General features: G+C 45.3%; 2 protein-coding genes across 2 annotated transcripts; both read right to left on the bottom strand.

Moving 5' to 3' along the window:
• Positions 1–27,274: 27,274 nt before the first annotated feature.
• Positions 27,275–28,368, bottom strand: LOC136485806 (ethylene-responsive transcription factor ERF110-like). Its single transcript, XM_066482638.1, has one exon. The coding sequence runs from the start codon at positions 28,188–28,190 to the stop codon at positions 27,405–27,407; it is 786 nt and encodes a 261-aa protein (XP_066338735.1). The 5' UTR covers positions 28,191–28,368; the 3' UTR covers positions 27,275–27,404.
• A 14,041-nt stretch (positions 28,369–42,409) lies between these two features.
• Positions 42,410–44,095, bottom strand: LOC136489755 (small ribosomal subunit protein eS7-like). Its single transcript, XM_066486310.1, has 4 exons — positions 44,021–44,095; positions 43,812–43,885; positions 43,582–43,705; positions 42,410–42,430 (listed from the first exon to the last, which is right to left on the bottom strand). Exons 1-4 carry the CDS (start codon positions 44,093–44,095, stop codon positions 42,410–42,412), a joined length of 294 nt encoding a protein of 97 aa, XP_066342407.1.
• Between the last annotated feature and the right edge of the window lie 27,994 nt (positions 44,096–72,089).

Genomic DNA, 72,089 nt, shown 5'->3' with positions numbered 1-72,089 from the left:
TGTGTCCTCGGTACAGGACAAAATTCCATGTCAACACACGTTTCTGGCACACCTGGTGGGACCCCACAATCAACATGGTGGCTCACAACAACAACGACATCCTTATGATACATTATGAATATCTATCTAATGGAGACAAAGATGTCATCGGCAAAGCTACAGAAGAATTTCAGAGCAAATGCTTGTTGTCCTACACCAAAACACGTGACAACACAATTGTTCAGAAATTTCCATTACCAAGAGTTCTATTACACGGGCAGACAGATACATCTCACGATGAGGACAAGTGTTTCTTTGCGGAAGTTGTAGACAAATCTATTCGTGATGCCATATCAAGCCAGAATGAAGCTTTCTTAGACACATTCCATAAGGCCATGAAAGAAGCGATTCATGGGATTCCAGTTGGTCAAGTTGGGCTGGCTCATTACAACATTCCAGATCCATCGACCCAAGGGACTAACCAAGTCGGTACCAGCCATCAAGGAGCAGCACCAGCTGGTAATGGCGATGTCTAGGCAGTTCAGGGTTCATTTGAACAAGCTCAAGGCACTACTACGAATCATACATAGTATAATCCTGGATCATCAGTGCAGCATGTGCAACAGCCAGCGGGACAAGGTCAGAACCAGGCGATCAATTTTGGCACATCAGGCCACATACCGTTGTTGGCTCAAAAAATAGCACCATCGATTCAAAGGATCCGTAGGGACATATATTCTCATGTCTACAATCAGAGACTTCAAGCAGCAAGCCAGCAAAGAACCCAGCAGATGGAGATTCCACAGGGTTATCACTATGGCATAGATTATAATACCCTTCACATGATTCCAAATCCAGGGTATCAAGGCACATGAGATTTCAATCCACAGATGGGTCAGCAGGTGCAGAGAAATCGAAATTCAAATGATGATGAGTTGCTTCTGAAGGTGACCGAGATGATGAAGAATCAGTTTGGTCTGAAGCCAAAAGGGCTGACCTTCTCGTACAAACGCCCATATCCAGAATGGTATGATTTGGTCGCTCTTCCTGCAAATTACAGGCTTCCAGAATTTGCTAAGTTCACTGGCCAAGATAGTACGAGCATGATAGAACTTGTTAGTCGGTATCTTACACAATTGGGCGAAGCGTAAGCTGAGGATGCCCATCAAGTTCATTTCTTCTCCTTGTCCTTGTCAGGGCGAGCCTTCACTTGGTTTTCATCACTACCAGTTAACTCTGTTGCCAATTGGGCAGACCTAGAGAAGAAGTTTCATACATATTTTTATACTGGGACTAGAGAAAAGAAGATTACCAATCTGACAACTATGACGTAGAAAACTAACGAATCAGGCACTGAGTTTCTTCAGAGGTTCCGAGAAACCAAAAATTTGTGCTTCTCATTAAACTTGGCTGATGATCAGTTAGCTGCATTAGCCATTCAAGGAATGCTGCCAATGTGGAAAGAAAAGCTACTAGGACAAGAATTCAACAACCTAGGTCAATTGGCTCAACGAGTGGTAGTGCTCAATAGCCAATTCCAGAGTATGCATAGGGATACCCAATTTCAGAAGAGTACCATAGTGGCTGAAGCTTACAATCCATACTCAGTCGATGATGGCTATGAAGACGAAGAAGAAGAGGTTGCTACGGCTAAATGGAATTGGGGCAAGAAAATGATAATGGTGCCAAATCCTTGGGGAAGAGGAGTCGAGGAGAGCTATGGCTTTGATATCACCAAATCAGATAAGCTCTTCGATTTCTTGCTTGGGAAGGGGCAGATCAAGTTGCCCGATGGTCATGTTATGTTGCCCCCTAATCAGTTGAAAAATAAGAAGTTCTACAGGTTCCATAACGCTACTTCTCATTCCACTAATGAATCCAGAATTTTCTAGTAGCATATACAGAAGGCTATTCAACAAGGGAGGCTCAAATTTGATACGCCTCAAAAAATGACAATTGATGATAATCCTTTCCCAGGAGATCAAAACATGGTTGATGCTAGGCTGATCAAAGGAAAGAATAAGGTCCTAACATCAACCAAATCAAAAGAAGCTGGAACAGTCGATCCCAAGATGCAAATATCGGCTAACGAGTACAGAGAAACTAGGATACATTGCTCTAAGCAAAAAAGTCGATATGAGCAGGGAGAGACGCCAAAGGATGGGGCAACAAAGCCACAGATTACGTCTCGGATGATGTTGAATAAATGACAGTGGTAGAAGGAAAAGGATTATCAACGTTGGTTAAAGTATCAAGAATACCAGCGTCAATTGGAAAAATAGAGGCATGAGAGGAAACAAGCCGAATCACATTGGAATTGTCCTTTCTTCAGACATTGCTGGAATGAAGGTTTGAAGTTGCCTACCAGACATGACTGTCTAGAATGCAATAATCAATATTGGGAGTTCAGGCAATCTTAAACCAACCGCCGGTCTATCCATGCTCAAGATGCATATCATCATAATAACATGGATTGGCGCTTAAAAATGGAAGTGTTCATAATCGGCTCGGAAAAAGAGTGGTTGATCAAGACTGGGCTAATTATGAAGAACAAGGTAACGAGGGAAAATATACTTGGCAGGAAGGCCAATGGTGTCTAGGAGGTTTGACAAGAAGCCAGAAGAGAAGGGTGCAACGCTTAAGGAATAAAGAGATGGAACAGGCTCAGGCACCCGGTAAACCTCAAGTACGGCATACTAAGCAAACAGCCGATAGAAAGCAACCATCGGCTAATATCCAAATGGCTTTTCTATTGCCATCAGAATTCAAAGCTTCGGCAAATCAAGAAGTTTATTAGGATTTCAATGAATCAGAGTATGAGGAGATAGTTGCCAAGTTGACGGTTGTACAACAAGCAATATTTAATAAACCAGTCAAGCATCGACACTTGAAGGCTTTATATATGAAAGGTTTGGTTGATGGGAAGCCGATGGACAAGATGTTGGTGGATGGAGTCGCTTCTGTTAATCTTATGTCTTACACCACTTTTTGTAAACTTGGCAAAGGACCAGGAGATCTAATGGAGACTGACATGATACTTAAGGATTTTGGAGGTAATGCATCTAAGACCTGGGGGCAATAAATGTCGAATTAACAATCAGAAGTAAGACTCTGCTCACCACATTCTTCGTCATCGATGGGAAAGGGTCATACAGTTTGCTCCTTGGTCATAATTGGATTCATGCGAACTGTTGTGTGCCATCGACCATGCATCAGTGTTTGATTCAATGGCATGGAGATGATGTTGAACTGGTTCGCGCTGATGAGTCTATGAGCATTGCAACAGTTGATCTAGTCTTCTAGGAACTAGGAGACTTCGAATGCTTTCCTAGCAAGTTATGCGAAGGAGGTTTCATTAAGATCAGCAATGAAAGCCAACAACCAATCCAAGCGATTGGCTCTGAGAGTTTGTTTTAAGTAAATAGTCACAGCTTCACGTCAGCCATTGGATTAAGGAAGAATAAGTACTAGTTCTGGAAGATGGGATTAGCCCGATGTATGTGAATGCTAAGTCGAATCATAAGTAATGGATCTATTAAAGGAAGTTATATTTTGCTTAATGGGATGCTTGACCTAAGTTGATGAATCGTTTAACCTTTGGCATGAAAAGATCTGCGGCAAAATATTTAAAGGGATGTTGTCCTAAGCATTTGATCAACATTTGTTTGCCGATTTGTTTAGTCATCGGCTCTAATAGCCAGTACCAGAAAGGTATCGCCTCTAGTTCGAAAATGAAAAAAATCTTCAAAGACATAAAAGCCGATATGATATGTATCGCCTCTAGAGCAAGAAATAAAAACAAAGATTGCCATACATAAAGGCATTGCACTGAGGCGCATTCATGAAAGAGGAGTCTTTGTTCTTTGGTTTCCCCTAAGTACAATCTAGTCAAAGACTTTGTTCACCACATCCTGAGCAGATGTGATGTCCACAATGGCCTCCACCGCTACAATGAATTCTTCTATCAAGTCCTCATGTCCCTCAGGGCCGTAGCCGGTCGTGAAGCCAACCTCCATGGAGTGGAGGTCATGCCCGGTCTGGACCTGCGCCGCGGTTAGCGCCACCGACGTGCCGTGATGAACGCCGTGAAGGGCAATCTCCTGAACGCGGGCCAGGATGTCTTGGAGAGGAGCATCAATGAGGAAACCTCTAGCATTGACGGTGTCCACAGCCACGTTCGCCGCCAGTTGGAAAGGCTCCAACTATACCATTTGGGCTGATAATTACAGAAGACTATCAAGATAAAAGTAGTGGAAACCAGAATAGAAACATTCATGGAATTCATCTTACCTATCACTACGGCGATAGACTCAGCCAGCCGCGCTCGAACAACGCTGGCTCCTCCTCAGGCACATTAAGGGCCGCTTGGAAGACCACAAGACGAATCTCAAGCTAGCTGTTGTTCTGAATCACCTCAGAATAGCGGTCCTCAGCCGGCCTCCATTCTCGAAAGAAGTGTCGGGCATCGTCGTCGTTATATGAGTTGGAAGAATCCGACGACGAAGCCGGCGCAGAAGATGCAGCATCAGCGGGTTTGCCAGTCCTGGGGAAAGGATGAAGGCTATCATTCACAATGAACTTATAGGCGAGTCAGAACAGATCATCATGATGAATGGAGGTTGCTAATCTCACCTCATGCATCAGAGACGCTGGTTCATCGGCATGTCCTCTTCTGGGATCTCCTCCGCCGCGCGCTTGCCTTGGTTGCCCTCTCCAGCCATGAGAGATGATTGGATGTACTGAAGGAAGAAAGAAAACCGCTATAGGGTTTTGGCAGGCGGAAGAGAGCAAAGGAACATTTGCGGATGGACATGTGTTTGATGCCGAAGCCCTCAGCTATTATTTGAAGACATGAAGCAAAGAGGTGGATGCCTCGGGACGTACAAAAGGCAACCACAGTTAATACAAGGCAAAATGCCACTTCACCAATGCCGAAGAGAATACGGCGCTGGATGACTAAAGATAGAAGATGGAAGGGCTCTCTTAATAAAAGCTGTATTTTCAGACCTAGATAGAATTAAAACCAAGAGTCTGGAATCGGCTATTTCAAAATCGGCTCTTTAGCCGGAACGAAGGTGATCAATCGACTGTGACAGTCCTTTAGCCTCATGCCTATTCGAGTTCTCCTTGGCCAAATGAATTTCACGATCAAAAGACTCCCCTAAAGCCTGTGTCATCTTCAGGACCTGATCTTCAAAAATAGAGAAGGGAGATAAGACTCTAGAGAGGGTTGGGGATGAATTACCCTTGATGGTCAAGAGCAAAAGAGCTGATAGAGTCTCCTTATGAACTCGTGTATAGCCATAATGCAGTCCCTCCTTGGGAAGTTCAAACTAGATCAAGGCGCATTATGTTGCAGAGCGATTTATCAGCCGAAGTCTACAAGAATTTTGTGATGAATGACTTAGAAGACTTGAGTTGCCTTCGGCTACGTGCTCTTGAAAAACAGTGAAGCCCAAAAACTGAGGATTGCAAAAATATTACGATTAAAAGGTCAAGAATGAGCAATTCTCTAAGAGAGATTTGGTACGGGGAGTAAAATTGCCGATCGGGTCAAAGGACAACAAATCCGACAAAGTGATCACCTAATTGGGAAGGACCTTATCATGTCAAGCATTGTGCGCCTGGTAATACTTATATTTTGGAAACACTGAATGGAGAAGAAGAATTCGGCAGAGCAATCAAATGGGGAATATTTAAAGGAATATTACCCTAATGTTTGGATTAATACTTGACAACCAATTTCTCCGTTGTCAACTCTAATAGCCGATACCAGAGGGGTATCGCTTCTAGTGCGAAGATAAACCCAGAGGGGTAAAAGCCGGTACAATTGGTATCGCCCACAGGAGCAAAGCAAACACGGATAAAGGGATGCATATAGTATGAAGTACAAAACAAAAGGAAAATCACTCAAGATGGAGAAATTGTTTGCTAATATCACTTATTACAAACTACAGGCCAGAAAACACTTTGGCTACTATATCATCGACCTGAGAGATAAAAGCTATAGAGTTAGCAGCACTGAAGAAATCCTCAATCAGGCATTCATAATCCCCAGGGTGCGCCACTGCTAGAAAACCATGAAGGAGGAACCGAAGTTCATGGCCAGAATGGGCTTACGCAGAAGCCAACGCCATGGCGGCACCATGGCGAACGCCCTACAAAGCGACCTCCCTAACATGATTTGGGATGCCGTGCATGCGAACCACCAGGACAGCGCCTCTAGCGTTGACGAATCCCGCCACGTGCTCCACGGCCAATCGGAGGCTCTCTAGTTGGGCAGACAAATCTAAGAGGATTCAAAGGGAAGATGATTAGAATCTTGCAGATGAAATTGAAAGGAAGCAAAGGTCATGATAGATATCTCACCCATGATTCTAGCCTCGGCCTTTGACAACCTATCTTCCACCAAATCGGCCTTTGGAGGTGATCGACATCGAACCATGGCCAGGGCCGATTCTGTGAGGGAAAGACATTCAGCAAGACCCTGGCCATGCCAACCAATGGAGGCAAGCAGATCATCGTTATCAATCCGCCTCCTTTGATAACAAGGGAGCTAGCGACAAGCTAATAACGAAGAAGACCCTAAAGGCCGAATGGAGTCGGCCCTATTCCCCAAGGCAGTGGGGGCATCACAAGTTGTACCCTCCTGATGATGAAGGCGCTGACGCGATGATGCAAGTCCATTGAGGGCCTCCTCAGCAAACCTCTTACAGTTCTCCATGATCTCAAACCCACGGAAAAGCAGGAACTATACTAAGGACATGAAGGTTTGAGACGAAGTGAGTTGTTTTTTGATCCCTAGCCGTGGCCCGTATATATAGCCCGGGAAGGCGAGGAGATAGATTTCGCCAGGGGTGTGAAATTGAAATCAGATGCGGAAACGGATCAACGCTCCGGAAACTCAGGGGACAGATAACGAGGAGACAACAGATTCGGGCTTATTGCTTCCCCAAGTTTCAGAATATTGTGGGATGGATATAAAAGGATTACATTGAACAACGATCAACCCAGCAAGGTTTCTTTGGATCGAAGGGAGTTTGAATCCCCACAAGGCCAAAAGTTATCATAAAACGAGTCATATCGGCCGATTAATACAATTATGACAAAGAAGGGGAGAAGCCGCCTGCCCAATAAATGCCCAGCTAATTTCTCGATGACTGGGAAACCGCTGGAAAGAAGCTTGTGGCTTTCCTCATGGACATTTGATTGAGCAAACAAGGGGAAAGTGTCCACACATTTCAACCCTTGCAAACACTAGAACAGCTCTGCGAGCATGGAGAGAAGACCCAGGCGATATCATAAGGATTCTTCGAATCGCAGTAACTGATTCTCTTGCTCGACAAGGTGCTAAGATGGGAGACACAATCACCCTATGCACAAGAATTCTTCTAACCGCTCAAGATCTTCATAGCAAAAAGATAGACCATGGAGGGTCCGGTGAAGTCAGAAGCACTCGAGGGGGCAGATGGAAGAGAAACATGGTTGAGTTGTTGAGTTGCTCTCGCCAGGGTCGGATAGACATTTTATAGCCGGCCTGTAAAGATGAATCCAAGTGCTCATGAAGCAATGATAATCTCATAAAAAGTTTTGAAGCATGGGCTCATGAGCTGACATAGACGGCGATAAACAGTAGACCCCAGATCAAGATTCTCTACCCATGACTGTGGCCCAATCGGGGATACAGACATGATAATTTTAGAATAAAATTACTTTCATCCCAAAATTGGAGGGCATGTGTTTACACCAAAATTTGGAAGAAGAGTCTCAGAGACTTAAAAGCTCTCAAGATCATATCATCAAGGAATCAATCGTGTGTAGGACAATATCAGTTGATTCAAATGCAAAAACTAGAATCGGCTTTTTTCAGATAGCGCCAGCCGATAACGACAAAGGCTATGATCAATGCCGGGACACGACATGTTGGACTCTACAAAAAGGGAAAGAGTAGAGTCCAAGTTATCTTAAATTAGGAATGTTTTCTTTAGGGTCAAAGATTGTGATGAGTCATGCTTAGATAGGAGTCATGTGCAGGTCTCGAGTATAAATATCAAAGTCCGGCTATTGTAAAGAACACATAATCAATCAAATACAAGTTCTTTACTTTTTTGGCTCTGGCCACCCCTTACGAGTAGGAGTAGAGTAGATCTCAGCAAGTCCTTCAGCAAGTATGGCTGCATCGATCCGGTCGACCTCCACAGCTTGTCTGTAAGTACCACCATGGCTTATACCTCTGTTCGTACGGCTGCGTCGATCCGGTCGACCTCCATTGTGACTCTGGTACGAGTTAGTTATTGAGTCTTGTCTAGTTCAAGTAAGGCTGCATCGATCCGGTCGACCTCCACTGCTCGAACTAGATTAAGGTCAAGTTATCAGCTCTATCAAAGGGCGGCGTTCCTTTGGATAGATTCATTAAGTTACTGATATTGCTTGTTGCTTCCATTATTTATTTAATTACAGCAATATCACTTCGCCCGATTGGGATTGATCTAGATCAGCCTTACATCCTTTTTAACTCATCGTTTGTTAATCTGAATTTGATTTAATCTGCACTTTAAACGTTGACTTATGCTTTATCGGTTGTTTTATATCAATCTTGATCGTGCATAGCGCGCGGTTAAGGCATGTTTGATCTTGAGTAGATCTATTGGCTAGCGAAAACTGTTTCATGGCCTGTTATCACGGCCTATGTGATTCTGCCTCACACCCTACTGTTAGCAATGTGGAGTGGGGATCGTTACTTGGTAGATCTGTTCTTGAGAGGGCATGACCTTAACTATGCGTTATGCCTGAATCGGCTGTTTTAGTCGATATCGAGTGCTTTCACAAATAGTTCATGTGACGAGATCATTGAAGTAGCGATAGATTGAAAGATGTGTTAGCCCCATGATCTTATTATTGTATTGTGGCCTGCATGATTCTGCCTCATGCCCCACTGGTCATAGCGATAGATGACATCTAATATGTTCATTAGATTTATCTCTATTAAATGGTTGAATGATGATGAGTTGTTTCTTTTACATAAAAAGGGGTTCAAATTGAACTAATTACTGTTGACATTCTTTTGTCAGTCACCAATTGTGGGGGGTACGACCCTGGATACCTACGGCAGGCCACATGGGCTGCGCCCCAGGGGTGGCCTAGCCCACAAGACGAAGCTTTGCGGGCACGGCTCTGCTCGGTGCCTCCCGTAACACACTAGAAAGATATCCTGAAGATACTATGAGATCTGTTAGGATACGTATGATCCCAAGATTCCTGTAATCTGTTATTACTTTTTGGTTATCTCTCAGATCTAATCGACTTGTAACCCTGCCCCCGGACTATATAAGGTGGGCAGGGACCCCCTCCAAACACATGCAATATCAAACGATAGCTGTCGACACAGAATTTTCGTCCCGTAAAGAGGACACGAACAGCAAGCCGGAAGGGTCTGCTCGATGGAGCTGTAGATCTGCCTAGCTTCAGCGCAGGGATGGTTGATCCTACGCACTCCTCTCGAGACGTGCCAGTCAAATTGACCCTGTAACTGACAAGGAGAGACATTTTATTAGTAATTAAGGATGGAACGTGTCGGTGTTGCCAGACAGTCCCGAATGTGCGGCTCTGAGAGCTGATATGAAAGGAAATCGACTAAACAGTCAATTCCAGCATATTCATGAGAATAAATCGATTAAAGCTCATCAGGTTATGTAGGAAGAATCGATTATCATTTAGAATAAATGTCATTATTTGAGCAAATATTAATCAATGGCAATAAGATATCAACAGTGATTGGTTTCTGTTAAGCCAATGATTACAAGTAACCGAACCCCTTTAATATAAAGAAACAATTCAACACCATTTAACCATTTAATAAAGATAAATCTAATGAACATGTTAGATCTCATCTACCGCTATGACCAGTGGGGCATGAGGCAGAATCATGCAGGCCATAGAAATAACAATAGACTCGATGACCCTAACTCATTACTAATATCAGTGGGGCATGAGGCAAAATCATGCAGGCCATAATACAATAATAAGATCATGGGGCTAACACATCTTTCAACCTATCCTTACTTCAACGGTCTTGTGATGCGAACTGTTCGTGAAGGTACTCGATATCGGCTAAAACAACCGATTCAGGCATAGCGCACAGTGAAAGTCATGCCTTATCAGGAATAGATCTACCAAATAATGATCCCCACTCCACGATGCTAACAGTGGGGTGTGAGGCAGAATCACACAGACCGTGATAACAGGCCATGGAACGGTTCTCGCTAGCCAATAAATCTATTGAAGACGCAACATGCTTTAACCGCACACTATGCATGATCAAGATTGATGTAAAACAACCGATAAAACGTAACTCATTGTTTAACATGTAGATTAGATCAGTTTCAAATTAACAAACGATGGTAGAAACAAGATATAAGGCCGATCTAGATCAAACTCAATTGGGCAGAGTGATATTGCTCTAATTTAGATAAATAATAAAAGCAATAAGCAACATCGGTAACTTATTGAATCTACCAAAGACTGCCATTCTAAGGTAGAGCCGATAACTTGACCTTGATCTAGTTCATGCAGTGGGGGTCGACCGGATCGATGCAGCCATACTTGAACTAGGCAAGAATCGATAACTAACTTATACCAGAGTCACAGTGGAGGTCGACCGGATCGATGCAGTCGTACGAATAGAGGTATTAGCCATGACGGTACTTACAACAAGCAGTGGAGGTCGACCGGATCGATGCAGCCATACTTGCTGAAGAACTCACCAAGATCTACTCTACTCCTACTCCTAAGGGGTGACCAGAGCCAAAAAAAGTAAATAACTTATATATTGGATTGATTGTGTCTTTTACAATAGCCGGGGTTCGGTATTTATACCCGGAGTCTAAACAAGAATCCTACTTGATCACGATTCATTACAATCTTCGGTATAAAGGAAAACATTCCTAATTTAAGATAACTTGGACTCTAATCTTTCCCTTTTTGTAGAGTCCAACATGCTTCATCCTGGCGCCGATCATAGCCTTTGTCGTTATCTACTGGCGCTATCTGAAGAAAGTCGATTCCAGTTTTGCATACGAATCAGCTGGTTCCGATTTGCACGCAATTGATTCCTTGATGACATGATCTTTGGAGCTTTGGAGTCCCTATGACTCTTCTTCCAAATTTTGGTGTAAACACATGCACCCCAATTTTGGGATAAAAGTAATTTTATTCCAAAATTATCACGTCCGTGCTCCCGATAGGTCCGCAGTCACGGGTAAAGAATCTTGTTCTGGGGTCTACTGTTTGTCACCGTCTATGCCAGCTCAAGAGCCCATGCTTCAAAAACTTTTACGAGAGCATCATTGCTTCACAGGCACTTGAATTCATCTTTCTAGGCCAGCTATAAAATGTCTATCTAACCCTGGCAAGAGCATCTCAATAATTCAGCCATGTTTCTCCTCTACCTACCTCCTCGAGTGCTCCCAACTCCGCTGGACCCTTCATGGTCTGTCCTTTTGCTATGAAGATCTCGAGTGGCTAGAAGAATTCTTGTGCATAGGGTGATTGTGTCTCCCATCTTAGCACCTTGTCGAGCAAGAGAATAAGCTACTGTGGTTAGAAGAATCCTTGTGATATCGCCTAGGTCTTCTCTCCATGCTTGCAGAGCTGTTCTAGTGTTTGCAAAGGCTAAAATGCATGGACACTTTCCCCTTGTTTGCTTAATCAAATGCCCATCGGGAAAGCCACAAGCTTCTTTCAAGCGGCTTTGAGAAATCAGCTGGGCATTTGTTAGACAGGCGACCTTTTCCTTCCCTGTCGCAATTTTATTAACGGGCCGATGTGACTTGGTTTATGATGACTTTCGGCCCTGTGGGGATTCAAACTTCCTTCAATCCAAAGAGGCCTTGATGGGTTGATTGCTGGTCAATGTAAATCTTTTGCATCTATCCCATGGCATTCTGTAACTTGGGAGAGCAATAAGTCCGGATCTGTTATCTCTTCGTTGTCTGTTCCCTGAATTTTTGGAGCATCGGTCCTTTTCCGTATTTGATTTCAATTTCACACCGCTGGTGAAATCTATCTCTCTCCCTTCCTAGGCTATATATATAGGCCACGGCTAGGGATCGGAAAACAACTCACTTCACCTCAAACCTTCCACATCCTTAGTATAGTTCCTGCTTCTTCATAGGCTTAAGATCATGGAGAACAGTAAGAAGTCTACTGAGGAGGCCCTCAACGAACCTGTATCATCGTGCCAGCACCTTCATCATTAGGAGGGTACAACTCGTGGTGCCCCCACTGCCTTGGGGAATAGGACCGACTCTATTCGGCCTTTAGGGTCCTCTTCGTAACAGCTTGTCACCAGCTCCCTTGTTATCAAAGGAGGTGGATTGACAACGATGATTTGCTTGCCTCCATTGATCGGCATGGCCAGAGTCTCACTGAATGTCTCTCCCTCGTAGAATCGGCTCTGGCCATGGTTTGATGTCGATCACCTCCTAAAACGATCTCGATTTTCCCCGAAGGGAAGATCCACAGATACAATTTATAATGTAGTAGATCACGAGAACAATCCATCTCATTATCAATTATCAGCTGATATCATAGTCATACATCATAGATTTACAAGTTTACACAAGATTTACAACACTGGTTAACACACCTATTACATCGATTAATCAAGCGAAAACGCACACACATCTTCATCAGAGTCATTGTAGTGCTTCAGTGGGTGAAGGCTCCTCCTTCACGGTAGTCATTAGAGTTGGCGTAGAATGTTAGCGGGCATAGACTCCATCTTCTCAACCACACTTGAGCATAGGCACGAGACCATCTACTCCTAATCCAAGTCCTCATGGTCTTCGTAGATTTCGTCCAAACCTGTCCAAAATCTATCAGTATGATTTGTACTGGCCACTGTCTCCCACCCTATGCTTTTGCGTATGCTTTGTGGTAAATGGAATGCAAGGGTAACTGAAAAGGCCTATATATGGCTATAGGTTTCCTATGCATGTTCAACAAGGTTTTATAATAATAGTTCATCAAGTTTTAACCCATCTCATCCACACGTTCACCCATCCCATCACACACATCTCACCACCCTCTCACTCTAGGCGGCAAGGTCGACTCCTGCTCGTACCTTGCCTCAACGGCCAGTGCTGGATCCAACACCAAAACCTAGGGGGAAGGTAGAAAGGACTCCTCTTACTAGTCAAGTGAAGCGTAGGTCATAGGAATGTCCATATCTGCGGACACGGCTATACGTATAGATTGATCAACTCTGCAGAGCATGTACACCTAGAAATCCACAAGATCACCATCATCGGTGGTGCCCCGCCTAGGCTGATGCCGACTGCCTCCCAACCGGTACGGTACCACCCTACCACTCAGCCATGGGCCACCCCGGAGTCCACCGAAACGCTGAGACTATGAGACGTAGTACCGGGCCCCCAAGGTCACTACGCTGTCTTAGGAGGGTGTGGGTCCCCATGCCCGTACCTCCGTACACTATCACCTTCCAACCTAGTAGTAGTGGCACCGCCCTAGTCAGTCGGGTAATCGTCTCCCGCCCATCAGGAGCGAGTGGTATGCACGAAGGGTCCTATGATTCCGGTTCTCAAGACATACCAGTCCTTAGGGGGACCGGACAGGATATCTTCTCTAGGGGATAACCAACATCCCGTGCCTCGACGGCACCTCCACCGAGGATAACCAACACCCCATCTGCTCTCACATGCACCCACCACAGGTACCTCTCACGAGGGATGCCCAGGTCGCACCCCACCGGCATGACTTGCCCCAAAGACTCGTCGTAGGATCCTGTCCGATTGACTCAACCCTCACCACACAACCAAGACGCACGCCAAGATCTCCCCAAGTTCATTATCCAGCTTTACCAAGTTATCGGCACCATGTGCCTTATCCACTCACGTTATCCCTTCACCAACATCACATCACAGGTATAATGCGTAGTGAAAGTAAAGCAGTAAGTAGAATGCGAGCCTCTAGCCTAACAGCGGGTGTGTAGGGGAATAGGTTGCGACAAGGTACTGGCTCACAAGCAATCTACCATGCAACCTATCATAGTTCATTTGCATAAAAGTAAAGCACTAGCATCTACATTGTAGCATGTCTAACAGGTTCTATGAGGTTGGGTGGGACGTGGAACACCTATTAAATGTCTTCCGAGACCCTCGGTGCACTTGTAGTCATACTCCTCCATGGTACTTCCTCCACCCGCATGTCCTTCCTCTAATGGTCCTGATCCGATCATCGCTATCCTTGACGCAACTACCTCGAAACAGCGACAAGCAAAAGAGCAATCAGACCACTAAACCTAGAAAGACTGCGGAAAGAGAGGCAACAAGGCATAGAAGAACTACACCAGAAGAACACAAAAAGGGGAAATGACTTAGCCCTCTCGGCGGATGTCCGATCCCTGGGCCAAAGAAATGCAAGTGGTGATTTGCTAAGCACAAACTTAGGTCTTAGCCGAGCCAGTACTTCCCGAGTCAATCGTGTCGACCGGTACGGCTTAAATAGAAATGGCATAGGCCCTAGCTCATTCCAAACAAACACCATAGCTCGCGGTCTTCGATTCGTGCACCATGGAGACTATCGAGAACCAAAGGACTACAAGCAGGAGAAGTTCAGTTCTCTCTCAATCCGTACGCCATCATACTTGACGAGAACCAAGAGAGGGTGGAACGGGGAGAGAAGAGAAGAGAGAGGAGAGGCGGTCTACTTCCAATACACATGCCATGGCAAGAGATGAGGCATTGAAAGGGAGCAAAACACAAAGAACACGAGTGTCCAAGTTACTTGTAGGGTACCACGACCTAGGTGCACTAAATGCACTAAAACATCCCTAGGGTTCTTAGCGGTGCGGTTGTCACCGCAAGAACCATAGAAATGCTACGGTCGAAGAAGGTACAAGCATACAAGAGCTTAAGCACGATAGAACCAAAAGAGGGGAACACAAGATTCACCTTCCTCTGATCCACTCGCCATGGCAACGACGGGAATCGGGGAAGTGGAATCTAAAGAGCGACAAACACCAAACAAGCCAAAGGCTCAATCCACATCTTACTAGATTGACGGGGATTTAGAACAAGAGAGGAAGAAGAAAGAATGGAACCCGCACTTCTTCGACCAACTTGTCATGGAACGGACGAAAGTTGGACGAAAGGAGGCACGATCCAGAACCCAAACCAACTCATAGGGCACCACAACCATGCAACTAAACGGCACAAGGCTATTCCTGTGGCTCGTAGTGATGTGGTTGTCATCGCTAGACCTAAAGGAACGCCGTGGTAGAAGTGGTACAAAACATACGAGGTGGTTAGGACAAGAACGAGAGAAAGAGAGGAAGAGCCCAATGGTCATGATGAGGTGAACTCACGGCCACAAGCTGTACCTACACGAGTTGCTCCCGCTGGTACCATGATTGTCGTCCCCTATCTCATATCCCACTAGATTAGGTCTCACAGGGCTCGAATGGTGCGGATGAGAACCGCGTCGATAACGACATCAAGTCCATGGTGACTGCATCCTAGGGACGTAGGTAGGAGCTCTCGATCATGGCACTACGAAGACAACAAAACACAAGGGAACGAATTATGCTCGGCACCACGGCCACGGCGGGATAAACCCATGACCGAGATGGACGAACACAACATTTCCCAACCGGCTCGAAGGCATGGTCCACATAAGACACATGAACAACCCACGAAGGACCACAAGGCACAACAACGAACCACGACTCAACAACTGACCACACACGACGCGACATGGAGTAGCACTTCTCCATAGCAATCATAAGAAGATAGATAGACCGGTGGCGAAGGCACAGCATAGGCATAGAATAAATAAAGATCATGATCATGTATAGACAATGGATATTGATAGATCAAGTAACAATGTAGATAAATGATATTGATGATCAAAGTCAACAAGTATGAAGAGAACATGGAAAAGAAAGGCAAGGGTCTTGCCGACGTCGCGTACGGCGTCGACTAGGTTCGAGGGGTCAACCTTGATGAAAGTAGGGAGGTGGAGGGCTGCTGTGGCTTGTCCCGGAAAATGGCAGCAGGCGGTCGAGAGACGACGGAGCACCTGTGTTACAGGACAGGGTAGCCACACCAAGAGAAATGAGGCGTAGCCTCCCTACAAGGCAAGGATTCACGGCACGAAGGCCAGACACAAGGGTGAACATGGCTAGGTGGTGCTGTTGTCCTCTAGCATGGTGGCGTTGCGGGGTCGCTTCCTCCCTGCAATAGTGGGAACAGCGGCACGAAGGCCGGGCTCAGCACGAGTAATGGTAGGGAGGGGAAAAGATGGGGTCCTAGGCTTTGGGTGCTCACCGTCTGTTCGGGTAAGTCGTTGCGGTCTTGGAATGGGGGCGCGTTGAGGTGCTGCCACCGTGCTTGGGGCATGGACGAACATGCTGCGGCAGTGCATCAAGGAGAAGGCTTGCTATTCTAGTTGCAGCTTCAGTAGGCGATGCAGCTCCTGCTCACGGCCATGGTGATGTTAGTGCGGGTCAAAGTGGAGGGCACCGGTGCGGCCTCAGTGGAGCACGACGACATCGGCGTGGAGAGGCTCATCGTGGCCGAGACAGGGTCGGGGCTTGGCGTGGCCGCGGCTGAGGACGAGGCATGGAGCAGAGGCTCGAGGTGGACGTCGACGAGGTGGTGTAGCTGCTCGGACGTCGCGGGGTCCTTAGGCTCGGCCTACGGTGGTTGTCGTGGATGCGCTCGCGGAGACACGGCCATGGACGACGTAGAGGACAACGTGAACGCCGGGGCGAGATGGTGCTCGTGGACGAGAGGTAGACGCGCGGTGGCGGACAGGCTCGGTGCGGTCATGAGCGTCGAGCGATGAGGCTAGGCCGGTGTCGTGGCCACATATGTTGATGCGATGCAGTCTTGGGTGAGGAGACGGAGGACGGCGCCTCGGGCTCAGCCTCAGGTCTAGGACGGCGCTCGTCGGGCGGTCGGGGAGCACGGCGTCGCGGGCGGCGCCGCGGCTTCGGCAGCGGCTCCGGCTTGGCGTGCTCTCTGGCGAGATGCGGGGCACGACAAGGTGGAGTAGGGGCTTGCGGTGGCGAGGCAACTGGTGGCGCATCGGAAAGTGGCTGCTCGCACGGAGGAAGAGGGAGAGGGGGTCCACGCTCCCCGCCCACGCGGCACGCATTGAGCGGGGGTGTGGAGTGAGCCGAGGGTGCAGGGCTCGACGTTGCGCGCTCGCAAGCTCGCAGCGGGCGAGCGGCGGCGGCGTGGGAGCGAGGTTGCGGCGCGCTCTGCCTAGGGTTCCGGAGGGGCGTGCGGCGCGCTTTGGGCCTGAGAGAAGCGTGGCCAAGGCCAAGGGAGTGGGCTGGCAGGGCAAGGAGAGGGGGGCTTGGTGGGCTCCTGCAGCTTGCTGGGCCGGTGCAGGAAAAGAGAAAGAAGGGGAAGAGAGGGAGTGCCAGGCTGGGCCAAGGCGTGAGGGGAGAGAAGAGAGAAGGGAATAGATTTTCCAATTTATGTTTAAATGGTTTTGAATTTGGATTTGAGAAGAATTCACCACATCTTGAGAAAGATTTCCAAGGTGAAATATAAAGCGGTGTTCAAGGAATCATTCGGAGAGATTCATATGAACTCAAGATGAAATTTCCACGAGTGTTCGGATGGGAATTTTTCAGGGGATATTTCAAAAGACTCGAAGGAAGAATTTGGGGGGAAATTTGGGGTGATCTGCATGGAGTTTGAATAGGAATTTCAAGAAAGGAGTATTGATGGCACTTGTGATGTGAGCTCCAAGAGAGGGCTCGAGACGATTTCCACTGGCGACTAGAGAAGAGGGTCTTTTCCTTTGTTCTCCTACTCCTAGGTCTTATATGTGTGTACCCGTATGTATTAACAACATGCTTACTCATCGTGGTGGTCTACTAGGGGTCTTAGGGATTAGGGACTCCGGTCCAATGGTCGGCACAAATATAAATGGCAAGTCTGGGTTCTAGTGGAGTTCGGGATTATAGAGAGAGATTCATAGGAGACTCGAAAGAATCCCACGAGGATCACAAGGAGGTTGCTATGGGTTGTGCTCTCCAACAAAAATGAGACTCAAACACAGGACAACTCGAAAACTCCAGCAATCACCTACAAACCATCTACATGTATACAACGTCTTGTTAGCGAGTTGGACCCGTGTTTGACCTAGCAATTATATGTTTCACTCAATTGCAAGAAAATTTTTGAAAGCTCGTATTTTTGGTTTCCAGAAAAATCAGGGTTGTTACACCTCCCGAGGCCGATTCAGTGGAGGATAGGTTGGCTAAGGTCAAGGCCAAAATCACGGGTGAGACATCTGTCATGACCTTTGCTCCCTTTCACTTTCATCCTCAAAATTCTGATCACCTTTCCTTCAAATCTTCTTAGATTTGTCTGCCCAACTGGAGAGCCTCCGATTGGCCGCGGAGCACGCGGCGGGATTTGTCAACGCCAAAGGCACCATCCCGTTGGTTCACCTGCACGATATCCTGAATCGCGTTAGGGAGGTCGCTTTGCATGGCGTTCGCCATGGTGCCACCATGGCGCTGGCTTCCGCGCAAGCTCATTCTGGCCATGAACTTTGGTTTCTCCCCCATGGTTTTCCAGCAGCGGCGCACCCTGGGGATCATGAACGCCTGATTGAGGATTTCTTCAGTGCTGCTAACTTTGTAGCCTTGATCTCCTAGTCCGATGATATAATAGCCAAAGTGTTTTCCAGCCCGTAGTTTATAATAGGTGATATTAGCAAACAATTCCTCTGTCTTGAGTGATTTTTTCCTTTTGTTTCGTACTTCATACTATATGCATCACTCTGTCCATGTTTGCTTTGGTCCTATGGGTGATACACATTGTACCGGCTTTTACTCTTTTGGGTTTATTTTCGCACCAGAAGTGATACCCTTCTGGTATCGGCTATTAGAGCTATCAACCGAGCAAATTGGTTGTCAAGTATTAATCCAAACGTTAGGGTAATATTCCTTTAAATATTCCCCATTCGATTACTCTGCTGAATCATTCTTCCCCTTTCAGTGTTTCCAAAATACAAATATTACCCGGCGCACAACGCTTGATCCGATAAGGTCCTTCCCAATTAGTTGACTACTTTGCCAGATTTGTTGTCCTTTGACCTAATCGGTAATTTTACTCTCCAAATTAAATCTCTCTCAGAGAATTGCTCATTCCTGACCTTTTAAACATAACATTGCAATCCTCAGTTTATGGGCTTCAATGCTTTTCAAGAGCGTGCAGCCGAAGGCAACACAAATCTTCTAAGCCATTCATAAGAAAATTCTTGTAGACTTTGGCATAACGCACCTCGATCCCGTTTGAACTTCTCAAGGAGGGACTATATTATGGCTATACACGGGTTCATAAGGTGACTCTATCAGCCCTTTTGCCCTTGGTCATCAAGGGTAATTCATCCCCAGCCTTCTCGAAAGTCTCATCTCCCTTCTTCATTTTTGAAGATCAGGTCCTTTGTTCTGGCTGAAGAACCGATTTTTAAAAAATAGCCGATTCTAGACTCTTGGCTTTAACTCTATCTAGGTCTCAAAACATGGCCTTTATTAAGAGAGCCATTCAATCTTCCATTGTCTTCATCTTGATAGTCTCCTTGTTCCTATGATTGCCGGCCCTGACAGCGCAATTGGAATCTCTCCAACTAGCGGCAAACGCGGCCGTAGACGCCGTCAATGCCCGGGGTTCCCCTATTGACGCTCGTCTCCAAGATGTCCTGGTCTGCGTTTAGGAGATTACCCTCCACGGTGTTCGTCATGGTGCGGCGGTGGCGCTGACTGTGGCACAAGTCCAAACTGGATACGAACTCCATGCCATGGAGACTGGTTTCCCAATGGGCGACGGCCCTGAGGAGCATGAGGACCTGCTCGAAGAATTCATCATGGTAGTGGAGGCCATAGTAGACATCACATCCGCTCAGGATGTAGTGAACAAGGTCTTTGATTAGTCTATACTTAGGATAATCTGATGAACAAAGACTCCTGTTCTTTCATGAATGTGCCTCAGTGCAATGCCCTTGTGAACAAGGTTTTTGCAATGCCTTAGTGCTGCCGGAAAATTCTGCATTCATTGGTGGAATGAGAAGTAGCATTATGGAACTTGCAGAACTTCTTATTCTTCAACTGATCAGGGGCAACATGACATGACCATTGGGCAACTTAATCTGCCCGTTCTCAAGCAAGAAATCAAAGAGCTTATCTAATTTGGTGACATCAAAGTCATAGCTCTCCTCGATTCCTCTTCCCCAAGGATTTAGCACAATTACTGTCTTCTTGCCCAAATTCCATTCAGCTACGGAAACCTCCTCTTCTTCATCTTCATAGCCGTCATTGACTGAATATGGATCATAAGCTTCGGCTATTGTGGTACTCTTCTGAAACCGGGTATCTCTGCATATACTCTAGAATTGGCTATTGAGCGCTGCTACTCATTGAGCCAATTGACCCAAGTTGTCAAATTCTTGTCCCAGCAGCTTTTCTTTCCACATCGACAACATTCCTTGAATAGCTAAAGCAGCTAGTTGATCATCGGCCAAGTTTAAGGAGAAGCACAAGTTCCTGGTTTCTTGGAACCTTTGAAGAAATTCAGTGCCTGATTCATTAGTCTTCTGTCTTATAGTTGTCAGATCGGTAATCTTCTTTTCTCCAGTCCTAGTGTAAATATATATATGAAACTTCTTCTCTAGTTCAGCCCAATTAACAAGGGAATTGACTAGCAATGATGAAAACCAAATGAAGTCTAGCCTTGATAAGGACAAGGAGAATAAACGAACTCGATGGGCATCCTCAACTGATGCTTCGCCCAATTATGTAAGATACCGACTGATATGTTCTATCATGCTTGTACTGTCTTGGCTAGTGAACTTAGTGAATTCTGGGAGCCTGTAGTTTGTGGGAAGAGCGACCAAATCATACCATTCTGGACATGGGCATTTGTACGAAAAGGTCAGCCCTTTTGGCTTTAGACCGAACTAATTCTTCATTATCTCGGTCACCCTCAGCAACAATTCATCAGCTTGCGGATTTGGATTTGTTTGCCCCTGCTGACCCATATGTGGATTGAAATCTCTTGTCTTGGTATCCTAGATTTGGTATCATGTGAAGGGTGTTATAATCTGTGCCATAGTGATACCCTTGTGGAATCTCGATCTGCTGGGTTCTTTGCTGGTTTGCTGCTTAAAGTCTCTGATTGTAGATATAAGGATCTATATCTCTATGAATCCTTTGAATTGATGGTGCTATTTTTTGAGCCGACGATGGTATGTGGCCTGATGTGCCAAAATTGATCACCTGATTCTGACTTTGCCCCGCCGGCTATTGCACATGCTGTACTAACGGTCCAGGATTGTACTGTATCTGATTTGCAGTAGTCCATTGAGTTTATTAAGATGAACCCTGAACTGCCTAGACATCACCATTACTAGCTGGTGTTGCTTCTTAATTGTTGGTACCAACTTGATTAGTCCCTTGGATCTAGGGATCTGGAATGTTGTAATAAATCGGCCCACCTTGACCAACTAGAAATCCATGAATTGCCTCTCCCATGGCGTTGTGGAATATGTCCACGAAAGCTTTGTTATGGCTTGATATGGCATCATAAACAAATTTGTCTACAACTTCCTTAAAGAAACGCTTGTCTTCATCTTCAGTTGTATCTGTCTGCCCGTGTAGTAGAACTCTTGGTAGTGAAAATTTCTAAACAATTGTGTTGTCATGTGTTTTGGTGTAGGACAACAAATATTTGTTCTGAAACTCTTCTGTATCTTTGCTGATGATTCCCTTATCCCCATCAGGTAGATCTTCGTAATGCAGCATAAGGATGTCGTTGTTGTTGTGAACCGCCATGATGATTGTGGGGTCCCATCAGGCGTGCCAGAAATGTGTGTCGACACAGAATTTTCGTTCCGTGCCAAGGACACACGCAGCAAGCCGAAAGGGTCTGCTCGATGGAGCTATAGATCCGCCTAGCTTCAGCGTAGGGATGGTCGATCCTGCGCACTCCTCCCGAGACATGCCAGTCAATTTGACCCTATAATTGACAAGGAGAGAAATTTTATCAGTAATTAAGGGTGGAACGTGTCGGTGTTGCCAGACAGTCCTGAATGTGCGGCTCTGAGAGCCGATATGAAAGGAAATTGACTAAACAGTCGATTCTAGCATTTTTGTGAGAATAAATCGGTTAAAGCTCATCGGGTTATGTAGGAAGAATCGGTTATCAATCAGAATAAATGTCGTTATTTGAGTAAATATTAATCAATGACAATAAGATGTCAACAGTGATTGGTTTATGTTAAGCCAATGATTACAAGTAACTGAACCCTTTTTATATAAAGAAATAATTCAACACTATTTAACCGTTTAATAAAGATAAATCTAATAAACATGTTAGATCTCATCTACCGCTATGACCAGTGGGGCATGAGGCAGAATCATGCAGGCCGTAGAAATAACAATAGACTTGACGACCCTAACTCATTACTAATATCAATGGGGCATGAGGCAGAATCATGCAGGCCGTAATACAATAATAAGATCATGGGGCTAACACATCTTTCTACCTATCCTTACTTCAATGGTCTCGTGATGCGAACTGTTTGTGAAGGTACTCGATATTAGCTAAAACAGCCGATTCAGGCATAGCGCACAGTTAAAGTCATGCCTTATCAGGAATAGATCTACCAAATAACGATCCCCGCTCTACGATGCTAACAGTGGGGTATGAGGCAGAATCACACAGGCCGTGATAACGGGGCCATGGAACGGTTCTCGCTAGCCAATAAATCTATTGAAGACGCAACATGCTTTAACCGCACGCTATGCACGATCAAGATTGATGTAAAACAGCCGATAAAACATAACTCATCGTTTAACATGTAGATTAGATCAGTTTCAAATTAACAAACGATGGGTTAAACAAGATATAAGGCCGATCTAGATCAATCTCAATCGGGCAGAGTGATATTGCTGTAATTTAGATAAATAATGAAAGCAATAAGCAATATCGGTAACTTAATGAATCTACCAAAGGCTGTCATTCTAAGGTAGAGCCAATAAGTTGACCTTGATCTAGTTCATGCAGTGAGGGTCGATCGGATCGATGCAGCCATACTTGAACTAGGCAAGAATCGATAACTAACTTATACCAGAGTCGCAGTGGAGGTTGACCGGATCGATGCAGCCATACAAACAGAGGTATAAGCCATGACGGTACTTACAACAAGCAGTGGAGGTCGACCGGATCGATGCAACCGTACTTGCTGAAGAACTCGCCGAGATCTACTCTACTCCTACCCCTAAGGGGTGGCCGGAGCCAAAAAAAGTAAATGACTTGTATATTGGATTGATTGTGTCTTTTACAATAGTCGGGGTTTGGTATTTATACCCGGAGTCTAAACATGAATCCTACTTGATCACGATTCGTTACAATCTTCGGTATAAAGGAACATATTCCTAATTTAAGATAACTTGGACTCTAATATTTCTCTTTTTGTAGAGTCCAACATGCTTCGTCCTGACGTTGATCATGGCTTTTGTCGTTATCTGCTGGCGCTATCTGAAGAAAGCCGATTCTAGTTTTGCATACGAATCAACTAGTTCCGATCTGCATGTAATTGATTCCTTAATGACATGATCTTGGGAGCTTTCGAGTCCCTGTGACTCTTGTTCCAAATTTTGGTGTAAACAATAGCTAATACAAACCAATAGACCACAGGAGTAGGGTATTACGTCATACTAATGGCCTGAACCTGTCTAACTCGTATGTCTCTGTTGTCTTCTTGTTCTTGATCTCACGCTTCTCTACCGATTAATCTACCTTCATGGGATAGCCCTTAGAGGACTGCCGATGATATTCTGTCGACACCAATATTTGTCTAAATAAATGATATTAATCATGAACGATAACCGATTCTTCTTACACAACCCCATGAGCTTTAACCGATTTATTCTTATGAATATGCTAGAATCGAATATTTAGTCGATCTCCTTTCATATCGGCAGAGCCGCACATTCGGGACTGTTTGGCAATACCGGCACGTTCCGTCCTTAATTATTAATAAACTTTCTCTCCTTGTCAATTACAGGGTCAAATTGACTGGCACATCTTGGGAGGAGCGCGCAGGATCGAACACCCCTGCGCTAAAGCTAGGTGGATCTCTAGCTCCATCGAGCGGACCCTTCTAGCTTGCTCGTGTGTCCTCGGCACGGGACAAAATTCTGTGTCGACACTGCTCTTCTCCGGCCGGCGCAATCAGAGCCGACTGGGACCAACCAACCAGGGACGCCCACTCGAAAAGGACTAGGGAAACGAACGGAGAAAGCAAGCCAAGGCGCACAAGTCAAACCACGATACCAGGGACCGTACCCTATACACCTACAGAAATAGTACTCTGCAACCTCCCTGACACAAACAGTATTGTAGGCGCCGATATTTTCCCTACAGTATTGTGGGCGCCATTAACTCCCATATGGTAAGGCTCCCCCCACATGCCTCTAGGCATTGATAGTGTTGTGGACGCCAGCATTTACCGTACCGAGTGAACATGGTGAAACTCCACACATGCCTTTGGGCATCAACAGTATAGCAGGTACCGACATCGGCCATACCCGAACAAAACGACGCAACCTTCCACGTGCATCCGACATCCAACAATGTTGTGGGCGCCTACCATCGTCCTATACCCAACGGCGTGGGCAACAAGGCTTACAAGCATACGCACACTCTCCCTCTTACTTGTAAGGCCATCCCCTTTATCTATAAAAGGGGATGCGCTCTCTCCCAACATTCAAGTCATTCCAGATTTATTAGATCGATCAAGTTCACTAGTACACAACCACAGAACCATCAAGTTCGAACCAAAAGCACACGCTTGAACACTTAGCTCATAGCGGAGCCGACCGGACTTCTTGTACCCCCATCTTTCTCCTTCTCGTTTGTAACCCCACTGCAAACTTCGAGCACCTGGACTCAGGAATAAAGTCACCGACTGACTCGAACTAGACGTAGGGCACGTTGTCAGAACTAGTATAAACCATGTGTCATTGAGTGCTAGGCCACCTCCGATCACAACGTACGACAAAACTATAAATATTTACATGTTGATCACTTTCTGCACCGACACAAGCTCAAGAAAAACTTAATTTCGTCAGGGTACAAGCCGTAGAGAGAGCACCGACAGGCCAGGACTCCTCCAAAACTCTTCCCTCTCACTCTATCTCTCTATCTCTAATACAGGACTAGATCATAGCGAGGACTAATCTTCTCGTGATTGCTAGCCGTGATCCCGGTGAACATATGAATTAGGGTTTTCGCCTTCTCAGCTCTCAGGATAAAAAAAATTAGTCATCTGCCCTGGGGGGTGCAGGCTATATAGCCCAGAGCGTTAATCATCAGCCCTTGGATCAAACCAACTTGAAATAACGGCTGAGATGCATCCTAGAAGACAGTGAAGAACCGACATAACAAAGATGATGACATGTGGGGCCCATAGGGGCCGGACGGTCTCTAGGTGGGACCGGCCAGCCCCACGTGTTAGTGGGTTGAGCTTTGCTCCGGTGGAGAGCCTCCTGGAGTTGTCTGAAACCTTCCCACGTTGATCCAGCGGCGGAATTTTGTGATTTCATTTAACGAATAGGTCCTCCTATCAGTTTTTTGATTAAATCATGCTAAAAACGCGAATTTACAAAAACTCATGAAATTTATCAGTTTAAATTCCTAAATCTATTTTGATGATCTATTTTATTCATTTATACCAGATATATTAACGGTTTGGCGACGAATGTTAACTACCGTCGACAGCATCTAACTCCGCCCACCACATAGGAGCGTGTGGTGCCAGTGAGGCGCAAGGCTTGAGGCTGAGGACTGCTCCTTTTTGCGGCCGCTGCGAGGGGGCCGAAGTGCGAGAGCGAGCGCATGGCCGCCAGACGCGCAGGGCAGCAGCCGTTGTCGCCATCTCGGAGAGGGACGCCTCTGGTGGCGGCGGCGCTCCCCACTAGAGAATGGAGCAGAGCAGAGGAGAAGGAATGGATAAGATTCACGGACTCGAGCTAGGGAGATTGGAGGCGAGGAAGAGCTGCTCGCGTCTCATGCGCCGCCCGGGTGGGGATCTTGAGGCTGGAGCCGTCCTCGGTTGGGTGCAGCTGGAAGCGCCGTTGGCCTTCAGGACTGGATCTGAGTGTGACGGAGAAGGAGATGAGGGCAGCGAGTTCACGTGGCAGTAAAGAAAGGCTTTTTTATTTATTTTTATTTTGTGGGTCCCACCACATAACCCAACGCGCCACTCCAAAGGAATCAAAAAAAATGGATAAAATGTCATATCCTCATCCCTAACCTGCACAATCATAGGCCTTGTTTAGATCACCTTTAAATTCCAAGTTTTTTCACTCTCTCTCCATCACATCAATTTTTGGACGTATGCATGAAGCATTAAATGTAGGTAAAAAAAATAACTAATTTCATAGTTTGGTTGTAAATCATGAGACGAATCTTTTAAGCCTAGTTAGTCTATGATCGGACAAAATTTGTTAAATACAAACGAAACGTGCTATAGTGTTCAGATTATAAAAATTTACAATCTAAACAAGGCCATAACCCATCTCATTTCCTCAGCCCAAACCCAGCAGCTATCCAAACGCCACCTGGGAAGAATTGGTTGCGTTGAGCAAGACCAGGAGCCAGGAGACCAATGGCCTGTTCGGCAGAACTGAAAAATACTGTTTCGGCTGATTATTGTAAGAGAAAAATACTGTTCTGGCAGGACATGAATAGTGATTTTGTGAGGTGGCTGGCCAGCCGGCAATCAGCCAGCCAGCCAGCCAGCCGAACACGGCCCAAGTGGGAACGTGGATGTGATGCACACTATTATGCGGCTAACTAGGGTCACGCTGTGTTTAGTTGGACGAAATTTAGAAACTTAGCTATTATAGTACTTTCGTTTTTATTTGACAATTAGTATTCAATCATAGACTAATTAGGCTCAAAACGTTCCTCTCGCGATTTCCATCCAAACTATGCAATTAGTTTTTTTCGTCTATATTTAATGCTCCATACACGTATCGTAAGATTCGATGTGACAACTACTGTGGCACTATTTAGAAAAACTTTTTGGAACTAAGTCGCATCCAAAAGCACGTAGTAACAAGATCCCTGCACCCTGACTCAAGTAACCCATGGTCCCTTCGTCAAGGTCCAAAAGATGCATCTTCTAGTACCGTACCGGTTAGTCTATTTACGTTGATCAATTGTGAATTTTGCTAGGGTGCTCGTGGCATTAGGCTACTAGATCATTGTTACTGATATACGTACATACAGGCTTGCGGCAAAGTATAGCAGAAACTCCACAAAACGGCCGTAATTTACAAAATCTCAAGACATAGGAAAGCAGCAACCGAAAGCCTAAAACGACAGGTTGTCCGCGCAGAACATGCTGTCCAGTGACTCATACGCGCCGGCGTCGAAGAAGGAGAACTGCTGGTCGCCGAAGAGGAGCGCGTCGAACAGCGCGTCCGACTCGGGGCGCGGGGCCCGGGGCGACGCCTCGTCTTCGGTGCTCTCCGGTTCGGTCTTCGGGGCCTCGTCGTACGCCGCCGACAAACCCTGCCACGAGAAGTCCGGGAGTGTGCCAGAGCCGGAGCTCCTCTCGGCGGCCTCGTGCTTCAAGACGGCGGCCACCGCCGCCGCGCGCTGCTCTTGTTCCTCTTGCTCGACGAGGTCGATGACGGCGTCGGCGGCGCGGGCGCGCTTGCGGCTGGCTGGGGCCCCGGCGGCGGAGGGGAAGTTGAGCTTTGCCCTGGGCCCGCGAATGTGGCGCGCGGCGTGGTCGTAGGCGAGCGCGGCGGCCTCGGCGGTAGGGAAGGTGCCGAGCCAGACGCGGAAGCCCTTGACGGGGTCGCGGATCTCGGCGGCCCACTTGCCCCACGGGCGGCAACGGATGCCCCTGTAATGCCGCGCGGGGTTCCGGTGCCGGCTCAGCGCGGCCTGCTGCTGCACCTGGCGCGCCATGGGCTTGGTGGCGCGGAAGACGAGGGCGGGGGCGGGCTTGGTCTCCCACTCCACCATCTCCTCGTCCTCCTCATGGAACTTCCGGAAAACGGCCTCCAAGTCGTCGGCCTTACGCTGCTTCTCCTTGCGGCGCGCCGGCGTGCTCGGTTTGACGTCGACGAGGATCGCACCACCACACATCTTTGCTCTGTCCCTCACCTTGCTGCTGCTGGTTGGCTGGCTGGTCGGCCCTGGAAGCTTCTCCTTGCTGCTGCTGCTGGTTGGCTGGCTTGGGAATGGAAGTCTCTGGACGACGAGGTGCTCTTAAATACTCCGTAGGTGGAGGAGGACAACGCGCCAGGGTTGCCTCGCTAGGAAAAGCGGCCGTCACAAGTGGAGTTGGTGCGGTGGTGATGGCTGTGGCGTGGGAGAGACGGAGGGAGGGGATAAGAACAGGGTGGGGGCCTACACTTTACTCTTGCCCGCGAGACGTGGTGCAGTGCATCTGCCTCCTGCTACCTTCCCCTGCCCACCCCGCTGTGTGTCGCTCGGTGAGGACGAGGACGAGGACGAGGACGGAGGACCCACCAAAATCCAAAAATTCACGTCAAATCTCGTGATACATGTATGAAACATTAAATATAAATAAAAAGAATAACTAATTGTATAGTTTATCCATAATTAGCGAGACGAATCTTTTAAACCTAAATAGTCTATAATTGAACAATTTTTGCTAAATACAAACGAAAGTGATACAGTGTTAAAAACAAAAAAATTTCGCATCTAAACGGGGCCTTAGTTCCACCCCAACTTCCAAAAAAAATGCTACACTACCTGTCACATCGAATATTTGCGGTCCGTACCTGGAGCATTAAATGTAGACGAAAAAAACTAATTACATAGTTTTGTGGGAAATTACGAGACGAACGTTTTGAGCCTAATTAATCCATGTTTGAATATTATTTATCAAATAAAAACAAAAGTGCTACAGTAACCTCAAATTTCAACTTCGTGAAACTAAGTGTAGGCCCGCGGTCGGCCCATCGCACGCCCACAGGGGCCTCGCGACTCGCGAGGCGGCCAGATGGGGCTGCCGCGTACTAGTAGATGCTTGCCACTTGCCAGGTCGCGCGCCAAAAACCGAAAACCTCCTCCCGCCCCACAGTTTGGGGCAAGGCTGTATTGACAATCGTGGTTACCTGCTCCGCCAGTCAATTTCCTTCACCGCATCGTGCACACAGCTAAAAAGAAAAGACAGGTCTTAACCACTAGAGGAAGAAATGGATGTCTGAAAATCCAAACTATCTAAATATGTATCCTTTAGAACTTGTAATATAATAGATAGCTGTATTCGTATCCGTTTCTAATTTGGGTCCTAAATGGATATCTCCGAATTCATTTTTCAGTTTATCTGACTCCAAATCTATATTCGACAAAAACATGGAATACCCGACATTAATCCGTATCCTTGGAAAACAAGTTATAATGAGTCTATTTAAAGTTTTCTTTCCATGACTAGTGACTAGTTACTTAATTTCAATATTACTAATGATTCAGTGAAACTATTTAGTACTATACCTGTAAGTAACTTTTAATATTATAGTCTAATACTATTGTATTAATGATACATAAATATTGAATTAATTTTAGTATTTTTCTAATCTAGTTTAAACCTAATACATTTGTTGGTGCATAATATTTTAATAATCTTTTTGCTGATGTAAATTATTTTATAATTTATAAAGTCATGGTAAACATTATATAGATAATGATTGATTTATTCATACGTTTAATTATTATTATTATTTTGATAATAAATATATTTGTTTTCATGAGTTATCCTTGTCTATGTTATATACCCGCATACTTTATTCCCTACTTGTGTAATAATTTTGTAATTATAAAAAAATTTGCTAAAGCAAAAGGGCTAATTGTTGCCCTATCATTTTATTAAATATTATCTGACGAGGACAACAATCCTTCAAATACAAGACAAGCAGACAAGGACGACCAGTGTGGGCATCCAACTCATCTACACCATGGTGGTGGCCCAGTCCAACTCAAGTTGGAGTCCACCTGATATTTAAGGAGTAGTATCAGGTAAAATCAACGCTAGGACATATACAGACTCTGTTTTCGACGACCCACATATGCACGGGAAACTTATTTCATAAGCTAACTAATGGATTTGGTTTCACGTCAAAATTCATTTGGAGTCAACGGAAATTGTCAAAACAAATCAACAACCAGAATCGGCTAGGGTGTTACGACACCATCTTTTGTCTGTCGGGCTATGTATCGCCTTAGAGCCCATTTGGGGGCACATCCATGGGTGATCATGCCCAAGTCTTCATAAATAGCCGTTGTCACTCACATTATGGTGTGAGTTTGTTGCGTTCTTGTTTTCCTCACGAAGTAGACATTGTTCGCTGCACTTGTATCGCCAAGATTGACTCCTATGAACTAGGGTTTCTGATCTTGATCTTGTTCGTCTGTGTTAGCTATTCCTTTGGAATTAAGACTTGAACCTTTTATCAAACTGATATACTTCATATATACTTGTAATTTTAGATTGTGTTCATCCCGTTCTTACTTGTGTTCTCGATTCGCTTGCAGGAAAGACTTCTTGGCGATTTCAATCGTGTTGTACGTGGTTGATAACTGTCACACCCTAAAAATTTTTATTTTGGGTTGTGCATAGAAAACACTAAATCAAATGAAATGTTTTAATATTTGGATAGAATTTACCTAGTTTGAGCTAGCGCAAATTTAGTTGAAACTTTTCTAATTTTGACAGGCGTTTGGATGATATGATGTTTTCTTGTTGCTTGATTTTGTGTTCTGAATGCGTAAAGTTTTCAAAACGCGCTTAGTAAATCATTTATCTTTCTCCGGTTTGTCTCCGTCTTTTTCCATCACCAAATTCCTTATTGCCCAGCTTAAGCCTTTGTTTGGAGCTTCTCCAAAATCTTTTATTTGTAATCCAAATCACTCATTTGAGTTCATCATGCGTCAACCTGTCTCTCAAAACTTCTCGGTAGTTTTTCTGTCTTTTTTCGAAACTTATTCCCACTTTTCTGCGAGCATAATTTAATCTTTAGATGCTTAACATATCTTTTCATGAGCTCCAAACACTTCATTGGGTTCCTCATGTTCCAAAATATCTCTGGAAGTTTTCACCGAATTTTTGGAATTTTTAGAGTATTTATCGTGGCTCAAATAGTAATTCTAGACTTTCTAGAATTATTTTTAATCATGAAATTCATTAATTCCGAAAATAATAAAGTCTAATCCTATTCCAATTTGGCTTAAACCTAGCGCATATAAATACGTGCCTACGTTTCTCTGTTTAATCTTGCTGTGGATCCCGAGCTGTGGTAGCCTAGGTTTGCATCACCGGCCGCTCGCACGGTCCAAACCGTCATATGCGACAAAAGCCATCTCCAGGAGAAGTTTCGCCAAGCAGCCACGCCCGGAGTTGATCGATCCATGCCTCCATCACCGTCTGCTCACTATGGATGCTTATTGCTCGCGCGAAGACTCGCCGCCGGCCGCCTTCAGCCGTGCCTACATGCTCTCCATGGCTGTCGGCTCCGAGGCCTCTCCAGAACCATCGTCATGGGAAGACTAGGCCGCTGTCATCTCCGTCACGGTAGTATCTTGGGTGAGCAATTCCATAATTTCCATATCCTGACGTCCTGTTAATTCAGCTTCTAAGGCTGTCTCCAACAGTAGACTCATTGCGGAACCTAAACCTAAAATATGTTTCCAACACAATGTCTATAGTCTTCAACAGAGTATCTATATGGAAGACCTATTTTGAGTGGCAGGAGAGGCATAACACAAATTTGAGTATCCTCCCTTCTAGAGACCCATTTGCAGAAAGGGTTATCTTTTGGGTCTTGTTGTTGGAGAAAATCAAAACTAGGTATTAAACTCTTTGTCTATAACGCTAGCTAAAAACGAATCAATCTTGTATTTTGGACCGCGGTCGCTGGAGACGGTCTAACATGAACTACCATTGCTCTCCGTGCCGCAGCTCCCCATCGCCCAACTCCCGTTACAGAACTGCATCTTGTCCACGACCAGAGCCGCGCTGTATGCCCGCCCGCATGCCACCATCCTCCCGTCTTCCAGCGACCAAGCCAAGGCCAAGGCCATCCGTGTATGCCTGCGTACGTGCTTCCTACGCAGGACCAGCGAGCAGCATATCCACCTGGTACATCTTTGCGTATAACAAGTTCTTCTAATCATCTATCTTTCATGCAGTATTTACTATCCACTCAAGCAACCGTGAACTAGCACTTCGATTAATCAATCTTTATTCTTTTCTTTATCTCCAACACGAGTGCATATTAAATTCTTTTGGTGTCAGATGACCGCAAGCCATCCAAGTACTTCCTGTATAGATCCTTGAATTATTATGTACATACAGCTATAAAATTACTAATTCTTTTAATATTTAACTCGATGTTGCTGCAAAGGCTTATGAATATTAGTAACACGGTTGTTTCTACGCCATTGTATTACAATATGGAATTAAATTGTTAAAAGTGGATATTAATTTTCATGTTGTATATTAATATTTCTTTCACATGGAAATTCATCTTCTTACCGTGCGACCTTAACACCTTGAAACAATTGTATCCTCTAAACTCAATTTGCTTCTTGCGCTCTCGTGATCATAGCAGTAGGGCCTTCCCTTTAGGGCCTGTTTGGGACTACTCTGCTCCACCTTTTTCAGCTCTGCTTCACCAACTCCACCACAGAGCAGCTTCACTGTGGAGTTTCTGGAGCAAGTAGACCTGTTTGGCACGCTATTTAGCTCCAGCTCTGAAAACATGAGGTTTCTATAGGAAAGGTCTACTATGCCCCTGATCGATAGATTATTCAAAAGTGTGATGACTGATGATATAAGTTGTTTTCTCACGCTACTATTAGGAACGGTGAAGAGCACGTGATGAATGACTCTAAAGGAAAATTATCCCCTTGAAGATAAAACGCGGCACAGGCTTACTGGAAAATAAAACGCATATATAAAGATCAGGTCGCAGCTTGCAACCTTGCAGTTTCTACAACCAAATACTTCAGATCGGGAATGGAGATAAGGGCCATGGATCTAGACCTGCTGTGTTGTGCTGTCGGAGGCGAGGTAGCCGTGGATGCACAGATGAAGCCGGAGAGCAGCGAGCTGAAGTCCAGCTCCAGGTCGGGGTCGAGGTCACCGGCAACCGCCCCAACGGCCTAGAGGTCGACGTCAATGGTCGGAGCCTCGCAGGGCCACCAGATGCAGTGGACTGCGGCCGTGCGGCAGTGGAGGTCAGGCCGTCGGCGTCGGGGTCGCCAGCCTGTGCACTGCTCCTCCGTGGGATTGAGCCGCAGCGGACGGCGAGCAGGGAGTACGCGAGAGGCGGCGGCGGTGCGTACTCGCGGCAGAGAGGAGAGAGGTGACGGGAGTGGAGGAGGATGAGGGCGTCGGGTGGGGGCGACGGGAGGAAATAGAACGAAACGGTATTTGCGTAACGAGTGGCAATTGCGGGTAATTACCTCCAACTCTACGAGGACATACGAAACGCTGGTTTGTGGAGTACCCTCTGAGGAGCTCCGCGAAAAACATGAAGTTGGACCAAAACTCCATCTTTTTTGGGAGCAGAGTTTGTGGAGTTGGACCTGTTTGGCAGGAAAATTTGGGAGCAGAGCTACAAAAGATGGAGCAGAGCAGTCCCAAACAGGTCCTTAGTGTGTGTTTTTAAACAAATCTTCGTGTTGGCTGGTGTATTTTTCTTAGCTGCTTCTATTTATTTGCTTATATGTATTGCTTGTGCGTGGTGCTGGCTACGAGTAGAACGAGAACCGTTTATGAGCGCTGAAGATCAGAAGGTGGAGCTTGATTAAGTTTCTGAGGAGTGCTAGGTATATGTTATCCCTAGTCAGCCGTCCCCTATGAAGAATGAAGCCTAAAGATTAGTTACCATTCCGCGATACTCTGATGTAAGTGTTAATATAGCTATGTATACATTATTTAATAACATTGTTTCTGATACTATTCCCTCTGTTGTTGTATGTGTGGACTTTCTGGGCACATATGGCCAGCCTGGTTTTGTTATTAAAATTGGGTGTGACAGTGAAACCCTAACCTTCCCCGATCTATGCAATGGAGTTCATTTTGTGGTAGATATCGGTTTCTGGCAACAACATGAAAGGATTAGAAGTAGATATGATGGATGAATTGAATCAAAATGGAGATTCCTTGGTGGAATGCGTCTAGCCCATGTGGCAGTGCCGCACGCTGTACGCGGCAGTGCCGCGTGCTGCAGCTGTGTTTCATGTAGTTTGCAGTGGCATTCTATCGATGACTCTCTGTAGTGACTAGATTCATCCACCATGTCTCATCCCTGATTTAATCATGTTGTTGTCTCACCAATCTATTGCTTGACTCTATTATGTTGTTAGTCCTACATGCTCTGAGATTGTGTGATGGTCTAGAAGATAATTTGGGAGATAGATTAAGTAAGCAAGACAAAACAAGTCGTGAACTAGGTGAAGCATCTAGTGTGGCAGTGCCGCTCCTTGGGTGTGGCAGTGCCACATCACCTGGACCAGTCCTGTCCAGATTGCTTTCCAAGTCACAATTTGAGTCTTCTTGCTTATTTAAACTGTTTCATAAGTGTTCTTCTACTTCCCATTAATGTTGTTTCTCACTTGGGCCTATTCTTGTGCATAGATGTCCTCCGATGGAGACGATGAGCGGAGGGTCAAGAGGAAACATGATGCTCCTAGAGAAAAGCAAGCTTCTCGCCGAGGAGGAAGGACAGTAGGCAGTAGCAGAGGAACAACAAGTTCTAGTGGAGCTACTAGAAGCAAGGGGAGGTGAGATGAAGAAATCCAACAAGAGGAAGCTCTGGAGATTTATGCAGTAGTGGATCGCCGAGCATGTCGTTCCTCCCAATGCATGCCCGGATACACCACCACACATTGATGAGTTTGATCCTTCTTACATTATTGACTATGCTGAGGATGTGGTGGAGAAGAGAGCTATTGACACTCATCAGCATCAAGTCATTGATTATATGGGTAAATAGAAAATGGTGTTAGAGGCAAGAGAAGATAACCCATATATGGTGCAAAAGGATCTTGGTGTTGATTATAGGTTTTGGAATGTTTTCCATTCCAACTTCTATACCTCAGTCATCTTCAATAGCAAGAAGTCAAGGATTGTGATGATGCAGTACATTGACTGGGATGAACTGAGAGCAAAGAATGATACAGAATTCAACAAGGCTATCCAGGCTTTGAGAACTTTGGATTGACTGACATCATGGCTTTTAGGTACAACTAGAACATAGAGGTGCTTGCCCAATTTCATGCCACCTACTTCTACAACCATGACACAGATGAGATACATTGGATGATCGAGGATCGACACTACCATGTTGACTTTGTTACCTTCAGCCGGATTCTTGGCTTTGATGAGGAGCATCGTGGCTTCTCATATATTCATGATGAGTGCAGGGCTGAGGTCAGAGAGATTGTCTACATGTACATTGATAGCAGATCTGTAGATGGCAAGGTAAAGGGCCTGAAGAACTTTTATTGCCTTCTCAACAACCTAATCAGGCACACCATAAATCCCAAGGATGGAGCTGCATTGGACCTAAATGGATATGTGAGGAATGTGCTTGCTAGATTTGCTCTAGGTGGAGATAAATTCAATGTTCCTCACTTCATGTGGCATGAGCTTCGGGTGGCAATGGAGGATGCTAGGAAGGGGCTGCCTTATGCTCCTGACCTTATGTTCATGATTGAGAGAGTCACTGGCTATAGGTTTGTCAAGGATGGGTTGCATAAGGAATACAAGATTGAGAAGGCTAGACACGCCAAAGCCAATGAGACCATTGCCTCTCCCACAGATATTCCCAAATCTTCACACTCTCGCCGTGGAAAGAAGAAGAACAAGATGGTGCAGTGGATCAAGACCATATTTGGGAAGTGCACATATGATGCTGACAGAGCCTATGTGACTCAGTTGGAGCAGCGTGTGCAACGTGCCGCTGCAAATCTTCCACCTTTTCCTCCACCACCACCACCACCTCCACAATATGACTTGCCTAGTCTTTCAACTTCTGAGGAAGATGATGAGGAAACCAAGGAGGAGTTTGATTTTGAGATGACCTTGGGTTTGACATTGCGCTCTATGTGTCACACTTCTACCGCTCATCTCCAAGGAAGGGCGGTAGTCTCCTCAGATGACGACGACGACGATGATGATGGCGGTGATGGACGTGCTGCTCATGAAGGAGATGGCGTAGATTGGGAGAATATCTAGAAGAAGGACGATGATTGAGTTCAGTTTCTTTCTTCTTTTCCTCTTTTTGGTGCTTGGTGCCAAAGGGGGAGAAGTGAGAGGGAGGTCAAACTCTTTTTGATGATTTCGACATCATGTGTTTGCTGCTGCTGGAGCTTCATATCCTATTCAATGAGAGTTAGTTCCTTAGGAGTGAGTTTGAGAGCCGCTCAGAACTCTATTTTATTGTAATATTGCTACCTAAGTACTTCTATTTATATCCGAAATGGACATGTATCATTGTGTGTTGTAGCTTGTCATTTTCATGTGCTAGGAAGATTATCTCTTATATGTATACTACTATGTGGTGCCTGATTTAGATCTGTGTTGTTGCAGCTAGTGTGGCAGTGCCACACTTCTAGCCCAGCAGTGCCGCAGCTAAGGCGTGGTAGTGCTGTGCCTTACTGTATCAGCAACTCATGTGTGCATCAACTTTCATTTGCATCACGAATTATATTCTCGACACAGTGTGCAGCACCCCACAGGAGCATGGATGTAGGGGGAGCTCCATCACAATTTACTAAAGTGTGAATTTTAGCCTCTAATGCCAAAATGATAATTCAATTCTCGACTCACACATTTAGGGGGATCCTCTACACCCATGTCTTGAAAAATCTCAGTTATATTTCATATCTTTTGTAAGGTCTAATTGGATTGTCATCAATCACCAAAAAGGGGGAGATTAAAAGTGTGATCAAGCCCTAATTGTGGGTTTTAGTGATAATCACCACATAATTAGAGGACTAATGAGATTTACCGAGATGACAAGCAGGGGATTCATAAATGAGGATGTTATACATAACAGAGGAGCCCCCAATTACAAAACATGATGGCATCGAGCTCAAAGGAGGTTTATTTCATTTTATATTTCGAGTTTGAGTATAGGAAAATCCATACTATAAAGGGGACACAATTCTCAAGCTAACATGTGCAACCAAGTGCCCAATCTTACACAAATGCATCTCAAATCAAGCCAAGACAGCCTGCTCAATACTCTTTCATCCTTTGCTATCTGGCTTGGTACGGTAGTGCCGCACCTAGAGAGAGGCTCTGCCGCTATGCGGCACTGCTGCAGGTGAGCCGTGGCACTACCGTGACTTATCTGACCGTTGGGGGTTAGGGAGGTATTTATACCTCTCCCTCTCCCTCTCCCTCACAACGGCTCTCTTCTTCCTCTGCTCTTTTAGACCAACGCCAGAACTTTCTATGTTCATTCTCTCTCTCCTCCATTGGTGTCCTCAAGGTCTCAAGCTTCCCCTTATGATTTTGCCATCAATCCTTGAGAGAAAAAGGTCCCAAACTCGATTAGAGAGCAGATGCACTTGTTCCCAAACCCTAAGAGCACTTGGTTCACATTTTAGCCGATGGTTGTGTTTGTTACTCTTGGAGCTTGGCTCCTAGCCGGCTAGAGCATCGCCCGTGGAGCTTGCCAACTTGTGTGACAACCCCGGAAGGTTTGTAACCACCTCTTGCAGCTAGTAAACTCACCTCACATCTCAAGAGTTAAGTCTCTTGACTTTAGAACAAGGAAGGGTTGCAAAGCCCTAAGCCTTAGTGGCTAGCCTCAATAACATGGACTTAGGCAAGCCTTGGTGGCGAGCTGAACCATGGGATAAATACTTATGTCATCTTGTGCTTGATTTAGTTCATGTGCATTTCATATTGTTGTTAAGGTGAATTCTAGGGTTTGGTGTCGATCTACCTGTATGTGCTTCTCCTACATCTTGTTGTTGTTTATTTGTGGCCTATTATATTGTAGGAAGGTCAGTAATTTCTCCGATTTAAGTTTCCATTCATTGAACTGTGACTTGAAGTTGTCTGCAGGTGCGGCAGTGCCGCTGTTCTGGCCCGGTAGTGCTGCAGCGCGGTTGTGCTGTGGGTTAAGAGCGGCAATGCCGCGGGTTGAATTTGACATTTGCTCGAGTTTTGTTTAAATAGGCATATTCACCCCCCTCTAGGTTTACTAGAGATACTATAGCCTTAACGGAGATTTCCGCTAAGTGAGTGTTCGTGATTCTGTTGGTATAAAGTCTTTGGTCAGTTAAGTTTTGCTCTTACTTATTTGCGGGTTCGTCGTTCGTCACCGTGGCGGATACTCTAGTAGAGAGCCCTGATAAAGACAGATAACCTTGTGCATACTAGAGTAGTAATCAATAGCATAGACTTAGTGTCTAGACTAGAGGTTACCTTCGTTTGCCTCGTACTCCACGTTTGAGGGTTAGGCGGCAGCTGGTGACAGCCATGTCCGTCCCTCGTAATCCCCCACATCCAGGTACGGCGTAGAGCTGGAGGCCGGGCTCACTTGGCAGACTAGGTGCTACCCGGTGCTCGAAGTAAGCAAGTGAAAGTAGAGTTTATCTTCTCATAGACCTTGTGGAAATACGATACCCTGTGGAAATACGATACCTGAATACTTCCGGGTGAAAGCTACAACGGTAATTCCATACACTTGCGGATTAGCTTCTATAGACGTTAAGAAATACCAACAATGAGCTAATTATAAAACTAATTACACAGAAGAAGGCTAATTCGTGAGACGAATCTATTAAGCCTAATTAATCCATCATTAGCACATGTTTACTGTAGCACCACATTGTCAAATCATGGACTAATTTAGTTTAATAGATTCGTCTCGTAAATTAGCCTCCATCTGTGCAATTATTTTTGTAATTTATCTATGCTTAACACTAATAATTAGTAACCAAATATTCTATGTGATAGGGATACAACTTCAGGAGGTAGAACCAAACAACCCCAGTATGACCATGTTTTCCATTACAGGAACATGTATTGACAATAATTTGGTTTCATGTTCTGAGAATAATTATGTTCCTGTAGTATAAAACATTTTTTTTGAAACTTAGTATAATACCATATCCTGGTCCCATGTTACTTACCCATATCATTGGGAACATGGCTGCTACCTAGTACCTGCTAGTGCTAAGGTCAATTCCGCGTCACTTTTCAGGCATTGGTGCCCTGCCAACCATCGTAACACCCTAAATTTTGCATATTTTTGAAATATGAGAAAATGGTTAATTAAGCATTTTGTGGGAACTTGACCCTAGGAAAATTAATAAATTTTATTAAATTAAAAACAAATATAGGTTAACAATCATGTATGTGCATTCATGCTGTTGCATAATATTTTGTATTGCTTGGTTTGAAGTTGGATTCTAAATCGATTTGAATTTTCATTTTTGAATTTGCTTTGGAAAATAGGTCTAAGAAAAAAAGGAATTTACTCCTCTCTTTCTCCCTCTCTCATTTTTGGCCCGCTCGGCCTTGCTCCCTCACTGGCCCAGCTCCCTCCCCTTTCTCCTTCCCGGGCCGCTGCTCTCCCTTTCCTTCAGCTTGGGCCGCAGCCTAGCTTGCTTTTTCCCTTGCGCGCCACACCGCAGTAGGCCCAGCTTCGCCAGCCCAGCCGCACGCCCGCTGACCCGCACGCCTTCCTCCGCCCGCTGACCACTCGGGCCCAGGCGTCAGGCCTTCTCCCTCCTCTCGCCGTGGCCGGCTCGGACTCTATCCCGCGTCGACGCCGTGTTCGCCTACGCCATGAGCTCCGCTATGCCATGTCGCTCAAGTAACCCCGCCCCCATAAATAGCCACCTCCGCCGCCTCCTTATCCATCTTGCCACAAGCTTTTTCGCCTACACAAGCCACAGTCGCGCCACGCCCTAGCGCCGCCGCGACAGCCGCCGTCCACTGAGCGTCGCACCACCTCTACTGCCTCACGCTCTTTCCTCCAGAGTCCGGTGAGTCCGCCGTCGCTCCCTCTATCTCCCGGTGTTTCTTTTTCGCTGAACCGTGCACTGTGGGTCGAAAGCCAACCTTGCCGCTGGCCCTGTTCTGGCGTGGATTTCTCTCTCCCCGCCAGATCAAATCTCAGCCGTCTAGTTCTAATCCGGCAGCTCAGAATGAAGGATACCCCTTCAATCGGAATTTTGCATATGAGTCCTTATAAATATCTCAGTATTAACCCACAGTCCAAAGCGCGTTTTCAGATTCCGTTTCTTTCTTTTGAAAGCGTATTTTGGTTCAGTTAGATTGAAAATACGTTTTCACCTATTTACAGTTTTGCCACTCAACTTGTTTTAGCCATAAAATCTCCGTTTTAACTCCGATTTGATCCGTTCAAGTTGCGTTAGGTTCGTAATTAAGTGATCTACATATTTATACTACTGTTAATTAGGTTTTCAACTTTTAAAATTCGAGATTATATTTAATTTATTATTTTACTAAAGAAAAACTTGTTTAATTCATAACTTCTTTGTTTTAGATCCGATTTTTATGATCTTCGCGTCTGTGTGTTCATAGCGAGACGTAGATTCGTTTTCCAAACTTTTCATCTTGATTCTATGCTGTTGGTATACTGTTCTAATCTATAGCTTTGTTTGCTTTGCATGATTGCTCCTAGATGTTTGTATGTTGCCATGTTATCGAGTATAGACAGTGAGCAATTCGTGGGAGATCAAGGGTTCAACTTTGACGAGCAGGACCAGCAGGAGTACTTTGCTCAAGGCAAGTATAGCATGGGATTATCCTTGTTTCCTATTCACTTTAATTCATTAAATTCATGTTGCATGTGTCACCTTGAGAGAAATTTCCTAGAATTAAACTTTTACCTTGTCACCTATGGGATATGCATTTGGGTAGCTTTGCTAGCGCTCAATTAAACCATGATCTTGTAACTTGACTAAAGGTATATGCAATAAACATTGAAATATGACTTTTTAGCAACATGGAAACAAGGGGCTGGAGTATTTAGCTACTTTCTAAATGCTTCAGATTTCTCTCCCTAAGGACTTATCTATAAGTGATCATCCGGGACTTACAGTACAGCTGTGAGGGCTACATGGCTTTGGCTTTAGCTCAGTATGAGGACCTTTTCTAGCTTGTTAGTGGTTACCTTTATTAGCGTAAGAATGGCTTGACGAATCGGGTATAGGACAACCTCTACTCCTGTGTGTATAGCCGTGATGGAATTGTACTATTTGACAGGAACTTGTTAGACGAACCTTTGAAAGGCTTCATAGTGACCCCTTCTTGCTCACCTTGGAAGTATTTTGGGAGTAATTAACCCAGGCATATGGGTACCATGACTCATAATGAAAGTGTACAACCTCTACAGAGTGTAAAACTGATATATCAGCTGTGCTCATGGTCACGAGCGGCCTTGGAACATTTACGGAATAGATGAACACTAAGAATTATCTGTTTATACTATTCATTATTCATGTTTACATTTGGTCATGTGTTTGGCATTGGGAATTGAAACAACTTGTTGCTACTCTTAAGCTAAAATTGTGACAACTAAAAGCTGAATGTTGTTAACCCTGTGTCAAGCCTTTTGAGTCTCATGAACCCCGTGTTACACTTGTTGAGTACGACATATACTTATGCTTGTTTATTTTCATTATTTGGATAAAAATCCCGGATGGGTAACAGATGTCTTTGGGTATGATGATTTTCTTGAGGACTACTAGACTTGTGGTCAACCAGTCGACGTCCCTATGAAATGGAGCTTCCGCGAGAGATCTTTTGTTATTTCCGCTATATTTATGTGATAACTCTGTCTTATTCGTGATGTAATAAACACTTATGATGATACTATTTATAATTTATCAACTTATGTGTGTGACTGATCTCTGAACGCACATAAAATTTTATACTCTATTTTATCCTTAAAATTGGGTGTGACAATCATCCAGTGCAACTAGTTGCTTGTCAAAAAAAAAACATCCAGTGCAACTTGTGTTTTGACACCCACTTTCCAGTCCACTTGGCCATCCGTGACAAGCTTTGTAAAGGACGATGCAACGGCGAGCCAATCTTGTTGTACCTGTTCCAAAATAATTAGACATTTCGTTTGTCAAGAGTCAAATGATTTTAATTTTAACTAATTTTTATAGAAAATAGTATTCTCTCCGTCCCAAATTAAATAAAGTTCTAGTTGTCCTAAGTCAATCTATTTAAGTTTAACCAAATTTATGGAAAGAACACTAATATTTATTTCACCAAATTAGTATCGATAGATACATCATAAAATATATTTTCAAAATGTACTTATTTGATGTTAAAGAGAATGTTTCTCTTCCTATAAAATTGGTTAAACATAAGATAGTTTAAATTTAAGCAATTTTATTAATTGATTTATTTGGAAATAAAGGTAGTATTAACTTATGTATTTCCAAATAAGTTTATTATAGAATTTATGTTCATCCTTATTATGCATCATAGATATTAATATTCTTTTTGTTATACACTCAGTCGAACTAAAAGTATTTTGATTCTTCAAAATGCATGATATGCAACCACTACTACAAAAAGCATTTGTAGGGGCGGCTGACGATGGTTTGTAGGGGCGGCTCGGCCAGCCACCCCTACCATACTGTCTCTATAAAACATGTATTTGTAGGGGCGGTTCCTAGACCGCCCTTACAAATCGATTTGTAGAGACGGCTGGTGTTATCAGCCGTCCCTGCAAATTGATTTGTACAAAATCGATTTGTAGGGGTAGCTATAGTACCAGCTGCCCCTACAATACCTGTTTGTTGGGGCAGTTCAGTCTATAACCGCCCGTACAGTACATTGTTCCGCAAAAAAAAAATTAAATTACCAACACGTGCTCCCCCAAATCATTCTGTGATGAGTAAAATACAAGATTAAGCATCTTGGCATACTTGACTGTAATATTGTGGCTCAAACAAGATTGTTTAGCCAAAAGTTTCTAAACATCTTCTATAGTACAAGACTCACAATAATAACAAACAGACTCATATTATGACAACAAAACACACACACACACACACACACACATATATATATATATATATATATATATATATATATATATATATATATATATATATATATATATATATATATATCACAAAAAGACCAAGCAAGCACTTAAGTGCTAACAAAACAAAAAATAGAGGTAGTATGTGTAGTACAAGTAGATATGTCTAACATGTAATAAATTGGCAAAGAGAGTCAGAAGTTTCTTCTCATTCCATCATGAACTCATAATTCAAACATTGAAACAAGCCAAAGGAATGGACTACATATATGAGGACGACAATATTGACAATCAGCTGTGACCACAGCTTAGCTGTTCATGACAACCAATTTTTTGCGAGAGTCCCACATGGCATCTAAATCCATTACCTCGTCCTGGCTTATGCAGTAGCTACAATTAGCATATAAACTAAACACAGCAGTAGAAAAACAAAATGAGAAATTCACCTTGCCGCTGAATTTCTTCTCAAGCTCCCAGACAAGCCTGACGTGGATCTTCCGGAAGGCCTTGCGCAGGCGGTACGGGACGTGGATCACAACAGCCTTCCTGCTCCCGGCAACATCCATCTGGCTGCAAAGTCACAACAAGCATCGTCACCCAATGTCTAAACCAAAAACCACAGGCTACTACATCTCAACAGGCGACAATAGATAGTAGGAAGAAATTGTAATCTTACATAGCATTGTTGATGTATAGGTCCTTGAGGTCGCTCTTGAGCTCCTGGTTGCCGTTCTCCAGGTCGAAGAAAGCCTACAGGTACAACAAAAACCAGCCGAAAACACATCACAACCCCGACACATGAGCAACCACACACAGAGCACCAGTCCGAAGGAAAGGAAACGCAACAGTGGGATGAGAGAGGAGGGGGATTGGCACTCAGCTCACCTGGGCGACGGAGTCCTCGAACTCGGAGGGCTCAAGGCCCTTCTCCTTCTGGATCTTCTTCCTCACGGTGTACATCTTGCCTTCCCTTTGCCGCCAGACCCTGCGGCCAAGGAGGAGATTCAAAAAGCAGAGCACGGATCAGCAACCAGCGCACGGGGAGATAATAATCAGAGAACACGGCGCTAGATCGATGGTGGACTCGGAGGCGGAGATGGGATACCTGAGCGGGAGGAGATGGGGTGAGGAAGCGAAGTGGAGGCGCCGGCGCTAGGGTTTGGAGGAGGCGTGGGTGGATGCTCGGGTGGGAGCTCTTATACGCTTCGTTAAAACCCTAGCCCCGGGGAGTGGGCCGACCAGGCTGGGTGGAATGCCAGTACGTGAGACGGGCCGAGTATTTGAGAAGCCTATTTTGTGGCCGGACTTGAGAGGTGTGTAGGGGCCTCTACATACCAGCCGCCTCTACAAATCGACCCATTTGTAGGAGCGGCTCTATCACCAGCCGCCCCTACTATGTCATTTGTAGGGGCGGCCGGTCTCGTGGGTCCCGAGCACGCCACTGTAGAGGCGGCCCTATCACCAGCCGCTCTAAAAAAAATTATCCGGTTGCTATAAACGCTTTTTTGTAATAGTGAACTTGTTTGGGACCGAAGTGAAAGGATTTCACTGCACTACCCCATGTACTACTACCTAGCAATGATGTCATGGTCACACCACAACAACTGCCCTTCATTTGGAAAAAAAAAAACAACCGTCGTTGCTTGGGCTAACCGGCTAAGCATGAATCACGTAATATTGCTGAACACATTAGCACTAACAAAGAATCGTCCTGCGGCGCAGGCGACCCAAATTGGCGCGCAGCATCTTGTGCTGCTTTTGTCAATTGGTGCCACTTGTTCCACTTGCTCCTTCGATTTCCCTCTCAAAAAAAGATGAACCTTCAATTCCAGATGAGCCCCGTTTCAGAGATCAGGCCAATGCTAGGCACGAATTACTGTACGTACTGTTGCTGAATGCTCTAGAATCGTCCTTCTGCGCACGCACCTGCAATTGGAGCGGAGGAACATCTTCTGCTTATCGGTTAGTGCCACTTGTTCCACTTGTTTCGCAACTACCTGTACGAGTGTCCCTTTAGCTGTCGGTTCAGCCCTCCTCGTCACCCTTATTAAGGCGTTTGGATACCGCATAGATTGTTGAAGGTGACTTCTAAAAGCTTGACTGTTACTACTTACAAGCTAGATTATAAAAGCTAATAAGTTGGAGCTGGTTTGGACTGATAGATTGCATAAGCTAAGATAGACAACTTTTCAGATTAAAATTACCAAAATGTCCTTACTCTTTTATTTTTTATGCTGCTACTATGGAAGAAAGAGGGGCATAATGGGTCTTTTGATGTCTAGAAGCTGCAAGAAGTTCGGTCCCTGAGCTTACCAGATTACGGAATCTGGGGTCTGTAGATTCCAGAAGTTAGCTAGAAGCTACGGCTGTTCGGAGCCCTATATTCTATGAGCTAGATTCTAGAATCTCACATAATCCAAACAGGCCCTAAGACCAGACCCTAAGCATGCCCACAATCCAGAGTAACTCGTGACCGCCACGTTGTGCCCCACTTGGCCATCAACAATAAAGTTTGGGAAGGACGACGGCAACCTAACGTCTAGCTAAGAAATAATGTATCATTTGAATCCCACTAGATTTTGAGAATCTAGATAAAAATAATCATAATAGCTTTATTCGATTATAAAATTCTAAAAATCTACTCCCTCCGTCCCAAATTAACTGTCGCTTTGGGTTTTCATGCCATAAGTTCGACTAGATTTGTAGAAAACACATGCAACATTTGTATCTCCAAAAAAATTTATTATGAAAAAGCATTAAACAATCTATCTAATGATATTAATTGTGTACCATAAATATTAATACCTTTTTATATAAAATTAATCAAAGTTATTTCTCGGAAACTAGAACGACAGTTATTTTTGGGAAGGAGGGAGTATGAATTAAAATCACTTTAGAATCTAGACCGTTTAGGTGACATACTAGGATTATGGGATTTTTTATTCCGGATTCAATCACATGGGATTCAAACGGGTCCGCAATTTTAGACGCATTTTTTATTCATATATCTAAAGCTTGATAAAATATATAGATAAATATATTAATATTTATGACACCAAGTAAAATATAGTATGAAAGTATAATTAAGTACTTATTTAATATTACTAGTAGACATGCACGTGCGACACGCATGTGCTATGAAAACTTTTTGATATAGTGAATATGAATAGAATCTATTCATAAACATTATCCATATGTTATTTGAATATATATCATCGTAATACAATTAAATAATTTGTTGACTTTTTATTCAATATTTCCATACATTGTTTGAATATATCACTACGATATTGTATAACTCTCACAGTTATGCTAATTTCAAATAATCAAACATAAGCATCAAATGGCGCTTCTCTGCACCAGCACAGTTCTGGCGCAGAGCTGAGACATCTCCATCGCTTTAGCCCCCACCGCCACCTCTTAGCCTGCTGCCATTCCATGGTGCCAAAGTGCCGAGAGTCTAGGTCTAGTGTCAGTCTGCCGCAAGCCCATGCCTGCTGCCAGCATGCAGCACCATTGTGTTGACTATGTTTATGAAGCATCGCTTGAAGATGGAGCTATATGATGCACTGGAAAATTCACTCTCTAAAATAAAAGTTACGTGTAGATGAATCAAGGGGATAAGAGTACTGGGATTGCATAAAACATACATGCTAGAACCGGAAAGCATCCACTTATTTCACATTTTTCTTTGGAAACTGCCAATTGGAAACAACTGCCCTGTTCGCTTGAACTTATGAACGCTACTTTTCAACCATAGAATAGTATTTTTCTCTCACAACAAATCAGTATCAGCCGAAAAATGAGCCAGCCGAACAGGGCCTAATAAAGTCCATAATTAAAGGAGCTTTGCAAAAATAAACAAATGTAGACGAAACTAACATTTTTTATGTTTGTCAGCTAGTTACCACCTGTAATCAACCAAAACGAACAATTTATCAAGCAAGTAAATATTAGAGCCTAGGACTTTAGAAAGTAGCTAAATACCCCAGCCCCATGTTTCCAAGTTACTAAAAAGTCATATTTTAATGTTTCTTGCATATACCATTAATCAAGTTATAAGATCATAGTTTAGTTGAGCACTAGCAACGCTACCCAATGCATATCCCATAGGAGAAAATGTATAAGTTAAATTTTAGGGAATCCCTATAAAGGAGACACATGCAATATAAATTAAATGTATTAAAGTCGATAGGAAACAAGGATGATCCCATGCTATACTTGCCTCAAACAAAGTGTTCCTGCTGATCCTGCTCATCAAAGTAGTACTCTTGATCACCCATGAATTACTCACCGTCTATACTCGATAATCACAACAACATATAAGCATACAGAAGCAATCATACATAGCAACAAAGGCTATAGATTAGAACAGTACACCAACAGCATAAGATCAAGATGAAAAGTTTGTAAAACGAATCTACGTCTCGCTATGAACACACAGACGCGAAGATCACAAAAATCGGAGCTAAAACGAAGAAGATATGAATTAAACAAGATTTCCTTTAGTAAAATAATAGATTAAATCTAACCTCGAATTTCAAAAGTTGAAAACATACCTAACAGTAGTATGAACATGTAGATTATGAATTTACGAATATAACACAACTTGAACGGATCAAATCGGAGTTAAAACGAAAATAAGGTAGTGGCAATTTTGTAAATAGATGAAACTTAATTTTTGAATTTAAAATAATTAAAATCTGATTTTAAATCTGCCTAAGGACTGCGGATCCTATTTAAAAAAACAGGGGCTCTTTAGAAAAAATGCAGGGACGGTGGGTTCTATACTAGAAAACTTCAGGGGCTTGTTTGCAAAAAGGCCAGGCAAAGGGGTATGACAAGATAACGGCCGTTGGATCAAGATCGAACGGCCCAAAACAAATCGGGAGGGGATGAAAGACGCCGGCGTGTCGACGATGAGCTCCGACGGTGGCGCCATGGATGGAGGCGGGCAGCGCGCATGGAATATGGCCTACGGACCACGGCTGGATGAACCGAAGGCACTGGAAAAAGAGAAGATCAAGATGAACTCGACTAGGCGACTTATAGCGGCATGGAGCGGATGGAAGCGGCACGCAGCTTTGGTGGCGGCGGCTAGGGCTAGCGGCGGCACTGTGAGCTCAGGACAAGGCGAGGCGGCTTTGAAGCTTGGGATGGGAGCGGCACGATGCGGGCATCCGATATTGGCATCCGATATTTATGGCTGGGAGTAGCTTGGGCGGAAGGAAAGGATGAGGCATAGCGGCTTTGGACTTCCGACGGCGGTGGAGTCCAGCGCGGAAACGAGCTAGAGGTGGGGGGAGGCGACTAACAGACGAGACCAGATCGTCAGCATCATAGGGCACGCAGGAGGGGAACGGTGTGGGCGTGGCTGTACTGGGCTGGCCTGCTACGACGTGGCCTCTTGGAATGGGCTGCAAGACGGAAAGAGCGGAGCCGGGCTTGCGGGGAAGCAGGCAGCTGGGATGGAGGTAAGGCCGAACAGGAGCTGGGCTGCTCGGGCCGAAATTCGAGAAAGGAAGAAGGAAATAAATTCCTTTTCCTATTTTTCTTAACACATTTTTAAATCCAATTTAAACTCAAATTCAATTCTTTTGCAACTTTTGATCAAACCAAAGCATCACAAAATAAATATGCTGCAGCATGTATGCACACACATGTATGTAGACATATATTTGATTTTATTTTCAACAAAGTTATTATTTTCCTAAATTTAAATGCTCACAAAATGAATAATTAAATCATTTTCTCCTATTTTAAAATCATGCAGATTTTAGGGTGTTACAATTCTACCCCCTTAAAATAAATCTCATCCTCGAGATTTGGACGATTCTTACTCAAAAAGCTGTGGGTTTGTTTTCCTCAAATCCTGTTCTCTTTCCCAAGTAGCCTCATCTTCTGTATACCAATTCTACTGAACCTTACACATCTTTATAACTCGGCTCCTTGTAACCCTTTCCACCGTCTCCAAAATCCTTACCAAAAATTCCTCATAGGTGAGATCTTCCTTAACTATAAGTTCCTCTAATGGTATCTGCTCCTCAGGTACACGCAAACACTTCTTTAATTGAGACACATGGAACACATCTTGTACACCTGACAAACTCTCAGGCAATTTCAACTGATAAGCTACTTCTCCACGTCTCTCTAAAATCTTGAAAGGCCCAATATACCTTGGTGCTAACTTTTCTTTCATGTTAAACCTTCTCACACCTCTCATAGGTGATACTTTTAGGTAAACATAATCCCCTATTTCGAAAACCAATTCTCTTCTCTAAGTGTCAGCATAACTCTTTCATCGAGACTGCGCTACTCTCAATTTATCTCTAATCATCCTTACTTGCTCTTCTGCGTCTCTTAAAACATCTGGTCCGAACACTTGAGTTTCTCCCATTTGATTCCAAAACAATGGGGTTCTACACTTTCATCCATATAAAGCTTCAAAAGGTGCCATATTGAGACTCTTCTGATAACAGTTGTTATACGAGAACTCTGCATAAGGCAAACTCTTGTCCCAACTTGTACCGTACTGCAACGCACAAGCTCTCAACATGTCCTTCAAAATCTGATTAGTTCTCTCAGTTTGTCTAGCTGTCTGAGGATGATATGCTATACTAAAATTCAACTTTATTCCCAACGAACTATGTACTTGTTGCCAAAAATGAGATGTAAATTGAGTACCTGATCAGACACAATTTTCTTAGGAATTCCATGTAGACACACTATCTTCTCCATATATAATTGGGCCAACTTCGGTCCTGTATAATGAGTCTTGACTGGTATAAAGTGAGCAACTTTAGTTAACCGATCCACTATCACCCATATTGAATCATAACTTCTCTGAGTGCGTGGTAACCCAACAATAAAATCCATACCAACTTCTTCCCATTTCCATTCTAGTATCTTCATTGGTTGTAATAATCCTACAGGTCTTTGATGTTCAGCTCTGACTTTCTGACATGTATCACATAAAGCAACATATTCAGCCACATCCCTCTTAAGTCCATACCACCAATACTTCTCCTTCAGATCCAAATACATCTTAGTACTCCCTGGGATGTATAGAATAAGCAAACTCATGTGCCTCACCAAGAATTACATCTCGTATAGCCTTATTCTAAGGCACACATAGTCTTTTTCCAAACCAAAGAGTTCCATTATCATCCATATAGAAACCTGGTGCCTTACCAATTACTATGTTCTCTGCTATCTCCTTTAACCTCTTATCCTGTAACTGACTCTTGCGTATCTCTAGCTCCAATGTAGGCTCTAACACTAACTCTACTGCATTAGTGATGAAACCTAAGTTTAGTTGCTTAAGTTCAGCACACAACTCACTTGCCATATGCATCACTTGCACTTCATTGGCATAACTTTTCCTGCTAAGAGCATCGGCCACAACGTTTGCCTTTCCAGGATGATAGTATACTTCTAGATCATAATCCTTAATCAACTCCAACCATCGATGCTGTCTCAAGTTCAGATCTGTCTGAGTAAAAATGTACTTTAAACTCTTGTGATCAGTATAGATATCACTCTTATGTCCGATAAGATAGCGCCTCTATATTTTCAGAGCATGAACCACTACCACTAACTCCAAATCATGAGTAGGATAGTTTAGCTCATGCTTTCTCAACTGTTGCGATGCATAGGCCACTACTCTTCCTTCTTGCATAAGAACACATCCGAGACCTTGATGAGATGCATCACAATAGACAGAAAAGTTTTTGCTCAAATCTGGCAAAACCAATACTAGGGATGTAGTCAATGTTTTCTTCAATTCCTCAAAGTTAGCCTGACACTTCTCGAACCACACAAACTTAGCATTTTTCTCCAACAGAGCTGTCATAGGCTTGGCAAGTTTAGAAAACCCTTCTATGAACCTTCTGTAGTATCTAGCCAATCCCAAGAAACTACGAATCTCTTCCACATTGGTTGGTGGTTTCCAATTCAACACAACTCTCACCTTGCTTGGATTTAATACTATTCCAGCATTAGAGACAATATGGCCTAGGAAAGAAACTTCCTTCAACCAAAATTGACACTTGCTTCGCTTAGCATACAACTTGTGTTCTCTGAGCTTTTTCAAGACCAACCTTAGATGTTCAGCGTGCTCTTCTTCCGTTTTGGAGAATACCAATATATCATCAATAAATACCACCACAAACTTATCCAAAAACTCCATGAACACCTTATTCATCAAGTACATAAACTATGCAGGCGCATTCATCAAACCAAAGGACATAACGGTATACTCATACAATCCATACCTTATAGTAAAGACTGTCTTGGGTATGTCAGTTGCATGAATCTTCAACTGATGATAACTAGAATGAAGATCAATCTTAGAGAAAACACAAGCACCTCTCAACTGATCAAACAAGTCATCAATTCTAGGTAGTGGGTACTTGTTCTTGATAGTAACCTCATTTAGGGACTGATAATCCACACACATCCTCTGGGTACCATCCTTGTTGTCGACAAATATAATCGGTGCTCCCCAAGGTGACGAACTAGGACGAATGAAACCTTTCTCCTATAACTCCTTTATTTGTTTCTTAAGTTCCTCTAGTTCATTAACCCCCATTGTATATGGACACTTAGCTATAGGTGTAGTTCTAGGTAATAATTCAATAATAAACTCAATGTCACAGTCAGGTGGCATACCTGGTAAGTCATCGGGGAAGACATCCGGAAACTCATCCACTACTGGGTCCTCCTCATTGACGCGATCATCAAGCTGGTTCACTATGGCTATCAACTGTGCTTGTACTACAACATCAACACTGATTCTATCCCCATTCGGTGCGGTCATAACAACTACCATCTCCTGACACTGAATTACTACCTGGTTTTGCTTCATCCAATCCATATCCAGAATCATATCAATGCCAGATGTTCTCAACACAATGGGGCTCACTTTGAACTCTACCCCCTTAAAGTTAGACTAGTTGGAAGACAACAATAAGAAGCTTGCATACTACCTCCTGGTGAGTATAGTAATATTGGATTTTGCATGGCTCATAAGGGTATGCTATGCGTTCTAACAAATGCTTGTGGTATGAAAGAATGCGAAGCTTCAGAATAAAAAAGAATAGTGGCAAGAGTGGAATTGACATCAAACATACCGAGCATGACTTCTGGTCCCGCAAGCGCCGTCTCTATAGACACATGATTCACCTTTCCCGTGTTGGGTGCTGGCTTCTAAGGCATTCCCTTCCTATTACTGTGTTGACCCTAGGGTGTTAGCTGATTCTGCTTGCTGGGACAATGGTTAGCATAATGCCCAACTTTTCCACAACGATAGCATACGTTGGGGGTGCTAGGAGCACTAGTCTTCATGGGATTGTTGTTAGGCGTTCCCTGGTGTGGTGTCTACTGACCACTCTGCTGCTGGGGACGTTAATTGCCATTCTGTTGCTGGTACGGTGGACGCTGTGGGTTCGGGTTGTGATTCCACTAATTAGGTGGTCCCTAGTACCTCTGCTGGAAGCCTTGCTGATGGTTAGTGCGTGGATGAGTATTACTCCTAGAGGCCTATCCCTGAAGCCTCCTCTTCATAGCCTCCATCTCTTTGCGCTTATTGTCAATAACAATAGCGCGATTCATCAGCACCTGGAAATTAGGGTATGTATTGAACATAAGCTGGAGTTGCAGATCATCATACAAACCCTTGAGAAGGCGGCGTTGCATATTAGTGTCATCAGCCACCTCATTTGGAGCATAACATGACAATTGAGCGAATTGGTCATGATACTCAGCCACAGACATAGATCCCTATTTCAGAGCCCTGAATTCCTCCTGCTTCAGCTCGCTTCAGCTCTATCAATCCTTTAGGTATGTGGTAGGATCTAAAATTCTCTCTAAATTCCTGCCAGGTGATAGGAGTAGTATTATTGGGATGTCCATACTCAAATGCCTCCCACCAGTCTTTAGCTTCTCCTTAGAGTTGTCGTGACGCATACAACACCTTCTGCTAGCCGTCGCACTACGCTATGTTGAGTTGCTTTTCCACTGCATGAAGCCAATCATCTACTTCTAGTGGATCAGTGGCATGAGAAAACACCAGGGGGCAGCTCTTCAAGAATTCACCATGCTTGTCACGCGGTGCTCCACCAATTGGTTGATTCTGCACTAGAGCTTGCATAAGCTGTGTCTACACTGCCAGAAGCTGCTCAATAGTAGGTGGCGGCAGTGGTGGTGGATGTGGGGGAACACCTCCATGACCTCGGCCTCTTCCTCTTCCAAACATCTAACATCCAACATAAATATTCAAAATTTAGAGAATTCCAAGTTATAGACACTTATAGAGATATAAAATACATTCTGAAAATTTTCTGGACGAGTTCCAACATCAGCAGCTCGGCAAAACAGTCATATCTCGAATTCCAGATATCCAAAAGAGATGTGCTTTACATGGTTGGAAATCATAAGAAATTATCTACAACTTTTATTCATACCACATGCCCAGATTCTATCGTTAGGTTACATATAAATAGGACCCAACTGAATCTGTTCTAGATTCCAGACTACGCAGAAACTTCAACTTGAAATAGCTATATCTCTCAAACCAGATCAGATATAGGGGTGATTCCAGAGGAATTAGAAAGATGCCTAAGTCTAGTTGTTCCCATAAAAAGTTTTTAATATTTTTGTCGAGTAGATTCAGATTGGCATTGAGACAAGGGCAGACTGCTCTGAAAAACAGATCCGAGAGAACAAGATGTACCAAACCCAACTATTTATTTATTGACTCAAACTTTAATATTCTTAACTATTGAACTTCCGGACATGCCCACAAAGTTCTAGCACTCATTACAAAAGTCCAACTCACACATAAACATAATAATAAATCAACTAGGCACACCAAAGTTCACACCACACTACTAGACTCGACTTGACTCAACTTGACTCGTGCTACTAACGTCTTATTACATAGAAAGGAAATCCAACACCTATGGGCGAGGTTTATGTGGTAGCTTCTCATAAATCCTTGGAAGGCTGAGGCACTCCCTTTGGTCATCTATCACTCGTTGGTACCTCTTAAGAGTCTCCTATTGTGCCTTTAACTGATCTTCCAATCGCCGATTCTTCCCTACTAACTCACAGCCAAAGTGTACCATCACTTTAGTAGTTGGATCCGTGCCCTGAGGGTCCATCATTGCCCACTCCAATTTAGGGTGTTGGCAAGGGAGGAATTGATATTGGTCCTCCTTCATATCCTCAAAACGACGGCCACGAAGACCCAAGCAGGCTTCAGCGGTTACATCTTCTATGCCATCTTCCATGGTGGCACAACGAGGATGATGCGAGATGCACGCTCTAGTCCTCCAATAAGTGTCCTCCCGAGGGTGCGTATGTTCTTTGCAGACATAATCCATAGATGTGTCCCAATCAGCGTAGTAGGTCTGAAGAATCCTCATAAGTCGGTGGTGCAAAACGGAGGATTCACAACCTAGCTTGTACCAGATCTTTGTAGTCCATCCTATGGCAGGGGTAGGCTGATCTTCTTGAATGGCGTCCTCCTCCTCATCACCATCATACAATACAATGACATCCACTTCTTCAGGTTCTTCTTCTTCGGGCTCTTCCTGGAATGGCTCAGGCGTAGGTGTAGGTGCTGGCGAGTCAACTTCTTGCTCCTAGGGTTCCTCCTCCTCATGTGGCTCCATGGACTCATACAAGCCACGAGGCAGGTAGTAGCCTTCGGTGCAGATGCGAGCGGTCTTATTGGCACGAGGCATCTACAGAATTAGATTTAGCCAGATTAGAAGCAATAATTTTCATAACAGAGTGAGACAAAAGAAGCATAAAATTTAGCAAATATCAAGAGTGAGATGGGAAACATGAAATGAGTGAAGCAAAAGAGGCTAAAACAACCATTGCTAACTAGGCTTGCGTCCTACAGTCAACACGGCTCTGATACCAATCTGTCTCACCCGATTTTAAGGATAAAATGGGATGCATAATCTTATGTGCGCCCAGAGATCAGTCACACACATAAGCCGACAAATTATAAATAGTATCATCACAAATGTTTATTACATCACAAATAATAAGACAAAGTCTTCTCATAAATGTAGCGGAAGTATAAAGAAAAATCTCTCGTGGAAGCTCCATATCATAGGGATGTCAACTGGTTGACCACAAGTCCAGTAATCCTTAGAAAAGTCGTCATTACCATAGACATTTGTTATCCATCCGGGATTTTTTTATCCAAATAATGAAAATAAACAAGCATAAGTACATGACGTACTCAACAAGTATAACATGGGGTTCATGAGGCTCAAAAGGCTTGACACAGGTTTAACAACATTCAACTTTTAATGGCTACAATTTTAGCATAAGAGTAGCAACAAATTGTTTTAATCCTCAAGTAAAACACATGATCAATGTAAACATGAATAATGAATAGCAGAAATAGATAATTCTAAGTGATCATCTATTTCATAAGGGTCCAAGGCCGCTCGTGACCGTGAGCACGGCTGATATACCAGTTTTACACTTTGCAGAGGTTGTACACTTTCACTGTGAGTCATGATACCCATATGCCCAGTTTAATTACTCCCAAAACACTTCCAAGTTGAGCAGGCAGGGTTCGCTATGAAACCTTTCAAAGGGTCGTGAACAAGTTAGAGCCATTAGATTCACTTGGCAAATAGATATAGGAACCCCCTGTCGAATGGCACAATTCCATCACGATTATACACATAAGAGTAGAGGTTGTCCTATACCCAATTCGTCAAGCCATTCTTACGCCAATAAAGGTAACCTCTATCAAGCTAGAAAAGGTCCTTATACTAAGCTAAAGCAGAGTCATGTAGCCCTCACAGCTGTACTGTAAGTCCTAGATGTTCGCTTACAGATAAGACCATAGGGAGAGGAATCTGAAGCATTTATAAAGTAGCTAAATACCCGAGCCCCCTATTTCCAAGTTGCTAAAAAGTCATGTTTTAATGTTTCTTGCATATACCATTAGTCAAGTTACAAGATCATGGTTTAGTTGAGCACTAGCAAAGCTACCCAATGCATATCCCATAGGAGACAAGGTATAAGTTAAATTTTAGGGAATCCCTATAAAGGAGACACATGCAATATAAATTAAATGTATTAAAGTCGATAAGAAACAAGGATGATCCCATGCTATACTTGCCTCAAACAAAGTGTTCCTGCTGATCCTGCTCATCAAAGTAGTACTCTTGATCACCCATGAATTACTCACCGTCTATACTCGATAATCACAACAACATACAAGCATACAGAAGCAATCATACATAGCAACAAAGGCTATAGATTAGAATAGTACACCAACAGCATAAGATCAAGATGAAAAGTTTGTAAAACGAATCTACGTCCCGCTATGAACACACAGACACGAAGATCACAAAAATCAGAGCTAAAATGAAGAAGATATGAATTAAACAAGATTTTCTTTAGTAAAATAATAGATTAAATCTAACCTCGAATTTCAAAAGTTGAAAACATACCTAACAGTAGTATGAACATGTAGATTATGAATTTACGAATATAACGCAACTTGAACGGATCAAATCAGAGTTAAAACGAAGATTTTATGGCCTACATAAGGTAGTGGCAATTTTGTAAATAGATGAAACTTAATTTTTGAATTTAAAATAATTAAAATCTGCCTAAGGACTACGGATCCTGTTTAAAAAAATAGGGGCTCTTTGGAATAAATAAAGGGATGGCGGGTTCTGTACTAGAAAACGTTAGGGGCTTGTTTGCAAAAAGGCCAGGCGGAAGGGTATGATGAGATAACGGTCATTGGATCAAGATCAGACGGCCCAAAACAGATCGGGAGGGGATGAAAGACGCTGGCGTGCTCCGACGGCGGCACCATGGCCGGAGGGCATGGAATAAACTGAAGGCTGGATGAACCGAAGGCACCGGAAAAAAGAGAAGAACAAGACGAACTAGTAACACCATAAAAATTTCAATTTTGAAAATAGGATCAAAAAGAGTTATTTGTGAAATTTTTTGTGCACATGAAATATAGGAAAAAGAATATTTTTGATTTTATTAAAATTCATCATAAGGAGTAGCAACATGGATGAGCATACATGCCGATGCATTTGGTCTATTGCAATGAGTGCTCCCTGCGCGGCCCGCTTCCCTCTCTCCGCATCAGGCCAGCCCAGCTTCGCACCGGCCCAGTAGCCACGCTACCGCGCCTCTTTCCCCTCTCTCCGCGTTCTGTACCACTGCCACCCCAGCCCCATCTGTTAGTGGGGTCTCCTTCCTCCTCGCATCGCTACCGCGTCGGACTCCATCGCCGGGACCGAGTCCGCACCACCTACGCCACCGCGCCTTGCCTTGTGTGACCGTGCCGCCTTCCCATCTCACCCCAACGCAGCCATCGCCTCACCTCCGAGCCGTAGCGAAGCCGCCGCCACCACAGGAGATCTGTCACCGTCGCACCTGGCACTGTTCCAGCCGCCGACGTCCCTCTCTCTCCCTCCAATTTAATCTCAGTCGTCCGATCCGCGATCAACGATCCAGATTAAAATGTACCCTTTTGTCGTTCGTTTTTCTAAAGAGACCCCGAACTTTTTAAGATTTGAACCCACCATCCCTGGTTTCTTTCAAAAGGACCCCTGCCTTTTCTTTAAATAGTGCCCGTTGTCCTCGGCCAGATTTAAAACTCAGATTTTCTTTATTTTAATTTGAAAATCAAGTTCCATCTATTTACAAAACTGCCACTATCTTCATTAGGCCATATGTTCTCCGTTTTAACTCTGATTTGACCTGTTTAAGTTGCGTTAGGTTCATAATGACATAATCTACGTGTTAGTAATATTGTTTAGCTTGTTTAGAGCTTTTGAATAAAATGGTAATTTGATTAATCTATATGAAGCTACCTTTTCAATTAAAAGCAACTTAGGCTTTTTACCTCTGTCTTTTGTAAACAAAACAAGATTAAATCTTATATTGGTTTTCTAATACAAATATAATTTGGCTTAAAACAATTTAGATATTTCTCTGAAGTATCTTATATGTGTTTTATAATTAAAATAAATAAAGCTTATAGTTTCTTTTTGAAGCAAATTTATCGATAGATGTATCTTTTTCACCATAGCTCCGATTAGAGTGCTCTTCGCGTCTGTGTATTCGTAGCGAGATGTAGCTTCGTTTTACAAACTTTTCATCATGATTTTATGTTTGGTGTACTGCTCTAATTTAGTTCTATTGTTTGCTTCAGTATGATTGCATGGTTGCTTATGTGGTGCTTTATGATCATGTCCAGTTAGTGAGCTTTACATGTTGATCAAGAAGGAGTTCCATTGAAGGCTTGGACTAGAAGAAGGATCAAAGTTTAAGGCAAGTATAGCATGGGATCTTCCTTGTTGTCCTATACAGCTTTAATCATTTAATTTATGCTACATGTGTCTACCTTGACTACCACTAAGGATATCCTAGTCTTTTGTACTTGTACCTTGATACCTATGGGGTATTGCATTGGGTAGTATGATGCTAGTGCTCAAACTAAAGCCATGATCTTGTAACTTGAATAATGGAATATGCAATAAAAACTAAAAGATGCTTTTTAGCAACATGGAATCAAGGGGGCTAGAGCATTGGGCTATTTTTATGGTGATCTAGATTCCTCTCCCTAAGGACTTATCTATAAGCAAACATCCAGGACTTATAGTACAACTATGAGGGCTACATGGCTCTAGCTTTAGCTTAGTATGAGGACCTTTTCTAGATTGATAGAGGTCACCTTTATGGAGTAAGAATGGCTTGTCGAATCAGGTATAGGACAGCCTCTACTCTTATGTCTATAGCCATGATGGAATTATGCCATTCGACAGGGGGGGTTCCTATATCTATTTGCCAAGTGAATCTAATAGCCCTAACTTATTAGACAAACCTTTGAAAGGCTTCATAGTGAACCCTACTGACCTTCCTTGGTAGTGGGTTAAGAGGCTCGCGACCTCAGGCCAAAGGGTAAATCATGACTCACAATGAAAGTGTACAACATCTGTAGAGTGTAAAACTGGTATATCAGCCGTGCTCATGGTCAAGAGTGGCCTTGGACCCTTATGAAATAGATGATGAACACTGATGATAAAGATGCTCACTAATGATTATTATTTTTGCTATTCATTATTCATGATTACCTGATCATGTGTTTAGATGGGCTTATGATAAACTTGTTGCTACTCAATTGCTAAAAGATGACTCATTAAAAGCTAACTGTAGTCGAATTAGTGTCAACCTTTTGAGCCTCATGAACCCCATGTTATGTTTGTTGAGTATGACATGTACTTACGCTTGTATTATTTTTCACATATTTGGAAAAAAAAATCCTGGATGGGTACCAGATTGCTAGAGTTTGGAGGAATTAGGCTTGTGATCAACCAGTCAGTTATCCCAGTGGATTGGAGTCTTCACCCAAAGATTGGCGTTGTCTTTTTGCTATTTGCTATCTAAGGTTATATCCTTTATACTAAGTATGTTATATATTGAGCAATGTCTTTTGATATTACCCTTATTTGTAGCTATATGTGAGATTTGAGTTCCTGGGCTCACATATGGTGCGTATCTAGTTTTGTTCTTAAAACCGGGTGCTACAAAGTGGTATCAAAACAATGCTGACTGTAGGATGCAAGCCTAGTAGAAACTGGTCATTCTAAGGTTTAGAAGTTGCTACAAAAACCCTTGCTCTATGAGCCTTGATATTTTCTTCTCTACTATATCTATACCCTTGCTATTCATCTCAACCTTGGTGCTTATTTTAAAGTCTTTGTTCTCATCTTCACTCCTTGATTTGATATGCTTTTAGAACTATCCCTCACCACATTCTTACATAATCTGAAGATGAGTCTTAGGATTGTTACCCCAAGCACAATGAGGACGATCATATCGCAAGTTGAGTCAATCATCGAGTTGTGCACCTTTATTGTTTTATTGAATTGTCATTATATTTATGCTTGTTTTGGATCTTTGTAATGACTGCAATGATCTTGTTGGGTAACTTTACCAACCCCTGTCACTCCAGCCATCGAGGTAACTTTACCAACCCCTGTTTTACTTTTCCAGTGCATGAGAATTCATTCATCCATTCTCATGCATGCATTCATACATTCAATCATATATTCATCCATACATTCATCCCATACATCCAAGCATTGCATATGCAATTGTTGCATCACAACGCTTCATGTTGAGTCACAAAGCGGTAGTCATCTCATTCAATATGACCTCGAGCCATACCCACAGAATCTCTTCGAGGGGAGGCCAACGGGCCACCTGGGTTGGTCTCTGGAACAGCTCGGGCATCTACTAGGAGGCAGGATAAGGAGCAGTGGAATGCCACATGAGGGCTATGCCGACCCCGTTATGAATGATGGACCCAGATTCCACTTGAACATGCCCGTTAGTGAGCTCACCGAGCGCGTCACTTGAGCCATCGAGGCAAGCGACGTTAGCTCAACCCCTCTGGTTGTGGAAACCATAGATGGGGTGATGTATCAAACTCGACTGACCCCTACTAAGCCCAACGGGGCTCAGGGGCTCAGGCCACCCGACCCTGACTCAGGAATCCAACCGACCGCGCAGGAACACAGGAGTCTGTGGCCCTAGGAAAGAGTACTAAGGTGCTCAGCCTCCAATCGACTCACCAGTCGGCCACAGGCTCAGGGGCTACACCCATTGGGTGTGCTTGTGTGCACCTAGCAGAAGACGGATGTTGGGGACCTAATATCGGGGTACCTAATGAGGTGCGACTAATGACCATCGAACGTTGACGCTTCCGATCGGGCGAGAACGCTACTACGTTTCTTGTCCTAATGACGGAAGACTGGTTCCACCTCACCCGACCCTCGAGGGCCGGCTCTGCCTCGCCCGACCCCCGAGGGCTAGCTCTGCCTTGCCTAACCCCCGAGGGCCGGCTCCGCCTCGTCCGACGTTCGAGGGTAGTTTCTGCCTCACCCGATGTCCGAGGGCAGTTTTCACCTCGCTCGATGAATACACCCTTCGCCTTCATAATGATGAGCACTAGGTATGACATGACATTCGAGTCAAATGCAGCACCAAGGACCATGCCCTGCACCACAGCAGGAAAGTACCGCTAGGGTACGACGGGATGGGCGCTTTAGACCATTCCGGGCATGGTAGAATCTGAATAGTGTTGTAGGCACCGCCTTCAGCCCTCGGACATGAAACCTGACATAGACATACGACAACCACTATGGTCCAAGAAGAGACCCATGCCCTCTATAGTGATGAACATACAGTCACCACGCCGTTCGCTCCCCACAGGGCTACAGGTCAACACCCTTGCCCGACACGACGCCCGAAGGGGCGGGACGGGACATGACCACTTGCTGGTCCAGTAAGGGCATGGCGTCGTCAGCACATAGGCATCTAGCGAATGTGCCAATCCCTGACATCGTTTGGCCATGTCAGCGAGGCTGGCTCAGCGAAAAAGGAGGGCCCAACACCTTCGGAGGGGCTTCTTGGCCTCTAGTTTTTCTCTTTTCTCCCATCTGTAACCCCTGCTCCCCCTTAGTCTATAAAAGGGAGGGCAGGGCCACCCACTAAGGGGATGGACTCTTGACGGACAAGCTCACAGAGAGATTGAACAACACACATCACACATAGCTGAGCAGCAACCAAGCTCTCGGTGACCTTTCGACCAATCCATCAGAGACTTGGGACTCGTCCCTCTCTCGACCATTTGTACCCCCTACTACGAACCATTTTCGGTACTAATAACACGAGCAGTAGCAGACTAGACGTAGGGACGTTCAACCCAAACTAGTATAAACATTGGGTCCTTTAGTGCACCATCCGGGCCTAACGCGCATCAATTATAAATTTACTAGCTGGTGTTTGTTCGAAACACTGATAGTTGGCGCGCCAGGTAGGGGCCTTTGCGCGTTCCAAACTAGGCCTCCGATGGCCAACCACACAATCAGCTGGGTCCTTGGTGCACACGTGTGTTTTGGTGACCTAGACTTCATCATCACGATGGGGGGAGAGTTGGTGTTGGCCCATCTGGCCACCCAGTGTCTCCCCTCCATCAGCTTCGGCTACGGAAGGCTTGAGCGCCAGCCCGGTGTCCCCCCTAGGACCCTAGACATTTGGGGAGGACCCGCGCTGCCTCACCCTCTCTCCAGGACACTCTGTACGGAGCACCTCAATGGCGCTTCCATTCGGTCTCCGCAACGCTGCGGCAACTGCTAGCCACTTGGTGGCACAGCACGCGATCCCAACCCCCGCAAACAATGAGTTTGTGGGGATGATCGAAAGCATCATAGAATCTCTCCATAGCCACCTTGCGGAAGGCCCATGGTCAGACTCTGGCTCTGACTCCGGCCGGGGGAGCCATCATCCCTCCCGGGAGTGTTTCATGGCGGAAACCTCTAAGGGACACATCGAAAAGCGTCCCCACGGGCGAGACTACCATGGCAGGCAACCTCGGTGGCGCAATCGAAAGGAGGACAGTGGCTCCGCCTCACATAGGGGTGGAGCAGCTGAGAGCCTAGAAGTGGGAAATAGACGAAGCAAAGCAATAGCTTGCTCGGGAGTACGAGAAGATCGACGAGGAGATCAAATGCCGCAGAGATGGCGGGCGGGCACGTGCCGTGGCCCGTGACGTGAACCGAAGGATCATCGTCGATGGTGAGACCCTTCCTCACTTTGGTTGGGCAAGCCAGAACATCACCACCGCCATGGCTTTGCTCCATGGCCTTCCAAAGGCCGCAACGCCCGAGGATCATCGGGCCCACCGTGAAATTCGTGCGCTACTTGAGCGTGCGGCGGCGCAGCAGGCAGAAAGCTCGTTGTCTCGGCAACATGAGCCTGACACCAGCTAGCGTATGCTCTCAGTGCACCCTGCTAGGGATGCATCGGTCCACCAAGCACTACAAGGCAGCGGGCAGTGCGCTACGACCCCGGTACATTTATGTCTCGGCCACAACCGTGACGCACGCAGCACCCTCGATGCCCGCAGATGCACCTGCAGTGACCCAAGGGAAGGAGCCCGCCGTGGCTATCATCCTCAACGCGGTGGATGCTACGACAGCGGCGAGGACCAGAGCCCGAGCCCCGGCCTTTCAGGGCCTCAGGCCTTCAGCCGGCACATCCTCAACGCTGCATTCCCGCTAAGGTATCGACCACCCACCAACATTCCTAAATACTCTAGGGAGACAAACCCTAGACTTTGGCTTGAAGACTATCAGCTTGCCTACCAAGCCGATGGCGCAGATAATGATGACTTTGTTATCCGCCACCTCCCACTGTTCTTGGCTGATTTAGCCCGGGCATGGTTGGAACACCTACCATCAAACACAATCCAGAGTTGGGCGGATCTAAAGGAGATTTTCATGGGAAACTTCCAGAGCACGTACAAATGCCCTAGGAACCCATGGGACCTCAGGAACTGCCACCAGAAGGCCGATGAGACCCTCCATGGGTACATCCGGCACTTCTCCCAATAGTGCAATGAACTCCCCAACGTCGTCGACGCCAACATGATAGGAGCCTTTCTGTCCAGGACAACCTATGAGTCCTTAGTTCATAAGCTGGGACGCAAGGGCCCACAAACCACTAGGGAACTCCTGGACATCACCACCAGCCACGCCTCAGGCGAAGAGGCAGTCGGAGCGATCTTCAATCGCCTCGAAGGCAAGGCAAGGTGAAACGAGGGTACCGGCGAAGCCACCTCCAATCATTCCACCAAAAGGTAGAATAAGAAGCAACGGTGCGAGGACTCACTCGTGGCCACCGCCGACCACAGGGGTGGTTGGAAGCCCACGGAGGGCACCTTGAATCACTTCGAAAAGATGCTCGAAGGGCTATGCTTGAACCATGCCTTTCTCGTAAAACACCTGCTCAAGGACTGCGGCCTCATGCGAAAGTTCTTGGCCGAAAGCGCCAACAAAGGGGAACAGTGGAAGGAACCTGCCCCGCTGCAGATGACACCGAGGAGAAGGACAATGACTTTCTAATGCCAAGCGACTGCCTTATGATCTTCAGAGGGTCAGCGGCCTACGACTCCAAACACCGTCAGAAGGTCGCACGCCACGAGGTCTACACGGCCCAACCGGCCACACCTTCCTTCCTCTGATGGTCGGAGTCCGCCATAACCTTTGATCGGACCGACAATCCGGATACTGTCCCGCACCCAGCAAGGTATTTGCTTGTCGTCGACCTGATCGTCGGCCCAAAGTGGCTCACAAAAGTACTGATGGACGGAGGCAACGGCCTCAACATCATGTACGCCAAGACGCTCGACGAGATGGGCATCGACCGGACGAACGTCCGCCCAACCCAAGCACCTTTTCATGGCATTGTGCTCGGAAAATCGGCCATGCCACTGGGATAGATCGATCTGCCCATCACCTTCAGGGATTAGTTCAATTACAGGACCGAGACCCTCACCTTCGAGGTGGTTGGGTTCCCCAGAACTTTCCACGCCATCTTGGGACGACCTTGCTACGCGAAGTTCATGGATGTCCCCAACTACACATACCTCAAGCTAAAGATGTCGGGCCCCTACGGGGTCATCACCATCGGCACCTCCTTCTAGTGGGCCTACGAGTGCGAGGTCGAGTGCTGCGGCCACGCCACAGCAATCGTTGCCTCCAGGGAGCTCGCCACTCTCAAGGAGGAGGTCTCCAAAGAAGTGCCCGACGTGAAGAAATCAACCGGGTCGTTCGAATCAGCAGAGGGCTCCAAGGAGGTCCTCATAGATCCCAGCAACTTTGAGGGTAAAATGGTACGCATTGGTACCATGCTCTATTCCAAATAGGAAAGCGCGCTCGTCGACTTTCTCCGCAACAACAAAGACATCTTTGCGTGGAAACCCTCAGATATGCCAGGCATCCCAAGGGAGGTCGCCAAGCATACCATAAAAATCCACCCAGGCTCCAAGCCGGTGAAACAACGCCTGTGCTGCTTCGATGAGGAAAAACGCAGGGCCATCGGTGAAGAGATAGCAAAACTATTGGCCGCCGGATTCATTAGGGAAGTCACCACCCAGAGTGGTTAGCAAATCCTGTTCTTGTACAAAAGAAGAGCGGGAAATGGAGGATGTGTGTTGACTACACTGGTCTCAACAAGGCGTGCCCAAAGGACCCGTTTCCTTTGCCACGCATAGACTAGATAGTCGATTCTACCTCAGGGAGCGAAACCCTCTGCTTCCTTGATGCGTACTCCGGCTACCACCAAATCGTGATGAGACAGTCCGACCAGCTCACGACATCTTTCATCACCCCCTTTTGGATGATACTGCTATGTCTCAATGTCGTTCGGTCTAAAGAACACTGGGGCTACTTACCAGTGATGTATGCTCAGATGCTTTGGGGACCTCATCGGGTGGACTGTTGAGGCCTACGTTGACGACATCGTAGTCAAGTCCAAATGGGCTGACCACCTCGTTGCTAGTCTTGAGCAAACCTTTGCGAAACTCCATTCGAACGGCATCAAACTCAATCCCGAGAAATGTGTTTTTGGGGTCTCGAGGGGTATGCTGCTCGTCTTCATCGTCTCCGAGCGTGGCATCGAAGCCAACCCGAAGAAGATCTCAGCCATCGCAAGGATGGGCCCGATTCAGAATATAAAGGGGGTACAGCGAATCACAGGGTGCCTCGCCACCCTCAGCTGATTCATCTCACGACTTGGTGAATGAGGACTCCCACTTTATCAGCTCTTGAAGAAAGCCGACCTCTTTGAGTGGACATCCGAGGCCCAGGAGGCACTTGACATGGTCAAACTACTTCTAACAAAACCCCTAGTCCTAGTTCCTCCAAGCGACGGAGAATCCCTCCTGCTATACATAGCGTCCACCACGCAAGTGGTCAGCGCCGACCTAGTAGTAGAGCGGGAAGAAGAGGGGCATGCCCTCAAGGTGCAGCACCCTGTGTACTTCATTAGCGAGGTACTGTCTGACTCCAAAACCCGCTACTCCCAAATCAAGAAGCTCCTATACGTCGTCTTCATCACCAAGAGGAAGCTATGCCACTACTTCGAGTCACACCTTGTGACAGTCGTGACATCGTTCCCCCTCGGTGAGGTCATCCATAGCCAGGATGCTAAGGGAAGAACCACAAAGTGGGAACTTGAGCTGATGGATCAAGGCATCGCGTATGCCCCCCGAACAATGATCAAGTCCCAGGTGTTGGCTGACTTCATCGTAGAATGGACCGAGGTCCAGATGCCACCGGTGGTCATCGATCAAGAGTACTGGACGATGTACTTCGATGGGTCGCTGATGAAGAAGGGTGCCGACGCAGGGCTGGTCTTCATATCACCCCTCGAGGTCTGCATGAGGTGCATGGTTCGGCTCCATTTCCCCTCATCAAATAATGTGGCCGAATACGAAGCGCTCATCAACAGCCTATGAATCGCCATCGAGTTGGGCATCCGACGCCTCGACATCAGGGGCAACTCCCAGCTGGTCATCAACCAAGTCATGAAGGAGTCAAGCTGCCACAATGCCAAGATGGCGGCGTACTGCCAAGAAGTCCGACGGCTAGAGACAGATTCGACGGCCTCGAACTCAATCACATCCCAAGGCACCTCAACGAAGCGGCCGACGCGCTCACAAAAGCAACGTCTGGCCAAGAGCTAGTGCTAATGGGTGTCGTTGCTAGTGATCAACACAAGCCCTTGGTGCACTACGAAGGGTTGGAACGGGCCGACGATGGCCCATCTGATCTGGCCCCGAGGGCTGACCCACCGACTGCTTCGTTCGACCCCGAGGTCATGGAGCTTGAAGAGGATCCAGCAGCAGAGCCCGACCCTCTGGATGACTGGAGAACACCCTACCTCGACTATCTCCTCCACGACACGCTTCCAACGAACAAGACGAAGGCTCGACAGCTCGCACGTCGCGCCAAATCCTTCGTTCTTGTAGAGGGAGAACCCTACAAACGGAGCCACACCCGGATCCTACTGCTCTGTATCCCCATCAAACAGGAAAGACTTCTGCTAAGTGACATCCACGGTGGGTTCTACGGTCACCATGCCACGCGGAGAGCCTTGGTTGGGAACGCATTCCAACAGGGCTTCTACTAGCCCACTATAGTAGCCGACGCCGAGCGAATCGTACGCACCTACGAAGGGTGTCAGTACTACGCTCGGTAGATTCACCTCCCGGCCTAGGCACGCCAGATGATCCCCATCATGTGGCCCTTCGTGGTCTGGGGGCTCGACTTGGTTGGGCCTCTCAAAAAGGCGCCCGGGGGCTACACCAATCTGCTTGTCACCATAGACAAGTTTACGAATTGGATCAAAGCTAGACCGATCTCCATGATCAAATATGAGCAAGTTGTGTTGTTCTTCCTCAACATTATCCATCGCTTTGGAGTACCAAACTACATCATCATAGACAATGGCACATAGTTCACCGGTAGGAAGTTCATTCGATTCTGCGATGAACAACACATCCGGGTCGATTGGGCCGCCGTCGCGCACCCCCAAACAAACAGGTAGGTCTAGCGCGCAAACGGCATGCTCCTACAGGGCCTCAAGCCTAGGATCTTCAACCGGTTGAACAAATTTGGTGCACGCTGGGTCGCCGAGCTCCTAGTAGTGCTCTGGAGCCTGAGAACAACTCCCAGCCGGGCCACCAGCTACACACCTTTCTTCATGGTCTACGGTTCCGAGGCCATCCTCTCGATAGACCTCGACTATGGAGCACCAAGAATCAGAGCATACGACGAATAGGGAGCTGAGGCATCCCACCAAGACACCATGGACCAACTAGACGAAGCCTGCGACATTACCCTCCTCCGTTCGGCCAAGTACCAGTAGGCGTTGCGGTGGTTCCACGGCCGATGAGTGTGGGACCAAGCCTTCAACATCGGAGACCTTGTTCTCTGCCTCGTGTAGAGCAACAAGGACCGCCACAAGCTCTCCCCACCCTTGGAGGGGCCTTACGTCATTGCGGAAGTACTCCGGCTAGGTGCCTACAAGTTGAAAACCATCTACGGCGAGGTCTTCACCAACGCCTAGAACATTGAACAGCTACGTCGTTTTACCCTTAATAAACGCATACTTTTCCTTATTAGTTTTTGTCTTTACAAATCCCCGATCTTTTGTGACATCCGAGCCCTACAAATTGTGAGGGGTCAGACCTCACTCGGGGGCTGATACAAATGATACAAGTATGTTTATCTTGCAAACACTTCCTGTGTTACCTATGCAAACATTCTCTAAGTTTTCCATTCTTCTCATAACAATCCTAAGGGCTAGGATTTCGGGAACAAATTCTGAGTACAACTGGTAGGATTGCGGGAGACCAACGCCCCAGCGGCTATGACCTCTTTGTTCTCTAGCATGATCAGAATTAATTCGCCCGCACTCCTAGTTTTTTGCAACTTGAACCATGGGAAGGGTTGGAGGGCACCAAAACCTCTTCTACAAAAAGAGGAAGCTAAAAAGCTATTTGCCATAACAAAAGATGAAAATTTGTTCATTCTTTGCACAAATTCGCCACTTACAAAGTGATTTCATCACAAAAAGGACTAATGTACTCTTAAATTCAAAGGACTGTTCACTCGAGGGCTCCCCACAAACTTATTCAATTACATTCTCTACCTAGCTTTACTATGAGTACTGCTATGGTCGCCACGCCACGCTCTCCATCAGCAACGTCCGGGCATGTACACGGGCTAGTTCGTCTACTATGGTTGCCACGCCATGCTCTCCATCGGCAACGTCTAGGCATGTACACGGGCCAGTTCATCTAATGCGGCCACCGCGCCATGCTCTCCATCGGCGACGTCCTACCGCTCCATGGGATCCTCAAAGGCTCCATCATCTGCAACGTCGAGCACCACGTCGGCGACTGTGGTGCCCCTCTGTCGGGGCATCCAGGGACTACGCCATCATCATCAGCCGCAACCCTGACAATGGTGCCTCCGCCGGGGTGTCCAGGGACTATGCCATCGTCATCAGCCACAACCCTAACAATGGCGCCTCCGCCGGGGCATCTAGGGACTACGCCATCGTCATCAGCCACAACCCCGACAATGGAGTCTGGGCAGGGGGCGCCTCCTACCAAAGGAAGGCCGCAATGCACAACGGCGAAGCCTATGACGTTCGACACCATCCAGTGCCCCTCCTCCTTCGGTAGCAGTGGCCCCTCCTCAGCACAGGCGGCCCGCACCATCTCATCTACGTTGGATGACCTCTGGCTCGACATCACGCTCTAGATTCACGAGCGGAACTATGAGTTCTTCTCTCCCTGGCATTACCCTCTCTTACTTAGGAACCGCTGCATTCAGTGGAAAGGAAGGAGAAGAGGTGGCGGCTCAGAGGCTGGTGAGGAAGTGGGACGAGAACTCCCCTCCCCCCTATTTAAAGAAGGGGCTCAGCAGCTGAGGAAAGGTGAAAGGTTGGAACGAAAAACTCTCTGCCCTCCCCCATTCAATACAAATGCCAAATCAATGCTAATAGAAATCCGAGGGGACACGCCGGAACCGACGGGACGTGCTCTGGGCAACAAGACGTCGCCTGGTCAAACAGGATGTTGCCTGGGCATGGCCCGACACTAATGCGTCCCGGGCGCGAGAACCAGGGCACACTCGCATGTAGGTGACTCTCCGCTTCCCCAGGCAGGACAGTGGAATGACCCGACGACAATGCCGCAGCTAAGGCACGGTAGTGCCGTGCCTTACTATATCAGCAACTCATGCGTGCATCAACTTTCATTCGCATGATGAATTATATTCTCGACACAGTGTGCAGCACCCCACAAGAGCATGGATGTAGGGGGAGCCCCATCACAATTAACTAAAGTGTGAATTTTGGCCTCTAATGCCAAAATGAGAATTTAATTCTCGACTCACGCAGTTAGGGGGAGCCTCTACCCCCATGGCTCAAAAAATCTCAGTTATATTTCATATCTTTTGTAAGGTCTAATTGGATTGTCATCAATCACCAAAAAGGGGGAGATTGAAAGTGCGATCAAGCCCTAATTGTGGGTTTTGGTGATAATGACCACATAATTAGAGGACTAATGAGATTTACCGAGATGACAAGCAGGAGAATCATAAATGAGGATGTTATACATAACGGAGGAGCCCTCAATTACAAAAGATGATGGCATCGAGCTCAAAGGAGGTTTATTTCATTTTATATTTCGAGTTTGAGTATAGGAAAAGTCGTACTATAAAGGGGACACAATTCTCAAGCTAACATGTGCAACCAAGTGCCCAATCTTACACAAATGCATCCTGAAATCAAGCAAAGATAGCCTGCTCAATACTCTTTCATCCTTTGTTGTCTGGCTTGGTGCGGTAGTACCGCACCTGGAGACAGGCTCTGCCGCTATGCGGCACTGCCGCAGATGAGCCGTAGCACTGTCGTGACTTATCTGACCGTTAGGGGTTGGGGAGGTATTTATACCTCTCCCTTTCCCTCACAATGGCTCTCTTCTTCCTCTGCTCTTTCAGACCAACGCTAGAACTTTCTATGTTCATTCTCTCTCTCCTCCATTGGTGCCCTCAAGCTTCCCCTTATGATTTTGCCATCAATGCTTGAGAGAAAAAGGTCCCAAACTCGATTAGAGAGCAGATGCACTTGTTCCCAGACCCTAAGAGCACTTGGTTCACGTTTTAACTGGTGGTTGCGTTTGTTACTCTTGGAGCTTGGCTCCTAGCCGGCTAGAGCGTCGCCTGTGGAGCTTGCCAACTTGTGTGGCAGCCCCAGGAGGTTTGTAACCACCTCTTGCAGCTAGTAAACTCACCTCACATCTCAAGAGTTAAGTCTCTTGACTTGAGAACGAGGAAGGGTTGCAAAGCCCTAAGCCTTAGTGGCTAGCCTCAACAACATGGACTTAGGCATGCCTTGGTGACGAGCTAAACCATGGGATAGATACTTATGTCACCTTGTGCTTGATTTACTTCACGTGCATTTCATATTGTTATTAAGGTGAATTCTAGGGTTTGGTGTTGATCTACTTGTATGTGCTTCTCCTACAACTTGTTGTTGTCTATCTGTGACCTATTACACTGCAGGAAGCTCAGTAATTTCTTCGATCTAAGTTTTCATTCATTGAACTGTGACTCGAAATTGTTTGCAGGTGCAGCAGTGCTGCTGTTCTGGCCCGCTAGTGTTGCAGCCCGGTTGTGCAGTGGGTTAAGAGCAGTAGTGCCGCGTGTTGAATTTGACATTTGCTCGAGTTTTGTTTAAATAGGCCTATTCACCACCCTCTCTAAGTTTACTAGAGATCCTATAGCCTTAATGGAGCTTTCTGCTAAGTGAGTGTTCGTGATTCTGTTGGTATAAAGTCTTTGGTTAGTTAAGTTTTGCCCTTAATTGTTTGTGGGTTCGTCGTTCATCCCCATGGCGGATACTCTAGTAGAGATCCCTGATAAAGATGGATAACCCTGCGCACGCTAGAGTAGTAATCAATAGTATAGACCTAGTATCTAGACTAGAGGTTACCTTCGTTTGACTCAGTACTCTACGGTTGAGGGTTAGGCGGCAGGTGGTGACAGCCCTGTCCGTCCCTCGTAATCCCCCATGTCCGGGTACGGCATAGAGCTTGAGGGTGGGCTCACTTGGCAGACCAGGTGCTACCCGGTGCCCGAAGTAAGCTAGTGAAAGTAGAGTTTATTTTCTCATACATCCAAAAGCCATAGAAATCCGTCTCTACCCTTTCCAACTTTACCCTTGTGTTGTCCTTGGACGAAATAGCTAGAGGAAGTACCTCCGTTCCCTGTGGAAATACGATACCCTGAATACTTTCGGGTAAAATCTATAACGGTAATTCCATACTGTTGCAGTTTAACTTATGTAGACGTTAAGAAATACCAACAATGAGCTAATTATAAAACTAATTACACAGATGAAGGCTAATTCGTGAGACGAATCTATTAAGCCTAATTAATCCATCATTAACAAATGTTTACTGTAGCACAACATTGTCAAATCATAGACTAATTAGGCTTAATAGATTCGTCTCGTAAAT

Source organism: Miscanthus floridulus, chromosome 10 (assembly GCF_019320115.1).
Source record: "Miscanthus floridulus cultivar M001 chromosome 10, ASM1932011v1, whole genome shotgun sequence".
In the NCBI taxonomy this organism is placed as follows: domain Eukaryota; kingdom Viridiplantae; phylum Streptophyta; class Magnoliopsida; order Poales; family Poaceae; genus Miscanthus; species Miscanthus floridulus.
The sequence above is the reverse complement of the archived record's forward strand: the minus strand, read 5'-3'. Positions and strand labels throughout refer to the sequence as shown.

Coding starts and splice junctions, on each gene's coding strand:
- LOC136485806 (XM_066482638.1), bottom strand. CDS start 28,190: ATGTGTGGTGGTGCGATCCTCGTCGACGTCAAACCGAGCACGCCGGCG.
- LOC136489755 (XM_066486310.1), bottom strand. CDS start 44,095: ATGTACACCGTGAGGAAGAAGATCCAGAAGGAGAAGGGCCTTGAGCCC. Junction 43,886..44,020: donor TCGAGGACTCCGTCGCCCAG/GTGAGCTGAGTG, acceptor TTGTACCTGTAG/GCTTTCTTCGACCTGGAGAA. Junction 43,706..43,811: donor CTATACATCAACAATGCTAT/GTAAGATTACAA, acceptor GTGACTTTGCAG/CCAGATGGATGTTGCCGGGA.